The following is a 72,089-nucleotide window of genomic DNA, read 5'->3' on the forward strand; positions in this document are numbered from 1 at the left end:
GATCCATAGGGGAACAGGGCAATGCATTCACTGTTTATGCTCCGTCTTCTTTTCGCTATTCACATGTTGCTTTGAATTGGCAAGCCATTTTTTTTTTTGGCCATTTTTTAAATTCAAATGGTAAAATCTTGGTTGCTATCTCACGACCTAACTCCGCCGTGAGCCTAGTCATTCTAGCTGGAGCGGGATTGATTGCAAAGCCCAGGAGTGGGGCCCGGACCAGGAAGGCAGTGTCCGCTTTAAGAGGGGGGAGGCAGGGGCTCCTTGGAGCGAGCGAGCGAGTGAGTGGGTGGGCGGGTGGGCGGGGGGCGGTGCCGCAGCTCCTGCGTCAGAAGGGGCCCTGTTTTCGCACCTTCCCTGACGTCAAACCTGCAGAGGGGCTGCAACGCCGTTGCCAGTGGATGCCAGCGAGAGCCCAGTCGTGACTCGGAGCCCGCGTCTTGAGAGACGCGCTCCGGCTCGCCTCTCCTCTCGGGCAGGAGCGGCCGGGGGCTCGGGTTTCTGGCCCCGCGGCGCTCTGGACGGCTCGGGAGTCCAGACGCCGCCGCGGACCGGGATCCAGAGGGAGCGCGCCCAGCCCGGCCTCAGTCCCCACCGCGGCCCGGAAGGAATCCGGGCGGCCTCCGCGGAGGTGAGTGCCCGGCGGGGGCGGGCCGGGGCGGCGCGCGGCCGGGGCGGCGCCCGCGGGCGGGGCCTGCTCGTCGGGCGCCCGGAGCGCCTTGTTCCTCCTGAGGGACGGCGGACGGCTCGCCGGGCTCCCGCACCTCCTCGCAGGTCTTCGGCTTCCCCTCTCCCCGCGTCCCTTCCTGCCCCTGTGGCGCGAGCGGGGCCCGCGCCTCCGGGCCGGGCGGGCGGACGGCGCGAGGGGAGGAGGTGGGCCCTGGGTCGGAGGGGCCGGCGGCGAGGCCTGGGGCGGCGGCCGGGGCGGGGGCGGCCAGCGGAGGCCGACCGAGGGACGCGTCCCCGCCACGTCTCTCCGGGCACCTGTGGGGCGAGACCCCGCGCCACCTGTGCACACACCCGCTTCCCCGTGCCCTGCGTGGTGTCCAGCGGTCCCGGACCTGGGCCTTGAACAGCCTCTGGCGGTTAGAGTTTATTTTGGAAACGTTCGATTTTTTCTTTCTTTCTGTGTGTTAATAATCGTTTTACTACGGCCGTGCAACAGTTGTGTAAATCTGGTCGAATTACGCCATCGTCATTACTGGCTCCTGAGAAGGCCCTTTCCAGCTCCTTCGGTTTTCTGACGCGATGATTGTTGGTAGCGCATGGGAGAAATGCATTAGGCGATATTGGTTCTCAAGGCGCTGAAATGTTTTGCGCCCCAAAATGGAAGCATCCGTTCCACTTATTTATTTATTTATTTAGTTTACTGCAGCAGTATACTACGGGGGAGGGGAAACGGGGTATGAAGAAAGCCCGTAGCAAACTCCTCCTCAGTAGAGAATTTTACAATTTCGAGTGTTTCTGTCCATTCTTTTTAGAAAATGCATGAATTTATATTTGCGTTACATCGTGGGGTATTTACTTTCTGATTTTTTTTTCACTTAATACATAGAGGACTTTTCTCTGTATAATTGTAACTATAGCATCGATGGCTAGAAAGAAACTCGCTAAAGATTTGATGACGTATCACTGCAGTGGCCAGTTTATTGGCTAGAAATAAGCAGAATTCAGGGTAGCAACCGGTATCCAAAAGATATTATTTATTCCTGTTAATAACTTGAGGCAGTGTTTTTCAGACTGCAGTTTTCAACCCATTGGCGAATTGTAAAATTAATTTAGTGGTTCGTGAGTAGGATTTTAAAAATTCATTTAAAAGATGAAATAAAATGGCATAGAAAATACCAGACTACATTACTTGTTCTGAAGGGTATTGTTTTGTGAAACCTTGTTTTAACTGCGCATGTGTGCCTGTGAGTGTGTGCTGGGTTGTAATATAAAATGTATTGCTTTCTATGGTGTCATGATAAATAAATTTAAAGTCACTGATCCAAAGTACTGTCAGCATCCAAACTGGGTGCAATGATGCAGTTAAACTAAAAGTTAATTTTATTCATCTTCACTCTCTCTTGGGGAGGCAGGGAATACTTACATTGTTTATTGCAGTATATTAGGTTCTTTTCCCCTAATATTACAATAATTAGCATTTCCAAAAATACAGAAAGGTTTTTATAGAAGTTAAAAGATCAAAACATTAACTGAACATATTCCCTAGTTATTGGTGTGAGACTTGGAAAAAGATCGCTTCTTTCTAAACTTAAGTTCCCTAATTTGTTGAATGGGAGTGACTTGATTCCTACCTTTTAAAGCTGTTTGTTATTTAGATGAAACAATGCATATAAAGCTATTGACGGGGTGGCCTGGCTCAGATTAAGTATTCACTACGTGTTATTATTTTATTAAGATCCAGTGGTAGTGTCTAGAATAATTCTTGTTGTCAGAGAAAAGGCGGCATAGTGTGGATAATCAAAAAAAAAAAAAAGTTGAAAATTAGTTATTTGTGTTGTGTGACTGGGAATTAAGATGATCTTTTTATATATTATTTGGACACTATTTGGTGATTGCTTACTAATTGTTATCCCATTGATAGATAATTTAGATTGTCTTATTTTAAAAAAAAAGATTTCCTTCTATTGTCTTTTCTTACTTTCTGTTAAGTTGTTGTCTCTTTTGTCAGGCAGTTGAAAAAATTTCCTCTGAGGATTTTGGATTTTGTTAGCTCTTATACAAAGCTGCAGTCAGTTTGGAAACCCACACAACTACAAAATCATTTCAACAATATTTTTATTGATATTTATCTCTGCACCCGGTGTAGATTTCATATATACAAGAAATGTTTCTTAAAAACAAAGAAACAAACAGCTCACACCATTCAGATATTTGTTGTTGACTGCTCCAGGTGGGTTTATTCAGTTTTAAATGTTGCAAAAACCAATGAAATAAGATGATTGTTGTCACTTTAAAAATATCATTAAAATTATTAAAAATAAATAGAATGCTTTGGAATCGGAAAAAAAGATTTTGTTACTAGGTGGAATGATTGTAAAAGGTGGTGAAAAAATCCTAAACATTAATCGTAATTCTCTTGGATTGGAAATGTCTTTAGATTGTAAGCACATGATTTGGAACTAATTAATTTGTCCCAGAAAAACAAAAATGAAAACCCCAAACAACAATGAAGCAAAAAAGCCCAACTAACTGAAACTTACATGCGTTAATGTAAGTTAAAATATTAAGGTTATGTGGGGATATATTTTTAAAATTATTGACTCACCAACTGCTGTTTTTTTTTTTTGTCAGATAAGACGGGTTTTTATCTTACACTTATAAATGAAATACTATGTAATCATTAAACATTCTGTTTGGAAATATATATATATATATATATATATATATATATTATATATATATATATATATATATATATATATATATATATATATATATATATTTAATGGCATGTAAAGTTCTCATGATTAATTGAAGGGGTAGTAATAGGATGGAATGTTCAATATATTCCATTTTTGTAAAAATATGATTAGAAAGAATAAAGAATTTATAATAAATGTTAACAATGGGTGGTGGAAGTATGACTATTTGTGCTGCTTTTTATAATTGTACTATAACTAGTATTTTACTTTTGAAATAAAAATTAATAAAAATCACTTTTAAGGAAAAAATTTAAATGTGTGTTTTTCTAATTTATAAGACTAAATGAGACTGCTTTAAGGGATACTGACTCTTTGAATTTGAATATTTTGGATATCAATGAACTCTCTGTTATCCTAGGAAATGGTGCTGAGTAGTTTAAAAGTTACGTATTTCTTATATATAGCTAGTATCCCTTTGAGAAGCTCCTTTGAATAGGAGGAAATCATTGTTCCAGAATTTTCAAAGCACTCTTAAAAAAAAAAATTCACTGCCTAAAGATATGTCTAAATTCTTTAGTCTGCTTTTGAATCCTACCATGTCAAAAACCTCAATGTACTTTTCCTGCTTTATTGCCCCTTAAATTCACAAATGAAACCATAGGTTCAGCTGAACTTGTTAATTTACTGTCTCAAAGTGTACCCATGCCTTCTTGCTTTTGTACTACCTATGACTTTTACATGGAATGTCTTTTCCTGACCTAAGCAAAGCCTTCCCATTTTCCAGAATCTGGTTTACAAAACCATGTCCACATTGACGTCCCTGGCTACTCCAGCTAAAACTGTACTTTGCAAATGAATCCATTAGCACTTATTAGTTTTGCAGTGCTGCGGATCAAACCCAGGGCTTCATGCGTACTAGGCGAGTATTCTACCCCAGCCCTGAATGTACAATTTTTATTTAGACTTTTCTTAAACACTTCTTCACATTCTTGCATTAATTTTCCAGTTTCATTTTAAATTTCTTGATGGCAGGAAAACTTTTCTCATCTTTTGTGTCTGTCCCTTAAAGTTACTAAGCACCAAACTTTGTGCAGGGTATGTATTTAATAGCTGTATTTTGATTAAACAGTGGTGTCACTGACTGTTTTGAGCCCCGGTGTTGGAATTTTTTAAAATCAGTGATCCTAGGTAAGGATCAATCCTTTACCTACAACAATGTATAGGAATAAAAAACTGATTATTCTGCTTAATTGAGAGTTGGTCATTTTTACAAGACCCAAACTTAATTTCAGGTATATATTTCTTTTAAAAATGTTTCATGAAGCTTATTTTGTGTTTGGTAGCATTTTGCCCTTAACCTTACAAAAGGCACAGCTATGCCTTATATTCTTTTACAGCTACTCTTCACCTGGGATCCAGAGGTCTGAAGTGTTTGATGGTGGGTTAGATGGGTCATCAGTCATTCTGCTCCAGAACATCTTAGGAGGTCATGTTGTGACATTCAGTGAGTCATAGTATGTAGTATGTTCTGTGTTCAAAAGTTAATATTTTTTTCTATTATTGGAAGCATAATTGCATCACTGTTCAAACTTAAAATGATTTGGGGATACTTGTTGGTGAATGGTAGATACTTGTGGGACTACTGTTTCTTTCTTTTCTTTTCTTTTTTTTTTTTTTTTTTTTAACAGTGCTGGGGATCAAACCCAGGTCCTTGTGCATACTAGGCAAGCACTGAGCTACATGACTAGCTGGGACTTACCTTTTTTAAAAAATTGTTTTATTTTAATTTACAGATGTTTACCAGGATTCATATAGTGGATGAAATGCCTGCCCTTTTCTTCTCATGGTAAATAATTTGTTACTTTATAAGAAATATCTATTCTAATAAAATTCAGAATTTGTATAAAAAGATCCAGTTATGCAAAGTAATATAATCTCAGACCATGAAGAATTGATCTTTTTAATGAGTAAGAATTTTATTAGTTCATAAACTGATGATGTAGATTATTAGGTCAGCTTATATATCAGATCACCTTGGAACATTTTTTTTTAATTTAAAATTTCTTCCACTTTTTTAAATTGGTGTGTTATAGTTGTACATAATGATGGGATTTGTTATTACACATTTATACATGCATACAATATAACAATATAATCTGCCTAATATTCCTCCTCAGCACTCCCTCCACCCTCCTTCCTCCTACCTCAGTCCCGTTCCTCTGTTCTACTGATCTCACTTTGATTTTCACGAGATCCCTCTTAGCCTTTCTTTTTGGGTCATTTTAAATAATCATAATATCCATGTGCTTTGGATTCCCCCCATGCCAAGGAGATTTGATTTGGTAAGTTTTAGATGGGGTCCTAAAATTGAATATTTATAAATGCAAACGTGTTTCTGATTCATTGTGACTTTTAATTGTGGCACTAGAGAGGATGGAAACAGTAGGTGAAAATACCGTAGTAGTTAAAGGTCATAGGATTAAAGATTAAATAATATTTTTTGTGTGTGATGTTTGATTCATTTTCGTTTTGTCTTTCATTCAGCAAATGTTGAATTGTGTGTGTGTGTGTGTGTGTGTGTGTTTGGTAGTGGGGATTGAACCCAGGGGTGCTTAACCATAGAATTGCATTCCCAGCCCTTTTTTTTAAGAAAAATATTTTTTAGTTGGACACAATACTTTTAATTTTTTATGTGGTGCAGAGGATCGAACCCAGGGTTCTGCATGTGCTCAACCCTGAGCTACAACCCCAGCCCCTCCCAGTCCTTTTTTATATTTTATTTAGAGACAGGGTCTTGCTGAATTGCAAAGAACATCGCTAAGTTGCTGAGGTTGATCTTGAACTCTCGATCTTGAACCGCCTCAGCCTCCAGAGATGCTGTGATTACAATTATGCGTCATTGTGCCCTGCTGATATATTTATTGATATATTTTCATAAATCACTAAAACATTTGTGATTTTATCATATTCAGAATTTAGGTTTAAGCTCAGGAGTTCTCTTAGCTTAAAAATTGCTGTATTTTTAATTTACAAACTGTTTCATTTTATTGCTTCAGATTAATAAATGAAGTAGATTAATGAGAAAAGAGACCAACTAATAAGTGATTTCTTATATATTATTTCAGATGCTGGTTTAATTGATTTATTTTCCCCTACGTGTGGGAATTCAGAAAATCAAAGGTTTCCAATAAAAGTAATAGGTAAGTAAATGTTATTGAAGAATTTTAACTTAAAGCTTTTATATTCTCATCTTTTTAGTTTTAAGGCTGCAATTTCATTTTTCAGTCATTTTATTTTTTGGTATCAGGGATTGAACACAGAGGTGTTTAACCACTGAGTCCCCAGCCCTTTTATTTTTATTTTTTAATTTTGGGACAGGGTCTAACCAATTTGCTTACAGCCTCACTAATTTGCCTAGGCTGACTTTGTGATTCTCCTGCTTCAACCTCCCAAGCTGCTGGGATTACAGGTGTGTATCACCACACCTGGCTTTAGTTATTGATTTTGATATTTAAATCTTTTGTAGAATAATCTCATTTATAAACATTCACATTATAGAATAATTTTTATACATTTTCCAGCAGACAAGAATGTCTACAAATGGTGTGACTCTACGTTGTGTATAACCAGAGATATGAAAAATTGTGCTATTATATGTGTAATATGAATTGAAATATATTCTGCTGTCATATATAACAAATTAGAATAAATTTAAAAACGAATGTCTAAAATAATTAGAATTAAAAACTTGACAAAATTATTTGTAATTCTGTTTTCAGTTTAACAGAACAGGACTATCACATTGAATTAATTTGTTTACTTAAAGTAATAATGACGTGGTGTCAGTTAATAAATTGGCTGTGCATCAGAATTAGCTGGGAATTTAAAAAATTCTGAGCTTGCATGGTGGCACACACCTATAAATTCCAGTGGCTTAGAAGGCTGAGACCAGAGGATTCAAGTTCAAGGTCAGCACCTGCCACTTTGCAAGACCCTGTCTCTAAATAAAAAAAATAAAAAGGGCTGGGTTTGTAGCTCAGTGGTTAAGTGCCCCTGGATTCAATCCCTGGCACCAAATAAATAAATAAACAAATAATATGAATCCTAAACTTTTAACTCCTCTCTGCTAACTGATTTTGGCATTCAGCCTTGTTTGGGAACTACTACTGTATCTTAAGTTAGGGGATTATTGTTATAGGAGGGTGGAAGTTTTTTAAGAAATCTCAAAAGTAGCAGTAGGAAAAGATTCTGAGTATTTATTTTGATTTGTATAATTGTCAGAAGAGAAATGTCTCATGTTTCAGAGGCTGCCTTAGATATTACTCTGATTGTTGGCAACTTTGTTGGTAAATTATTCTCTGTCTCTGTTATAAACTGAGCAGAAACTGTCATGTGGTATCTTTTCTCTCATGACAGAGAATTAGCATTACTATATATGATATTAAGAGTTCAAATAATCTGAAATTTTATATAGAAACATGGTAGGAAAATTAATGAGCTCCTTAAGATTATAGAAGTCCACTCACTATAGTAATACCTTAGAAATAATTTGCCTACACGTTACGTACTGTATTCTTCAATGAATCAGTTTCTAATAATTCTTGTAAATTAGCAGAAAATTGATAAGAAATTCAGTCATTTGAATCTTCAAATATTGACAACAAACTGCTCTTTAAGAAGATGCTATATTTTCAGATCCACTGCAGGATCACAAAGTGACTCAGTAGATCGTGGCTGCTTTGCATATTTTCTTAACTACTAATAGAAATATGAGTGAATTTCTCAGTCAGTTTCTTCATAGTAGTAAGGAATTATAGTGATTTAAAAAAAAATTTTATAGTTATTGATGGACAACAACATGCCTTTGTTTTTTTTTTTTAATTTTTATGTGGTGCTAGGGATTGAATTTAGTGCCTCATGCATGCTACGCAAGCAGTATGCCAAGGAGCTACAGCCCCAGCCCCTTATGGTGATTTTTTTTTGCCACCTTTCTTCTTCCTTTTTTTCCTCCAGCTTTGAGTATTCAAGAACAAAATAGCCATTTTGGTTATTCAACATGCAGAGGAAACAAGGATATTGCAGCTATTGCCGTGTGCAGTATCCTAACCTGGAACAGGTGAGAGGTTCCTACCAATATGATAATACCTATAAGGAACTTAAATGTGACTTTCTGTTCTTTTACATTTTACTAAATACATTTATTCATTCATTGAGCAGATTATGTTGAGAATCTACTAGTCAGTTGGCTGACACTGTTAAGATTCTAGGGATATGACCAAGAACAAAACCAAGTTTCTTTTTTTCATGGAGCTTAAATTCTAGCACAGTAAAACAGAAAATAGTCATGTAAATTTAGCATGTAAATTTAGTCATGTAAATTTAATATGTCAGAATGTAATAAATTTTTTTTAGGAAAATAGGGACAGGAGTACTATTTTAGATGGAGCAGCCAGGTAAGGCCTTTTTAAGAAAGTGACATTTGAATTGAGATTTTAATGAGGTTTACTGATATATATATAAAGAACAAAGACAGGGAAGAGTGTTTGTCACGCTAACCAAAAGCCAAGAGGCTATTGTGACTGCAGTAGAGATGGTTAAATATATGTTGAAAATAAATCAAAGAAGTAGATTCTGTAAAGACCTTGCAGGTTAAGGTAAGGACTTTGAATTTCAGGACAGAAGAGGTAAATCATCTAACTTATACTAAAAGAATGATTCTGACTGCTATTAGGGAGAAGAGTTGGTATGGCATTTCTTTTAAATTTATTGTTTTATTGCAATATAATTCTCACACCATAAACTTAACCCCTTTAAAATGTGTAATTCAGAGATCTTTAGTACATGCATCAAGTGCATATACTAATGCCATAGTGTCTTAATTCTAGAACATTTTCATCACCCTAAAAGGAAACCCTATACTCATTAATCAGTTACTCTGTATTCTCTTCTACCCCTAACCCTTGGTGACAACTAATCTGTTTTCTGTGTCAATAGATTTGACTATTCTGGATATTTTGTATAAATGGAATCATATACCATGTGACCTTTTGTGTCTGATGTTTTCACTTAGTGTAAAATTTTCAAGTTTGATCTGTGTCATAGCATGTAGTACTATCTCTCTTTTTCATGACTGAATATTATTCTCTTATAAAGATAATACATTTTGTTTATTCATTCAATAATTGATGAATGTTTAGGTTTTTAAATTTTTTTTTGGCTACCATGAATATATCTGCTATGTACTTTTGTGTATAAGATTTTGTGTGGACATATGTTTTCAGTTCCCTTTATGTGTATGTGTGTGTCTGTGTGTTTGTACATTTATAGGAGTGTTATTGTTGAGTCATATGGTGTGTTAAGTTTTTTTGAGGAACTGCCTCACTATTTTCCAAAGTAGATGTACGGTTTTATGTAAGTTATCCCTAGCAGTGTATGAGGGTTTCAGTTATTCCTCATCCTTACCAGCACTTATTATCTTTTAAAAATTATAACCATTTTTAGTGGATGCAAAGTGATATCTCATTGTGGCTTTGATTGACATTTCCCTAATGTCACTGAGCATCTTTTCATGTGCCAGTTATGTATCTTCTTTGGATGAATGCCTGTTCAAATCCTGTGTCTATTTTTTAATTGGGTTGTCATTTAATTGTTATGTGGTAAGTCTTTATGTATTCCGGGCACTAGACCCTTATGAGATATATGATTTACAAATACTTGCCTGATAGTATGCTTCAGTGTACAAAGGTTTTTAATTTTGCTATCATTGAATTTAACCTTTTTTTTTTTTTTTTGGTGTTGGTCCTGGGGATTGAACCCAGGGTCTTGTGCATGCAAGGAAGTGCTCTGCCATTGAACTGTATCCCCAACCCTGTACCTTGTGTTCTTGATGTCAGAGAGATTGCCTAGTCCAAGATCATGAGGATTTATGCTTATATTTCCCTCCGAGACTTTTATAATTACTCTTACAGTTAGATGTTTGGTCCATTTTGAGTTAATTTTTGTATGTGACATGAGATAGGGGCTCCAGTTTCATTCTTTTGCATGTGATATCCAGTAATCCCAGCATAATTTGTTGAAAATATCCTTTCTCATTGAATTGTCTTTATATATCTGTTGAAAATTAGTAGACCATAGGTATAAGAGTTTATTTCTATACTTTCAAGTTTATTCTACTGGTCTATATATTTACTCTAATGCCAGTACCACAGTCTTTTAAAAAATATATTTTTAAGTTTTAATTGATGCATAGTAATTGTACATATTTATGAGGTGCAGCATGACATTTCAGTTCATGTATACAATGTGTAATGGTGAGATTATGATAATTGGTGTATTCATAAAAATAAGACATTTATCATTTCTTTGTTCAGAATCCTCTCTGTTATTTTTTTTAGTTGTAGATGGACACAATATCTTTTTTTAAAAAAAAATTTTTAGTTGTAGTTGGACACAATACCTCTATTTTATTTATTTTTATGTGGTGCTGAGGATCGAACCCAGTGCCTCACGCCTGCAAGGCAGGTGCTCTACCACTGAGCTACAGCCCTAGTTCCCTCTCTACTATTTTAAAATGTACACCTAATAGTGGTTAACCATAGTTATTACTATAATAATGGTAACTATTATTCTAGTCTCTATTACAAGACCAGCTTTTGAACTCCCACACATGAAAGCATGCAGTATTTGTCTTTGTCTTACTTCATTTAACATAAGGTCCTCCAGTTCATTTGTTACTACAAATGACAAGGTTTCATTTTTTATTATGGCTTAATAATATTCCATTGTATTTATACGTACCACCTTTTCTTCTATCGGTTCATCAATGGACAATTTGGTTGATTCCATTTCTTGGCTGTTGTGCATAGTGCTGCAGGAAACATGGGAATGCAGTTGTCTCTTCAACATACTGATTTTATTTTCTTTGGATATATATCCAGTAGTAGGATTACTTGGTCATATGACAATTCTGTTTCTAGTTTTCTGAGGAAACTCTACAGTTTTCCACAATGGATTTTCATTCCAACCAATAGTATATGAGAATTCTCCTTTCTCTACATCCTTCCCAGCATTTGTTATTTTTTGTCTTTTTGATAATAGTCTTTCTTACTGGAGTAAGAAAGTAATGTTGTAATGTTGAGCATTTTTTCACGCACTTGACCACCATTTGTGTATCTTCTTTTGAAAATGTCCCGTTTAGGTAATTTGCTTATTATTAAACCAAATTTTTGCTATTGAGTTGTTTGAGTCCTTTATGTTTTCTGGAAATTAATTCATTATTAGGCAAATAGTTTGCAAATATTTTCTTCCAGTTGTGGGTTGTTTCTTCACTCTATTGATTATTTCCTCTGTTGTGCAGAAGTGTTTCAGTTTAATGTTAATAAAATTTGTCAGTTTTTGCTTTTGTTGCGTGTGCTTTGGGGATCATATTCAAAAACTTTTGCCCAGACCCAGTGTTTTGAAGCTTTTCCCTTATGTTTTCTTCTAGTAGTTTTATGTTTTTGGAGTCTTACACTGAAGTCTTTGGTTTGTATTAAGTTGATTTTTGAATATGGTAAGAGAGAAGTCCAGTTTTATTTTCCTAAATATGGATATGTAGTTTTCCTAGCACTATTTACTGAAGAGGCTTTCCATTTTCCTGCATATGTTCTTGCTACCTTTGTTGAAAATTAGTTGGTTATAAATACATAGATTTATTCTTGTAATTTCTGTTTTGTGCCTTTGAGATATATGTCTGTTTTTGTTCTAGTACTATACCATTTGTTTACTATTGATTTGTGGTATGATTTGAAGTTAGGTATTATAATGCCCTACCTTTGTTCTTTTTGCTCAGGATTGCTTTGGCTGTTCAGGGTCTTTTGTGGTTTTCATATGAATTTTATGATTTTTTTCTATTTCTGTGAAGAATATCATTGACCTGGGTACAGTGGTATATGCCTGTAATCTCAGCAACTCAGGAGGTTAAAGCAGGAGGGATACTGAGTTCAAAGCCAGCCTCACCAACTTAGCGAGGCTCTAAGCAACTCAGTGAGACCCTGTCTCTAAATAAAATACAAAAAAGAGCTGGAGAGGGGCTGGGGTTATGGCTCAGCGGTACAGTGCTTGCCTGGCACGTGTGAGGCTCTGGGTTCGATTCTCAGCACCACATAAAAATAACTAAAATAAAGGTATTGTGTCCAACTACAACTAAAAAATATTTATTTTTTTTTTAAAAAAAGGGCTGGAGATATGGTTTAATGGTTCATGCCCCTGAGTTCAATTCCCAGAACCAAAAAAAAAAAAAAAAGAGAAAACAATATCATTTATATTCTGATAGAATTGTATTGAATCTGTAGGATTGGATAGTATGGACATTTTAACATTAGTTCTTCTAATCCATGAACAGGGAATGTCTTTCCATTTTTGCATCCTCTTCAATTTTGGTCTTTTGTGTTTCATAATTTTCATTGTACAGTCTTTAGCTTCTTTGGTTAAATTTATTCCAAGGTATTATTATTTTTTTTAATAGCTATTTTTAGTGGTATTTATTTCTTGGTAATTTTGTAATTGATGTATAAAAAACTACTTTTTAATGTTGATATTGTATCCTACCACCTTATTAAATTTACTTATCAATTCCAACAATATTTTGGGAGAGTCTTTAGGTTTTACCTATATAAAATTACATAGTCTGCAAACTGATAATTTGATCTCCTCTTTTCCTCTTTGAATGCCCTTTATTTTTTTTAATCTTATTTCCTTGGCTAAGACTTCCAATACTGTCTCTCAAATAAGAGTGGTGAAATATAGACATCCTTGATTGTAGAGGAAATGGATTTCAGCTTTTCTTTATTTAGTAGGTTATAGGCTATGAGTTTCTCATGTATAGTCCTTGCCATACTTCAGTACCTAATTTTTTGAGAATTTTTATCATGAAGAGACATTGAATTTTATCAAATGCCTTTTCTGCATGTATTAAAATAATCATAACAGTTGCCATTCATTATTCTATTGATGTGATTGATGTATTATGTTCAGCACTTTGTATATATTCAGCCATCCTTACATCCTTGGATAAAACCCACTCCATCTTGGTGTATAATCATTTTTGTGTGTTGTTGGATTAATTTATTCATTTTTTTTTTTTAGAATTTTAACATCTGTGCTCATCAGGGATATGGGTTAGACATTTTCTTTAATTTTTTTTTGTGTGTGTTCTTATCTGGTTCTGGTGTCAGCATAATGCCTTATAAAATGAGTTTGGAAGAGTTCCCTTCCTTTCAATACTTTGGAATAGTTCGAGAGGTAGCATTAGTTCTTTAAAGATTTGGTAAAATTCATGGGTGAATCCATCTGGTCCTGAACTTTTCTTTCTTCGTACACTTTTTATTACTGTTTCAATCTTGTTATTGGTTTGTTGAGGTTTTCTGTCTTCATAGTCCAATTTCAGTAGGTTGTTTTTTTCTAGAAACACATTTCTTTTAGGTTTTACAACTTTTTGGAATGTCATTGTTCATAATAGTTCCTAATGACCTTTGTATCCCTCTACTATCAGTTGTAATGTCTCTTTTTTCATCCCTGATTTTATTTGGGTCTTCTCCTTTCCCTTTTCTGGAGATTGAATACAGGGCCTTGTGTATGCTAAGCACATGTTCTTCCGATGATCTACACTCCCAGCACCCTTTTTCTCTGTTAATCTAGTTAATGATTTGTCAATTCTGTCATTTCTAAAAAACAACTCTATGTGATTTTCATTTACATATATTTTTGTTCTCTATTTCATTTTATTTCTGCTCTGATTTTTGTTATTTGTTTCCTCCAATTTTAATGGGTTTTGTTTTTTTCTTTTGTAGTTCCTTGAATTGCATGATTAAATTTGTTTATTTAAAATAATTTTTATTTGCTATAAAATACTTCCCTCTTAGTACTTTATTTGCAGTAGTCCATAGGTTCTGAAGGGTTGTTTCAATTTTCATTAGTTTCAAGACATTTTACCCCTGCCCCCTACCCCGCCCCTTTTTTTGAGATAGGAGTCTTGCTGTGTTGTCTAGGCTTGTCTCAGTTCTTGGGCACAGGTGATCCTCCTACCTCAGCCCCTCAGGTGCTAAGAAAACAGACATGTACCACCACCCCTGTCCCTAAATTACCCTTTTGAATTCTTCACTGACCCATTGTTTAAGAGCACATTGTTTAGTTTTCATGTATTTGTACAGTTTTTTTATATATATGTGTATAATATATATATATATACACACACACACACATACATATACATATATACACACACATGTATATATAGATGTGTGTGTGTATGTGTGTGTATATATATATATACGCACACACACATTTTTTTTTTTTTTAAATTTTTTATTGTTGGCTGTTCAAAACATTACATAGTTCTTGATATATCATATTTCACAATTTGATTCAAGTGGGTTATGAGCTCCCATTTTTACCCCATATACAGATTGCAGAATCACATCAGTTACACATCCATTGATTTACATATTGCCATACTAGTGTCTGTTGTATTCTGCTGCCTTTCCTATCCTCTACTATCCCCCCTCCCCTCCCCTCCCCTCCCCTCCCCTCTTCTCTCTCTGCTCCCTCTACTGACATTCGTTTGTCCCCCTTATATTATTTTTCCCCTTCCCCTCACTTCCTCTTGTATGTACTTTTGTATAACTCTGAGGGTCTCCTTCCATTTCCATGCATTTTCCCTTCTCTCTCCCTTTCCCTCCCACCTCTCATCCCTGTTTAATGTTAATCTTCTTCTCATGCTCTTCGACCCTACTCTGTTCTTAGTTACTCTCCTTATATCAAAGAAGACATTTGGCATTTGTTTTTTAGGGATTGGCTATTACTCTGCATTAAAAAATGACAAAATCATAGAATTTACAGGGAAATGGATGGCATTAGAGCAGATTATGCTAAGTGAAGCACACACATATTTTTTTAGTTGTCAGTGGACCTTTATTTTTTATTTATTTATATGTGGTGCTGAGAATTTAACCCAGTGCCTCACATATGCTAGGCAAGTGCTCTTTCTAAAGTTACTTTTGTTTGTTATTAGTTTTATTCCAGTCTGGTCAGAGAAGACACATGTGCTGATTTTGATTCCTTATATACATTGTTGAGACTTATTTCATAGCCTAACATATTAGAAAATGTTCAAGCATATAGGTTTGATTCTCTTTATTGTATATCTGCGCTATTGCTTTGTATTTTCATGCTGGTAGTTATCCTTTTGCTTCTAGTCTAGCAATCCCTTAAACATATCTTACAGAGCTGATCTGATGGTGGTGAATTCCGTCAGTTTTTGTCTTGAAAAGTCTGTCACTTTTATTTCTGAAGGATAGCTGTGCTGGGTATATTATTCTTGATTGGCAGTTTTCTTCCTACAACTTTGAATATATGTATTTTTATGTCTGCTTTTAATTTTTCCCCATTTTTATTGGTTCTTTTTAGAATCAATACATTTTTTTTACATTGGGATTCATTTTGACATAATTATAAAGGCATGGAATATAACTTGCTATAATTCAGTCCCAAATATTTCCCCTTTCCTGTTCGTCCTCCATCCTCCTGTTCCCTTTCCTCTACTATTGATCTTTCTGCTATTTACTTTTAGTTTTTTTTTTAAACATAGTATATTGTGGTGAGAGTCACTGTGGTATATTCATATGTACATTGGAAAGATAGGTTAGATTGATTTTGAATATATTATTCCTTTCTCTCTTGGCCTGTAAGGTGTCTGCTGGTAGGTCTACTTGTTAGTCTAGTAGGGATCTTCTTCTGTATGACTTGATGCTTTTCTCTTGCTGTTTTTAGAATTTATTTCTCTTTCACTTTTGACAGTTTGATTATGACTCAAGAGAGTGTGTTGGTTATCTAGTTATTACTGAGGATAAAACGACTTACAGAAAGGAAAAATTTATTTTGGCTCATAGTTTTGAAGGTTTCAGTTCAGACTTGGTTAACCTTGCTTGAGCTTGTGGTTAGGCAGGATATTATGGTAGGGAGTGTGTGGTAGAGCAAAGCTGTTTACCTCCTACCCTGTGTGCAAAAAGAAGAGGAGTGGGCTCCTCTTGTGAATTGTGAAAGGGGTTTTACAATTCCTTTGAGGGCTTTTGCCTTTGCTTCTAGTGTAGGAATACCTTCCAATGACTTAGAACTTCCTAATAGGCCCCATCTTTCCATTTTTCCTCCTTTTTTTTTTCTTTTTTTTGTGCCCGGTATCAAACCTAGGACATTGAACATACAAGTGCTCTACTATTGAGCTATATCCCCATTCCAGTTTCTACAACTTCTAATAGTTCCAAGTAGAGGACCAATCCTTTAACACATAGGCCTTTGGGAGATATTCCAGGTCCAAACTGTTGCAGAGAGAACCTTTTATGGTAGAATCTATTGGAGCTCCTTTGAGCTTCCTGAACCTGAATGTGCATATCTTTCTTACGATTTGGAAAAATTCAGCAGTTATTTTACTGAATAGGTTTATTTTTAAAAAATTCCCTTTATTGGGCTGGGGTTGTGGCTCAGTGGTAGAGCACTCACCTAACAAGTGTGAGGTGCTGGGTTCAATCCTCAGTACCATATAAAAACAAATAAGTAAAATAAAGATATTGTGTCCAACTACAACTAAAAATTTGTTTAAAAAAATTCCCTTTGGACTGGGGTATATCTCAGTTGGTAGAGTGCTTGTCTAGTATATATGTATAAGGCCCTGGGGGAAAGAAAGAAAAGAAAAGGAAAAAAATTCCCTTTATCTTTTCTAGTTTTTTAAAGAATACCCATAAATACAAAGGTTTCCTTGCTTAATCATCTCCCCTGAGTCTTAATAGACTTTGACCATTCTTTTAAATTTTTTTCCCCAGTACTAGGAATTGAACCTAGGGCCTTTCTATAGTTAGGCAAGTGCTTTACCACTGAAGTGTACATCCTTAGCCCACAAAAAACCTGTACTTAAGCTCAGAAATTATTCTGCTTGATCTAATTTGCTATTAAGAGCTTCAATTGTAGTTTGTCTTTGATTTATTGAGTTCTTTAGCTCCAACATTATTATTGAACATTGATTCTGTTTTGTGACCTCTTTTTGGTGAATTTATCATTCATATTGTAAATTGTCTTCTTAAGTTCATTAAATTGTCTGCATTCTCTTGTATCTCATTGAGTTTCCTTAAAATCTTTTGAATTCTTTTTCAGATAGTTTGTTGGTTTTCTTTTCTTTGAGATTTGTTGCTGAAGAGTTATTAAGTTGCTTTTGAAGCATCATGTAACCTTGTTTTTTTATGATTCTTGTGTTACTACATGGATATTTGTGCATACAACAAATCAGTTGTGTATACTACTTTTACAGGGTGATTTTCATAGTAAACAACTCTCCTGTTGATGTGTCCTCAGTTATTGAGTTAGATAAAATACATTGGTTTTGGTTCTAGGTTAGTGTGTTAGCATAGTGCCCATGTAATTTTTTCACCTATAATCAGTTTTGGAGTTGCCTGAAGATATATTGGTGGCCTAGATTCAGGGGTCATAGGGTTGCAGCTTTCTTAGGCATGGTGAGTTTGCTGGCAACTCTGGGTGTAGTACTTCTGGCTCCTAATGAGTGTGTCCATAGGTGTGATTTGCATAGGGGTTGGGCCATTTTGGTGGGCCTTGGCAGATGAGGCACAGTGGTATAGCAGTGGAGGCAAAGGTCCCATCATTTTCTAAGAGCTGGGTTGGGGTGGGCTTCCTTTAGTGTGGGCCTAGGTGAATCTGGTGCTGTGTGCCTGGTAGTGGGTTAGAGTGTCAGTGTGTGAAGGCTGTGTGGGGACTGGTCTGCACTGGAAGAGGGCTCCTGTCAGTGTTCAAGGGTTGTGAAGGTGACTTTGCACACCTTCCAGTGGCTAATCTGCTCATATGGGGCTGTCCACTTGCTTCCTTGGGCTGAGGGTGGATGGGTGGGGTCCTGAGTCTTTGCATCTGAGTCTTGAGTCAAACAGCTTTGTTCCATCGTATGCTCCCTGCCATAATTGCTGCCTTTACACAGGCCCAGAAGCAACCCAATCAGTCTAGGAGTGAAAACTCTAAAATTGTGAGCCAAAGCAAACCTTTCCTCTTTGTAAGTTGATTATCTCAGATGTTTTGTTGCAATAATGAAAAGTTGACTAACACACTTTCTCTGTTAGGCTATCATGAGTCTTTGTGGTCTGTGACATCTTTGCAATATCTTCACTTTGCTATGAAGCTGTGCTTCAAACACTGTAGTGAAATGATTATTGCATTTTCTTTTTGGTCTTGAGTGTGTTTGTGTGTGTGCTCAAGCACGCACATGTAAGTGGAGGAAAATGTGCTAGGCACAGCTAGTCAGACATCACTCCTGCAGTCTTGTGTATTATAATTTTGTATTAAGTTTTGAAATCCAGAAGTTTGAGCCATCTAACTTTGTTCTTTTATTTCAAGATTGTTTTTGTTCCATATGCATTTTAGGGTTACCTCTTCAATTTCTTCAGCAAGGCAGCTGTATTCTGATAGGGATTTTGTTGAACCTGTAGATAAACTGGGGAAGTATTCGTAAGTCTTCCAAATCATGAACAGGGAGTGTGTATTTCCATTTATATGCAGCTTCTTTAAAATCTTACAGCAGTGTTTTGTGATTTTTAAATGTACAAGTCTTACAGTGTTTATGTTAAATTTATTCCTAAGTATTTTATTCTTTTCAATGCTATTGTAAATGAAATTGTTTTCTTAATTCATTTTGGATTGTTCATTGCTAATATACAGAGTGATATAATAGCTTTAAAAAATTTTTTTTAGTTGTTGATGGACACAATACCTTTATTTTATTTATTTAGTTTTATATGGTGCTAAGGATCAAACCCAGTGCTTCACACATGCCAAGCAAGCGCTCTCCCACTGAGCTACAACCCCAGCTCTATAATAGCTTTTTTTTTAAAAATATTTTTTACATGTTTATGAACCTTTATTCTATTCATGTATTTATATGTGGTGCTGAGAATTGAATCCAGCACTTCATACATGCTAGACAAGTGCTTTACCACTGAGCCACAACTCCAGCCCTATAATAGCTTTTTAAAATATTGATTTTGTATTATGCAATGTTGCTGAACTTATTTTTTAGCTTTAATAATTTTTTAATAGATTTTTTAGGATTTTTTAATATGTAAGATCATATCATCATCAAATAGTTTTGCTACTTCTTTTCCAGTCTGGAAACCATTTATTTATTATGAAAGGATGTAGGCTTTGTCAAATCCTTATGTGCACCTATTAGAAATTATGTATTTTTCACTTAGCCAATTAATATAGCATATTACTCTATTAGCTCAGGCTGCCATAATAAAATACCAGAGACTAGGTGGCTTAAATAGCAGAAATTAATTTCTTAATTGGCTAGGAAGTCAAGATTTAGGTGTCAGTTTTTGGTGAAGGCTCTCTTCCTAGGTTGTGGATGGCCGCTTTCTTACTGTATTATCACTTGGCAGAGGGAAGGATGATCTCTCTGTTTCTCTTCTCAGACGGTCACTGATCCTATCAGATTAGGAACCCATCCTTATAATTTCATTTAGCCTTAATTATTTCCTAATAGCCTTGTTTCCAAATATAGTCACATTAGGGGCTAGAACTTCAACATATGAATTTTGGGTAGATGCCGTTAAGTCTCTATAGTAATTACATTAATTGATTTTCTGATGTTAAACTAATCTCATTTTCCTGTAATAAATTGTACTTGGTTGTGGTGTTATTATCCTTTTTGTGTGTTGTTGGATTTGGTTTGCTACTAATCTGTTGAGGATTTTTGTGTTTGCATTCATAAGGTCCAACATTTATTATGAATGCAGATGTAAAAATCCTCAACAGGGTTGTTGATAGTGTTCTTTTCTGTGATGTCTTTGTGTGATTTTTGTATGAGGTTAATAGCAACCTCCCAGAATGAATTGAGTAGTGTTCCCTTCTTTTTTTTGTTGGAAGAATTTATAAAGTATTGTATATGGAGATTTTGAGATAAGTATTCTTGGTAATAGTAGCTACAGTTTTCTGACTAAGGTTGTTAACTTAGAACTGAGCCTCAAGTTTTTCTTTAGGGTCTGAGCAATAGAATTGCATCATAAAGTGGTCATATAATGACATTCTGGGTCTGCTAATGCTAAATGGTTACACCTTAGATGATAAGTTTATAATATACAAAAATTTGGCTGTGTGGTGGCATTTGTTTTGTTTAATTATCTAATAGTAATCACTTAATATCCTACTAAGAAAAAAATTTCATTATTGTGGATTTGAACCCCTCTGCCCTTTTAAAAAGAAATGATTTTTAATGCTGATCATAAATATGAGGAGGCAGAAAATAAACCTCAAAGTTCTCTTTAGTATTTCTCTCATGATTGATAACATTATATCATTACTTTAGTGGAAGATTGTTTTTTGAACCTTTGACAGTGATATACCTTAATTCTTTAACTACAGGTTCTATTCAATAAGAATTTAGTGCAATTTTTTAACCTAATGTTTAAAATAATATTTTTCATTCATTTGGATACTCTTGCACTAAATTGACTTCAAAAAGATTCTGTTGACAACAGTCAGGGTAATTTGTATAAATTGTGAAAGCTTGGAAAAATATATGTTTCAAGGCTTTGGAAAACTAATAAGGCAGTGAAGAAATATGGGGCCTAAATCTAGTGGAGTATTCCATAGAAACAATGGAAGCCAAAAGAAAGAAAACAACTGCCAACCTAGAATTCTCTACTCAATAAGTATATCTTTTAAAAAGTAAGGTGAAATAAAAAATATTTTCAGGAAACAAAAATTAAGGGAATTTGTCACCAGCAGACCCTCACTAAAGGAAAAACTAAAAGGAGTTCTTCAGGCAGAAGGAAAATGATTCCAGATGGAAGCTCAGAGATAACAGGAAGTAATGAAGAGCAATGGAAAGGTAAATATGTAGGCAATCTAAATGAATACTGTTTTGTGGGATTAACAACAATGCCATATAGGTTGGGAGGGCAGTAAATGGAGTTAATTTCTAAGGATCTTATGTTGTTCGTGAAGAAGTAATTTTAGTCTATGATAGGTCAGGGTTGTTTGTTTTAATTTGTTACTGTGAATAGACTATGACCATCAAATTAACAGAAAGGGAAAAATTGGACTAATAAAATACAGTCCAAAAGAAGGCAAGAAAGAAGAGAAAAAATATTTATAGTATAGACACAAATAATAAAAATACTTTAAAGAGAAAAAGAATTTAAGGTGTCGGGACTAAGCTCAGTGGCAGAGGAAGTACATGCAAGTGCAAGGCCCTGGGTTTGATCATTGGCATTGGAGTAAGGGGGAAGTAGGAAGAAAAAGAGAGAGAGAGAGAGAGAGAGAGAGAGAGAGAAAAGGAAAAAAACAAGGCAAAAGAAAAGGATTCAAATCAAAGTATATCCAAGTAATATATCCTAAGTGAAAATGGACTTAATGCTTGAAATAAAACTATATTCAGGGTCTGGGGATATAGCCCAGTGGTAGAATGCTTGCCTAGCATATATGAGGCCCTGGGTTTGATCCCTCCAGCAGTATGAAAAGAAAAGAAAAAAAAATCTATATTCAACATTTTATCAGAGGTCCGAAGAAATAAGGAAAGCAAAAGATACCAAAAATGATAAAGATTGGATAAGAAGTAAAGCTATTATTTAGATGCAACATAACTGTGGATATAAAAAATTGAAAAGGTATCTAGATAAGCTATTAGAATTGATAAATGAGTTTAAAAAGGATGTTGGATGTAGGTATAGTGATATGTGCCTGGTAGTCCAAGATACTTAGGAGGCTGAGGCAGGAGGATCACTTGAACCTAGGAGTTGGAGACCAACCTGGATATAGAGACATTGTGCTCAAAAGAAAAAAAAAAAACCAAAGCTGTTGGACCAACATAAAAAACAATTTTGTATTTTTTTAAAGCAGACACTACACAGAAAATGGGGTTTAAAGAAATCCTTTATAATAGCATCAAAGAACATGAACTCCTAGGGAGTAATAACAACAAAATATGCGTAAGATCTTTACATAAAACATCGAGAAATTTTCAAGTTCAAGGATTGGAAGAGTCAGTGTTGTAAAAATGTCAATTCTTCCCATATTGTTATTTTTTTATCCAATGAAATTCCAGTCAAAATCTCAGAAAAATATTTTTTAAATAAAAAGCTAATAAAATGATAATAAATAAAAATGATAATGAAAAAAAGCTAAGAACCAGGATAATCTTAATGAAGATCAAAATGAGAGGACATACTCTAGCAGATGTCAGTACTTATTAAACTACAGCCGTTGAGACAGTACAGTCTTGGTGCAAAGTTATAAGGACCAGACATTGCAGAAATAGATATATATGAATATTTCATATATGACAAAGGTGGCATTACAGAGCAATGAGGACAGGAATTTCTTCAGTAAATGATACTGGTGAAATTAGATATCTATAATAGGAAAAACATGAAAGTTTATTAATGAATCATCCTCTATACAAAAATGAATCCCAAATGGACTATAAATATAAATATTATACAAATACAATAAAGCTTATAGAAACAGGAGAAACTCTTCATGACTTTGGAGTTAGGAAGAGTTTTCTGGTCACAAAAAGCACTGAAAAATAAAAATTAACACACTGGCCTGCAACAAGATTAAGAAACTCAGGAAAATTATTAAGAAAATGAAAAGGCAAGCCGCTGAGAGGAAGATGGTACTTGAAACATATAACTGAACAAAGAATTCATGTCCAGAATAAATAATGAATTTCCACAAGTTACTAAGAAAGAGATTGAACATCTATTTAAAAAACAGGAAGAGATTTGAACAAACCCATCATAAAAGATGATATGCAAATGGCCAGTAAATATGAAAGCCATCATAAAAATTGCAGATTAAGAATACAGTGATATAAAATTGAACACTTTCCAGAATAGCTAAAATTTGAAAAGACAATACCAAGTGTTGATGAGGAAGTAGAACAGTGCAAACTATGATACACTGCTGGTAGAATATAAGTTAGTACAGCTACTTTGGAAGACTAGCCTACAATGAATTCTAAAGCTGAACATATGCAAAATTTATGACCTAGAAGTTCCATTCCTAGTAACATACTCAATAAAAATATATGTGCATTGGCACTAAAAGCCATATCAGAAGGTTCTTTGTAACATTATTTGTACTAGCCAAGTGCAGGTAACAACACAAACGTCTATCAAGGGCAGAATGGATAAATAAATTATTATTTATACAGTGGAATACAGATGTGAAAATAACCAAACCTCAGCTAACATGTAAGAATATCATAAATATAATATTGAGTAAGAGAAGCTGAATGCAAAAGAATAAATGTTGTATGACTCAATTTTTATGAATTTTAGTCCCTTTCAAAACTCCAATATTTCTGGGCATGGTGGTGCATGCTTATAATTCCAGCTATTCTGGAGGCTGAGGCAGGAGGATTGCAAGTTCCAGGCCAGCCTGGGCAACTTAGCGAGACCCCGTCTCAAAATTTTACAGAAGGTCTGGGGGCCAGCGCAATGGCACATGCCTGTAATTCCAGCGGCTTGGGAGGTAGAAGCAGGAGAATTGCAAATTCAAAGCCAGCCTCAGCAATTTAGCATGGCCCTAAGCAAAACCCTGTTTCAAAATTTAAAATATTTGAAAAGGGGCTGGGGATGTGGCTCAGTGTTAAGCACCCCTGGGTTCAATCCCTGCTATCAGGGTGCTGGGGATGTAGCTCAGTGGTAGAACGCTTGCCTAGCATGTGCAAGCCCCTGAGTTCATTCCCCAGTAGCGGGGGGAACAATTGTAGTATTAAAAATCAGGACAGTAGTTACTTTTGGGGAGGTGAGAAGGAATATTAGATTGCTATGGGACATTAGAGAAATTAATAGTTGCTTGCTAATTTTTCATAGATGGTTATGGATGTGTTTATTTTGTGATAATTTGAACTTATGCATATAATTTTTGTATTTTATGTATGTTATATATCAATTTGAAAATTGTAAAGGAACCCTTCTGGGATATATAAAATGTGGTGGTTACTAGAATTTATGTAAATATAGTTTTCCATCGCTTTTTTTCTTTTCGTTTTGGCAGAGAGAGCACAGGGTTGGATTTTAATTGAATCTTTGTTCCCTCGTGCATGTGTTCCCTTTAGCTACCAGTGGTGTAACTTTGATGATGGATACTGGACAGTGGGGAGTTTTGTAGTAGGAGGATTTCAAGATTGTCACATGTATTTTTTTGGTGCTGGAGATCAAACTTAAGGCTTTGTGCATGCTAGGCAAATATTCTACCACAGAGCTATACCCATAGCCCCAAGACTGTCATGATTTTAGATTCTTACTGGAGCTTAAGTAGAACTAGAGAAAACCTCTGAAGTCAACATGGAAGAAATGATTCCAAGAGTTGTTAACAGTGGTCAGGAGGTAGCAACCTGATTTTAAGTTCTTTTGGCACATTCACTATGTTGTGTAAAACGTGATTTCCTCCCAGTATTATTATAAACTTTAGTTGTTGACTCAAGTCCTGACCTTGCTACTTGCTGGGTATATACCTTTGGACAATTACTTTCTTTGTGCCCAGATTCTTTAAAATGTCTAAAGGGAACACTTATTAGTCATACACTGAAAAATCAACAAGACTATTGCATAAACAAAATAACACTGTGTTTGGTACATCATATACTTTAGTCCACAAAATAATATTTGTGAAGGCAGAATCTTTCTGTGGACAAAAGAATTTAGTGTATTTATGCCAGTATTTACTTAAGGCAGAATTTTTAACCTCTGAAGTAAAAAGAATAATTTTTTTTGTGAATTAATCTTTGTTCTTTTAAAATATAAGGATCCAGCTGGGATACAGTGGTGCATACCTGTAATCTCAGCAATTTGGGAGGCTGAGGCAGGAGGATCCCAAGTTCAAGGGTGGCCTTAGCACCTTAGCAAGGCCCTAAGCAAATGGTGAGACCCTGTCTCAAAATAAAAAGGGCTGGGGACTTAGCTCAGTGGTAAAGCCCCCCTGGGTTCAATCCATAGTACCAGTGAGATAAAAGGATCCAACCATGTTCTCTCTTTTAGCAGATTTTTATTATAAAAATAAGGATTTATAAGAAAAACTTAAAAATTATCCATAATTATACCACAAATATAAATGCTTCTAAGATTTTGGTGTATATTCTTCCATTAACTTGTATATTCATTTTAAAACTGTAATTTGAGTTAAAACTAAACATGTTATATTTGCATTTCCCATTTTTTTGATATGTAACAATTCTCTATGTTATTAAAATTTGTATTATTTTAGATAGCTATATAATTTTACATCTTAGGGCATATTGTAATTTAAGGATTTCGTTGATGGACACTTAAGAGTTTTCAGTTTTTTTTAAATTACATAGTGTGATAAGCACTCTTTTGACATCTTATTCACATTTGAGATGATTTCCTTAGGATATATTTAGAGAAATGCAGTTACGGTATCCAAGGGAAAGATAGTTTAATGGTTTTTAGATTTGTATTTTAGAATTGCTCTACAGATTGGATATCAGTTTATGTCTCTACCAGGAATATATAATTGAATCCATTTTGTGAATTCTTACAAATGAATATTACTCATTTAAAAATACTCACTTTTTTCTTTATAGCATTTGTTCAGTGCTCAGCACAGAAGCTTGACCAGACAGAGTAGACGTCGGATATGTACCAGTAGTTTGATGGAACGTTTCTTGCAGGACGTACTGCGACATCACCCATATAATTATCAAGAGAACAGGTAAGGTAGCTCAGTGGAATAATAGTATCACATAGTTTTATGATACAGTAGTTGTCTCTGTTAATGCTACTACTACTATTGTTGTTGTTGTTATTATTATTATTATTTTGTGTGGTACTAGGGATCGAATGGGATTGAATGTAGGGGCTCTACCACTGAGCTGCACCTCCAGCCCTGTAGTGAATTTTTTTACTTAAGCCAAAAAAAAGTAAAAATTGCAAATGGACATCACTAGACAAAATTTCACTACAGGGCTAGGGTGCAGTTCAGTGGTACAGTGCTTACCTGGTATGCATGAGGCCCTGAGTTCAATTCCCACCACTGCAAAAAGGTAACAAAAAATTTCCCTATAGGAGATAGGGACTATACTATGCTTTTTCCTAAATGTTTTTGGCCAACAAATAATTATATATCATTAAGTTTTTTATATGTGCTCATAGGATTAAATAGGGATAAAAAGGTGAGCAAAAATAGTTCTTAAAAGATTAGTAGCAGAAATTATGTCATTTGTAGGGATGGAACTTTGAGACCATTAAGTGGAAAAAAGTCAGAATGTCAGAGGTTGTATTTTTTCTCATGTGTGAAAGTTATAAAAAATGAAAATAAAGGTGGGGTGTGTTTCATGAAAATTAAAGGGAAATAAATAGAATAGAGGAAAGGAACCCAGGGATGGAGGATGGCTGGGAAAGGAGAAATACTGGGGAATGATATTGATCAAATTATATTGCTACATTGTGTGCAAGTATGAATATGTAACAACAGATTCCTCTAGTACTTACAACTGTAAGGCATCAATAAACGATTTTGGGGAAAAAAGATTAGCAGCAGAAAACCTGGGTGACAGCAGAGTAAGAATAGTCAAAGTAAAAAACTAAGTCATTTCTACATTAATGGAACTGTTTGCTAACTCTGAGTAGAAGAGGTATCAAATAGAATTGTCTCCTTTTATGATCTTAACATTGATGGCTTGTCTTACATCAGTTTGTTTTGGCTGTTTTAATAAAAATAAATAGTTTGGTAACATTAAGAGTTAATGTCCTATGTTAAAGAAAAACATTGGTAGAAAGAAAAGAGGTTAAGCTGGATGTGGTGGTATAATCTGAGAAAGTCGGAAAATTGAGGCAAAAGGATTACAAATCCAAATGCAGCTTGGGCAATTTAAGCAGACTTTACCACAAAGTAAAAAAAAATAATAAGAGCTAGGAATGTAGCTCAGTGGTAGAGCCACCCAAGGTTCAATACCCAAGACAAAAAAAAAAAAAAAAAAAGAAAAAATCAGATAAAATACTATAGTGATTTTTCAGCTCTAGTTGTAGAAGACAAGGTAAGATAAATATTAGCACACCTACAAAATTAGCTGAGATGTACACCACTGGTATAAAAAGTGATAAACTTCTGCTTTGCAAGACACTAACCTAGAAATGGTGAAAATGTTTTAGTGGAGAATTTCTTCTTAAAATCTATATATTTTTTTAAGCTGGTGGAAAGATAGACTATCCTGGGTCAAATGTGAGTGTTTCTAGTTTACAACTCTCTATTTCTATGGTTTAAATTCCTAGAATTTGAACTTCGAGGTCAGATTATATGGACCTTAAAAAAGTCTTTATTTTTTTAACTTTTCACTATGTAATAATTTCAGGCATACAGAAACATTACAAAACTGGTACAAGAAATTCTCATATTTACCCAGCTTCTTATCTTATGTATTGTTTATTCATATACTTTGCCCACTTTTCTATTGTTTCTATACTTTGAATCTGCAAGCAGTATTTAAATATGGATGATAGTTCTTTTTTTGATAATAGTTCTTTGTATTTTAAATATGTTACTCGTATTTTCTTAGAATCTGTTGTTTGTCTTTTAACTGTACATGCTTTTATTCTTTCTTTCCCATATGGAAATGCAACTTTTTTTTTTCCCCCTTTTTTCTGGTGCTGGAATAAAACCTAAGGGTTTTCTACTACTGAGCTACATCCTTAGTCTATATTAGTTTATTTTTGAGACAGAGTCTTAAGAAATTTCCAAGACTGGCCTCAAACTCGAAATCCTTCTGCCTCAGCCTCCTGAGTAGCTGGGATATAGGCAGGCATCATTACACTAGGCAAATTAAATATTTTAATATAATCAGGTCTAAGGAAAAATTTCCTTTGTGGTTTCTTTTATATATTTTTTCCTTCATGCCCTGGTTTCTTCTTTTAAATATTTTAAATAATCCTAGAATTTGTTTTTATATGGGGTATGAGGCAGGACTTAATTCTTTTATAAATGTATTTCTAATTTATACTGATATAAAATGTCATCACACCTGTAATATCTAATTCCTGCATTTTGTTTTGTCTCTGTGTGTATGTGTGTGTACATATACATATCTGATCTCTCTTTTTTTTTTTTTGGAACTGGGGGTTGAACCCAGGGCTTTGTGACTGCAAGGCAAATGCTTTGCCACTGATCTATATCCCAGCCCACATATCTGATCTTATTTATTTATTTATTTATTTATTTATTTATTATTGTTCAAAACATTACAAAGCTCTTGATATATCATTTCATACATTTGATTCAAGCAGATTATGAACTCCCATTTTTACCCCGTATACGTATTGCAGATTCACATGGGTTCCACATCCAGTCTTTTACATACTGCCATACTAGTGTCTGTTGTATTCTGCTGCCTTTCCTGTCCTCTACTATCCCCCCTCCCCTCCCCTCCCCTCCCCTCCCATCTTCTCTCTCTACCCCATCTACTGTAATTCATTTCTCTCTCTCGTTTTTTTTCCCCCTTTCCCCTCACTTCCTCTTATATGTAATTTTGTATAACAATGAGGGTCTCCTTCCTTTACCATGCAATTTCCCTTCTCTCTCTCTTTCCCTCCCCCCTCTCGACCCTGTTTAATGGTGATCTTCTTCTCATGCTCTTCCTCCCTATTCTGTTCTTAGTTGCTCTCCTTATATCAAAGATGACATTTGGCAATTTGTTTTTTAGGGATTGGCTAGCTTCACTTAGCATAATCTGCTCTAGTGCCATCCATTTCCCTGCAAATTCCATGATTTTGTCATTTTTTAGTGCAGAGTAATACTCCATTGTGTATAAATGCCACATTTTTTTTATCCATTCATCTATTGAAGGGCATCTAGGTTGGTGCCACAGTCTAACTATTGTGAATTGTGCTGCTATGAACATCGATGTAGCAGTATCCCTATAGTACGCTCTTTTAAGGTCTTCAGGGAATAGTCCAAGAAGGGCAATAGCTGGGTCAAATGGTGGTTCCATTCCCAGCTTTCCCAGGAATTTCCATACTGCTTTCCAACACATATCTGATCTTGAATACCACTTTGTCCCTTCAAGTTTTCAAAATCCATGTAGGTATTACATTGTTTGTTTTTATTTTTTTTTATTTTTTTATTTTTTAAAGAGAGAGGGAGAGAGAGAGAGAGAATTTTTTTTTTAATATTTATTTTTCAGTTATCGGCGGACACAACATCTTTGTTTGTATGTGGTGCTGAGGATCGAACCCGGGCCGCACGCATGCCAGGCAAGCGAGCTACCGCTTGAGCCACATCCCCAGCCCTTTATTTTTTTCTAAATTATAGAGTTTATAGTTTCTTTTTTTTTTCTGTCTTTTCTAGAGACATTGTAGATTTCTTTATTAGTCTTAAAATTAGCTCTAGCTTTAGTTTTTTTCTTATTTATTAGTTTTTCTTTTTTCTTAATTTATTTCACTTTTTTTTTTTTTTGGTAGTGGGGATTAAACTCAGTGGCACTTAAACACTGAGCCACATCACCATCCCCCTTTTTTGTACTTTATTTAGAGACAGGGTCTCACTGAGTTGCTTAGGGCCTTGCTTAAGTTGTTGAAACTGGCAGTCCTCCTGCCTCGCCTCCAAGCTGCTGAGATTACAGGTGTGTGCCACTGCACCTGGCTCACTTTCCTTTTTACTAGGGTAGTTTGGTGTTCTTTTTCTATCTTCTTGAATTAGATGCTCAGTTAATTTGTGTCTAATAATTCTTTTATTATGCAGGAGGACTTAAAAGTACATTTTCATTTTGGCAATACCTCACAGCTTTTGATATATAATTGTTTTATTGATAGTTAAAAAAATCATTTTTAGCTCAATAGTTACATAAAAGCTTTATATGACTTTTTTACATACCTTTATGTAATTTTTTCTTTAACTATTATCTTCAATGCTTAGATTTTTGGAGGGCTTTTTCTGGTATATAAATTACAAATAACTAGAAATATGGGTTATGATTTAGTTGAAAATTTTAATCCCACAAATATAGAAGCAAATCAAAAGATGTAGATAGCAGTTCCTAACCTTTTTGGGATTTTTATCAATTTTTTAAAGTTGTATGATTCTTCCTTCTCTCCCCCTCCTTCCTTTCCTGTTCTGTTCTAAAATTATATTTTGAGAACAGTGATAGTTGTGATAGTCCTTAAGAGAAATGAAGATAGTCTAGTGTCCTGAAAAACTAAGGAAAAATTATCATTGCACTGTAATCTCATTGATGATTATTATTATTTTTTAAATATTTGTTTTAGAGTTCAAAAGTATGGAAAAAATTGTTTTTGCCCCCTCATATTATTTTGATGTCAGGGTTAACTGTTTTATTTTTTAAATCCCAAATTAATATTAAATAAGATAATAATTTTATTTGGGAATGAAAATACTTTGTTAAAAAAAAGGACAGTTGTATGTTGTCCTTTTTTTTTTTTTTTAACAAAGTATTGTCTCTTCTCCCCATTTTAGTTTATGTTGTTGGTACATATGTCTGTTAGGCAAACATGGCATTTTTCAAATTGTAAAATATTTAATAAAAGTTTTAGGATTTATTTTTTTACTTTCAGTTATTTCTGATTTTTGTAGACATATTGTATGTTGCTGGGACTCTACAGATTATTTTTTAAAACAGCTTTAGATATATAGAAAAATTGAGAAGATATACAGAGTTCCTATAGTAGTCCCCTCATTTAGTTTCCTTAATGTTAAAGTCTCACATTAACCATGTACATTATGATATTAATTAAAGTCACTGTTTGTTTAGTTTCCCTTAATTTTAACCTAAATTAAGTTTTCTAAACTAAGATTTTCTTGTTTTACCTCTTTTTCTCTTTGAGAATCTCATCTAGAATACTGCCTTACATTATTTTTTCATGTCTCCTTAAGCTCCTTTTGGCTGTTGTAGTTTAATCTTTTTTGTAGGTCTAGATATGATGACTACTTATAATTTTGAATTACAGTGATTTTCTGTAATACCTTCTGCCACTACTTGAATGCTCCTTGAAAGGCAGATCATCTTTCTTTGAATTTCCCTTAGTACTTAACATAGGATCTATCACATAGTATAAAGTCCTTGGGAGATGGTTGTTTTATGACTGGATTTTTGCCTTTTTAAGAATTTAGAAAATGGCATAGGTCAGTTGCTTATACATAAGAAAGAGTGATTACTAATATGTTCTGAGTCCTGATGCTAGTAAAAAAGATTCCTTGGCTGATTTTAGGTATAAAGTTTTAGGACTTTTTAAAAATAATTTAAATATTTGAATGGGAAATATGTATACATAAGCATAATTCAAAAGTGACTCCTAAGCCAGGTGTGGTGGCACATGCCTATAGTTGTAGCTACTTGAAAGGTAGAGGTAGGAAAATTGACCCCAGGGGTGAGAGACCAACCTGGGCAATATAGCAAGACCCATCTCAAAAAAAAAGTTTTCCCTCCACAGGTAACAAGTAGATACCATTTTCGTATCTGCCCTCTCTAAACATATTCCAAGTGTATTGTCTCTTCTCCCCATTTTAGTGTTAGTATTATAATATTTAGTGTTCTAGGTAGACTTAACTTACTTTTCACTAACAATGCTTATAGTGATTGATTTTTATTAGTACACATAAAGCTGCCTTTATTTTTAAAATTTACATTGTTTTATTAAAAACCATTAATTATTTAACCAGTATCCAGTTGATGAGTGGATCCACTCATCAGGAGACTATCATGCTAAGTGAAATAAGCCAATCGAAGAAAAACCAAAGGCCAAATGTTCTCTCTGAAATGTGGATGCTAACACAACAAGGGGTTGGAGGGAAAAATAGAAGTTCATTGGATTAGACAAAGGGAATGAAGGGAAGGGAGGGGAGATGAGAATAGGAAAGACAATAGAATGAATCAGACATAACTTTCTTATGTTTATATATGAATAAATGAGCAGTGTAACTCCACATCATGTTCAACCAAGAATGGGATCCTAATTAGAATAAGTTATGCTCCATGTATGAATGATATGTCAAAATACACTCTACTGTCATGTAATCTGAAAAGAACAATTAAAAAATAAATAAAATTTTGAAAAAGGTGGATCGACTGGGTGTGGTGGCACATGCCTGTAATCCCAGCAGCTGGGGGGGCTGAGGCAAGAGGATCTTGAGTTCAAAGCCAGCCTCAGCAAAAGTGAGGCACTAAGCAACTCAGTGAGACCCTATCTCTAAACAAAATAACAAAATAGGGCTGGGGATGTGGCTGAGTGGTTGAGTGCCCTTAGTTCAGTCCCCAGCAAACCTCCTCCCCACAAAAGGTGGATCCGTTTGCTATTATCAGAAATTAAAATAAGGAGTGAATACTCATATATTCCTAATTAATTAAACACATGAGAAAACCAGTAGGGGAATTACTAGATCAGAGGGAGTATACACTTAAAATTTTAATTGACATTCCTACATTGCTCTTTGTAAAGGTTACCAGTCAGAAAAGGTTAACCAATAATCTGAAGTTAACTTATCTATATTCCTACCAACAGTGTATTGAAGTACCCTTGTCAAAACAATAATTTAATAATAGCTGACATTAGTGAATCCTTGCAAATGTGCCAGCTTTTTTCTTTTTAAATGCTCTTTACACATAATGGCTAATTTACTCCTCAAAATGGTCTCATGAGAGAAAATAATATTCCATTTTTTAGAGGTGGAATCTGAGGCATATAAGGTTAAGTAACTTGTGTCAAGTTTTCTGCTATTTACTTCTCTAATAAATGACTAAAAAATGAGATGTGGTTTAATTTGCATTTCTTTCTCATGTGAGGGAGCCATTTTTGTTTATTAAATAGGTACTTCTTTTAAACAATTACTTCCCTGAAGCACATGCAGTATACTGTTTAGTGTAATTGCCTTGATTCTTTGTCCTTTAAGAATTGTCTAGAGTAGAAAGAAAATAACACTTACTATTGCATTTTAAACAGATGTTAGAATATTTTTATGTTTTTTTTTTCTCCTTTTTTTTTCTTTTTTAGAGGAGCACAAAATGAGATGTCTATGAATGCTGCATCACCTGAAGTGGTTCATTTGGAAGATTTCTTTTCTGAAGAATATGCTCAGGACACTCCTGAAACCATAGAAGAAGAAACACTCTCTGAGAGTTCTGATTCTGTTGAAGAGTTGACTTCTGAACCTAGTGATCAATCACAGGAGCCTGTAAGGGAGATATCAATTCGACCATCAGTTATTCAAAAACTGGAGAAGGGACAGCAGCAGTCCTTGGAGTTTGTTCCTAAAATTGAGAGTGGTGGTATGAAAAGAATAAATCCAGTAGATATTGGTCAAGCTACAAATAGTGGAAAAAATCCAGTACGTCCCCCAGTGATTTGTAATGCTCCTGCCAGTTGTTTACCTGAGAGGTCTTATGATAGGCCAGTTGCGACTACTACTGCTAGGTTACCACTAGCAGTCCACTTGGATTTAGTTAGCAAATGTGACCCAAACAAAGCTCACACACACCTTGAACAGCTAGACATGGTCTCTAGAAATCCTGTGCCATCATCCCTTGTAGGAACTTCAGTTTCATATAAGAATCCTAAAGAATCAAATAGGAAACCTTTATGTGTAAATTCAGATAAGTTGGTTTTACAGAAAGAAGTAAAATCTCAGGGTGAATTGTCACCTGGCTTTAAATTCTGTGAACTTAAGGGTACTGAAAATTCTGTAAGAGTTAAATCTTCTTCCAGATTAGCATCTAACTTGGCAGGAAATCTGAACAAAACTGACAAGCCTTCTGATAGAGGAGTCTTTGGAGATGCCATTCCAAAGCACCATGAGGAATTTCTTTCAAATATGGATTGTAGCCAAGAAGAAGAGCATTTGGTTTTTAAGAAGTCATCATTTTTGAAACAAAAGTTCTCACTGAGTTCTGAAGTGAAGTTTGATTGTGGTCCTCTTCAGTCAGCAGCTGATCAATCCCAAGAGGCTGTCCAAGACTTAAGCCTTTGGAAGGAAGAGCGAGTTGACCAAGAAGATGAGAACTATGAATCTAGAGGTTCTGAAATGAGTTTTGATTGTGGTTCCTCCTGTCATTCACTGACTGATCAATCTGAAATGTCTGATAGAGAAATAAACCTTTTAGAGGAAACACATGCTGATTTAACACATAAGAATAAGAAATCTTGTGTTTCTGAAAAAATTTCTGATCGCAATGATTCTCTTCAGGCAGTTACCAGGCAATCACAAGTGATTGTTAAAGAAGAAGGTCTTCAGAATACAGCGCGTATTAGCCTGGTTGACGAAAGCTATGATACTAGTGGTTCTGAAATGAATTCTGATTATGATGAAGACTTACCTCAGTCAGCTAAAAAGTACCGCCAACAGCCTGTGAAAGAAGTAGACCTTCCTCAGGAAGTTCACATTAGTTTGGTTGATAGGGACTATGGATGTACTAGCTCTGAATCAAGTGCTGATTCCATTTTCTCACTTGAGTCAGTGGTTGATGAGTCCTCAGTGGTTGTTACAGAAAAACAAGTTTGGAAGAAGGCTCACGTTAGGTTGGTTGATGCAAGCTATGGATCCAGTTGTTCTGAATCAAGTTTTGATTGTGATGCTTCACCTCAGTCAGTAGTTGACCAACCTCAAATGACTGTCAAAGAAAAAAAACTGAAACACAGACACGTCCACCTAAAAAATAAGAAACGTAAACCCAGTCGTGCTAAAGCACATCTTGATTGTGGTGTTTCTCTTGAGACAGTGGCTGATGAACCCCAGAGGGCTGTTGAAGAAAAAAATCTTCTGAAAGCGAAGAATGCTGACGTTGTGGATATGAACTGTGAGTCTCATGGTCCTGAAATGGGTTTTCATGCTGATGCTCAATTAGTGGCTGATGAATCTCAAGTAGCAGTTAAAGAAGTAAACCCTCAGAAAGTAGATAATGACCTAGAGAATAATAAGAGTATTCCATCTAGCATTTCTTATCTAAGTTTCGATTCTCATGCTTTTTTTTATCAGTCAGCTAATGATCAACCTCAAGGGGCTTTGGGTGAAGTAAATCTTAAAGAGTTAAATGTCGACATGGAAGTTAAGAGCTATGGGTGCTCCAGTTCTGAGTTGACATTTGATTCCGATTCCCCTCTTCTGTCAGTTACTGAGCGGTCTCAGCTGGATGTTGAAAGAATAAAAGAAGACATTAACCTGGAAGATGAGAGCTGTGAGTCAAATAGTTCTGACATAACTTTTGATTCTGATATTCCTGATTGCTCAGTAGTTGACCAACCTGAAGTAGCTGTTGGTGAGGAGGAACCTGTTGATCTGGAAAATAAAAGTAATGAATCTTGTATTTCTGAAATAACTTTTGATTCTGATATTCCCCTTCATTCAGGAAATGATCATCCTGAAGTAGCTGTTAAAGAAGTAATCATTCAGGAAGAAGAATACGTACATTTAGAAAGGAAGAATGACAAACTCATTGATTCTGAAATAAATTTGGATTCTTATGCCCCTCTTCATTCAGTGACTAATCCTCCCGAAGTAGCTGATAAAAAGCTAAATCCTCAAAGAGAAGAGCAGGTACTCTTTAAAAATAAGGAAAATGAGCCTGCTGATTCTGAATTAAGTTTGGCTTATACCATTTTTCCTTCAATGACTGGACATTCTGAAGATCCCTTTAAAGACATAAACTTTGAGAAAGAAGTGCATGTACCCTTTGAAAATAAGACTAATGAATTAAGTGCTTCTGAAACAAGATTGGATTCTGATATCCCTCTTCAGTCAGTGATTCAGAAACCCACAGTAGTTGTTAAAAATATATGGCTTCAAAAAGAAAAGTATGCTGAATTCCAAGATAAAAATGCTGAACTTACTGATTCTGAAATAAATTCAGATTCTGATATTCCTCATTATCCTATGGCAGAACCTCAAGTAGCTGTTAAAAGAAAAGAGAAAAAGAAGCATATTGTAGAAAAGAGTCATTATCATGGTGATTCTGAACTACTTTTCAGTTCTGAGATCCTTCCTCAGTCAATAGCTGAAAAACCTCAGTCAGCTATTTTGGAGAAGGATCATGTTAAGCCAGAAGGTCGAAGTACTGTACTTAAATGTTTTGGAATAAATGTGAATATTGATGCCTCTCTTCATTCAATCACTGACCAACCTCATCTGGCCCTTTTGAAGGAAAAACATGTTGATCTGAAAGATGAAAGTAGCACACCTAGTACTTCTAAAATACATTTCAATCTTGTTGACCCTCTTCAGACACTACCTAAACGTCCTGAAGTAATTAAGAGCACAAACCAATGGAAGGAAGAGACTATGCACCTGGAAAATAAGATTGATGAACCTAGTGGTTCAAAGGCAGTGCGTAATACTGATATTTCTCTTCAGTCTACAGCTAACCCACCTGAAGTAGCTATTAAACAAGTAAACCTTGCGAGTGAAGATCAAATGTATTTGGAAAGTAAGAATAGTCAATATAATTCTGAAAGAAGTTTGGATTCTGATTTCTTGGTTCAGGAAGTAGTCAGTCAACCTCAAATAACTACTTTAGAGCCAGAGCACTTTGAAGTAGAAGGCAAGCACAGTCAGTCTTGTGATTCTGAAGTAAGTTTTGATTCTGATGACTCTCTTCAATCAGTGGCTGACCAGCTCGGGGAAACTGTTAAAGAAATAAGTCATTGGAAGGATGAAGACATTGACATGGAAGATAAGAGGGATGAAGCCAAGAGTTTTAAAACTATATATGATTCTGATGTACTTAAGCCAGCAGCTGACCAAACTGAAGAAGTAGTTCCAGGGATCAACCTTTGGAAAGAACATGTTGACTTGGGAGATAAAATTGTTAATCCTAGTGACAGAGTGACAGAAAAGAAAATAAATTTTGATTCTGACAAAACTCTTCAGTCTGTGACTAAAATTCAAGAGCCTGCTAAAGAAATAAATCTTTCAAGAGAAGGACATGTTTGTCTGGATGATAAGGTCTATGAACCTTGTGGTTCTAGAATAATTTATGTTTCAAATATCCCCTTTCAATCAGTGATTCAGGGACCACAAATTTTGGAAGAGAGGCCTGCTAATTTGGAAGTTAAGAACAGTGATCCTTGTGGTCCTGAAATACGTTTTGATTCCAGTGATTCTTGTCAGTCAGTGGCTGGCCAGTTGCAAAAATCTATCACAGAAATCAATCTGAAGGAAGACCATATTTACTTGGAAGATAAGAGCTATAAACTGGTTGATTGTGAGGCATGTTATGATTCTGATGTTCCTGTTCAGTTTGTAACAGATCAATCTCATGTGTCTGTCAAAGAAATAAACTTGCAAAAGGAAGATCAAAATGACCTAGAAGATAACAACTACACACCCTGTTGTTCTGAAATAAGATGTGATTCTGGTGTTCATCTGCAGTCAGAAGTTGACCCATCTCAAATGACTTACAAAGAAACAACCTTTCAGAAAAGAGAACTGCTTGGCATGGAAGAAAAGTCCAGCGAACCAAGTGATTCTGAAATGATGTCTGATTCTGATGTTTCTTTTCAAATAGTAGTTAACTCATCATCCCAAACGTCAGATGGAGAATCAGATTCTCCACCAGTGGTGTTTGTGGATGTGATGGCCAGTGATAGTGATTGTGACCGTGAAGTAATATCTGATTCTAATGTTCCTCTTGAGTTAGTGACTGACCCACCTCCCATGACTATCCCAGAAACCAGCTGTATAAATACAGAGTCCATTGATGTTGGAAATAACTACTGTAACTACTGTGGTTCTCAACTAAGAAGTGTTTTGGAAGCCTCTTCTCACTCAGTGGCAAGCCAACCCAAGAAGTCTTTCAAAATAATAAACCGGAAGAATGACTATATTATTCTGGGAGACTCAACTTGTCAGTCTTGTGGTAATGAAATAGATTTTAGTGGTGATGCCTCTGATCAGTCCATGACTTACCAGTCACAAGGACCTGATAGAAGTATTGACTCAGAAGATAAGAGTTGTGAATATAATCGTACTGAAAGAAATTTTAATTTGGAAAGCAGTACTCAATCAGTGACTCATCAAGTACAGCAAACTGACAAGGAAGACAACCTTTGGAAAGATCAAAAAGATAAAAGCTGTGAGTCTAATGTTTCTGCAACGGGCTCTACTTCCTCTTCTACATCAGTGATCCGTCAAACTACAGTTAGAAAAAGTGCTTTAAAGTCAAAACGTAGAGATCAAGAAAGTTGTAAATCTTGTTTTGAGAGGGGTTTTCAGTGTGATCCCTCTCATCATTCTGACTCTAACCAGCCTGGAGAAGCTGTTAAAAAACGCCCAGTTAAGAGGGTAACTTTTGACTTAGGAGAAAAGAGTCGTGATTCCCAATCAGGCTCTGCTCCCAAGACTGGTTCTGGAAGGAACCTGGGAAAAGACAAGGAGGTCATGGATGATCTTGATGCACCAGTTATTGAGGCCTTATCACAGATACTTCCTTCATCTCTAGGAAGAAAGTGGTCTCGAATAATAAGAGAAAATCACTCAAAAATTAATGCCCTTATGAAGGATTTTAAGGAAGGTCATTTCCGCTGTTACTTTAATAATGAAGCTAAGACCCAAATCATTACTTTGTATAAAGAAAGACACATTGCCTGGCCTATCTTTAATCAGACCACTGCATCAGTTCAAACTGTGTCAAGTTTTGAAGATATTGCAGGTGGATTTTCAGACATTGATGACTGTGTAGTGGCTGTAGAGAAACCAAACTGTCATTATCCTCTAGCAGAGAGGCTTCTTTCTAAACAGAATTTGTTTGTGGCTTCTCAGAGCCAGATAGAAAAAGTTAGCCATGGAACTCAAACCAGTTTTATAAGTTACCCATTGAAGAAAAGAAAAATAGTTAGACTAGAGGTAGAATCACCAAAAAAAAAGTGTGTGCAGAGTGATGGAAAAGAGAAAAAAATCATCAAAATTGGGACAGTTGAATTGCCTGGATCACAAATTAAAGTTTTGGAGCCTGGACAACCCAAACCTGTAATTCGTATTCTTACTTCTATAAATATTAAACCTAAGGAAGATGAATCCTGCGACTCACCTAAAGTGAACCATTGTGTTTGTGATAATGATCTACAGTTTCTGTGCAAATATAAACAGAGTAACCATAATTGCCCATCACTTCTGAAAATTGTAAATAATTTTCCATCAAACGTGGTAATATCAGAGTCTGACATATGTTGTAAATGTCACATTCATCATGAGAGTGACTTAAACTCTAGTGAGGGAGACAGTGATGCTGTACAAAACCATGCTTCAACATCTCAAATGATAATACCAGCAAGATATGAATTGAGGTCACGTTGTAGGACCAGTGAATCTTCTACATTTCTAGAAACTTCAGAGGCTGTAAATGCTAATGAGTTTCCAGAGGAAGGTAGTTTCCAGCTAACTCTTTTAAGTCGTGATGTTGCCAAAATCTCTCCAAAACCAGTTAAATATGAGTTTTTAGAAAGTAAAAGGAAAAAGAAAATTCAAAGAAAGAATGTTATGAGAAACCCAAGCCTTCCCAAAAAGGTGTTTAAAGCAGTTATTCTCCGTCAGAATGCCAGAACAGCTTCAGAAAAATGGTCAGTTTGGATTCGGACCAAAGCAAATGACATAATTAGAAAATATATTTCAAAATACTCTGCTTTTCTGCGTCATAGGTACCAATCCAGGACCACTTTATTTAGAATGCATCTTAAGAAGAAAAAATCAGGTGCCAGTAGGCTAGAGGAGGTGGATAAATCAACTCAAACACTTTCGGACACCTCAGTTACACCAGCTGGTGCTAAAGAGAAGTTAAGGGCTATCGTGAGTCCTCTGAAGCAGCCTGCACAGCGCACTTCCCGTGCTGTAGGAAGACGTGCTGTAGGAAGACGTGCTGTAGGAAGCCGTGCTGTAGGAAGAAGTGCTGTAGGAAGAAAGAAGGCTAAGAGAAGAAATCGCCGCAAAAAGAAAAGGCCTATACCTGTTAGAGAATATGATTTGAGAAGTTCGTGTTACATACCAGATTCTGATAGAATGGTGACTCGGCTTGCAAGCAAAATGAAAAGTAATGAGGTAAAATAGAAATTTTTGTGTTACGTCTAGTTGAGGATTCAGTACTTCAATTAAAATACATTTGGTACTTCAGTGCACATAGCTTTCCCAACTTTGGTGGGAAAACTAACCTTAAACTATTTTGCTATAGATATTATTTTTCAGAACTTTTATATTCATTTAAAATTAGTGTTTAGGGTCCTTTTTTTTTTAAAGATTCAGAAGCAACCTTTGTCCAACATTTTCTGTAGAAGAGCTTCATCTTAATTTGTCATAATTTAGCGCAGTATATAGAATTTTGTCCCTCAATTATGTCCTTCTTATTTATTTTTTTTATGATCTTTCTTGTGCAAGAAAGTTATAACATTAGGAGAATGAACATAAAAAACTTATTAATGCCATCTTCTTTTAAAAAATTGAGACAAATGCATAAATACTTACATTCTATATCAGAGAAGCATTGTCAATACAGTATTCTAACTGGATAATTAGAAGGAACTATAATGAGTTATCTCAGCTTTTAAACAGGGTTGACTTAAACTATCACAAACAAAATATAATTTATCTTTCTCTTAAAAAGCATTCCGGAGAATGAGATTCGATAATCTTCAGTTTTAAAAAGTGCCTGGTGATTTTATAGATACAATACAAATTCCTTCTGCTTCATTTAAATTGGATCTGCAAGTCTGTAACTTTCCTCATTTGGATATGGACTCATAGTCTCCTCTTTAGCATTATTAGATCTTAAGGGGAAAAAATTTTACTAGCGTGATTAGGCTTTTTAACCACCTTTACTCCCTTTTACATAAAAGGTTGGTGGTTTGATATAAAAACTAGTTAATTTTATGGCCTATCCCTTTAAAATATCTTATACATTACTACCTACCACTTTTAATAACTTGAACTGAAATTATTGGCTTGTTAATATTATTTGGGGAGGCCATTAATTATTGGCTTTAGTAAATTACTTAATATTTCAAAAAATTGAATAAAACTGGTAACCTAAATGGAGGCCCATTTTGCAAGTGAAAAACTAGTACATCAGTTTATCTTAAACTATCAAATCGATTATCCTACACTATCTAATTAGATAATTGATTTGATAGTTTAACTGATTTTAATAGATTAAAAGATGTGAAGATACACAGCATAAGTCTAGGATACTTGAGCTTATTCATATCCTTTATTCAGGAACATTGGTTAAGCTGGAACAGATGAATCCAGTTATCCTATTAAGCCAAGATCCTGAATCTCTTTCAGTCATTGATGTTAAGGGGAAACATGATTTCACCTATATTGTGTAACTACTATATTTTATTGAAACTAGAGTCAGTGTTAAGATGTGTCTTGATTTCAGAAATTAAAAAATGTGTTACCTTAGAATTAATGAACTATAAATGTGGTTTTGTTTCAGGGGCCATTATTTAACCTGTGGGTGTGTTATGATGGTGTTTTGATGTAATTTCTTTACTTCTAAATTTAAAACATAATTATGTTGAAAAAAGTGGACAAATGTGGTGTATCTTTTAGTTGCAAAGCAACATATATAGCATTTCTTCAACCTTGCCTCGTTATATACAAACATTTTAATTTCCTTTCTTAAAATATCACTGTGGGCCTCTAGTTCACAATCATCCTCCAAATTTAATTTAGAAAGAAAGCTCTGTCCTACTGATTAGGAAGTAAACAAACAGCCAATATGTGAAAATACTCAGATTGGGTACTGATGTCTTTTTTCCTTATGGAATAGACACTTCACTCCCTTAGGTACTATCAATAGACATTCTTTGAGTGTAAGTTTAAAAGCAAGAATTCATGTGGAAATAATGTGCGACGTAAATATGACAAATTGTATCTGTTGTGATTACATCATAGGGAGAAGCAAGTGATCAAGAATAAAAGTTAAAAAAATGTTACTACCTTTTACACATTGGAAGCTAGTCTAAGTACCATTTTAAGGGACAAAAGTCAAAAGGTTTTTATTTAAAATATACATTATTAAAATTATAAACACTACAACACTGATGATTTTGTTTAACATCTTGGAAGTATTTACTTAAGTTCTTATTATAACCATCATTATTTTAGGCAAGCTTGAAAACTTGATATTGTAAAAATTATTACTTGAGTTAAATTGGAAATGAATTGCTTTCAGAATTTGATAGGATACAAGATGTGCCCCTTTGTCTAAATAAATGTTGGCTTAATTTGCAGATTATATAAAACAATTGGTGATTTTGTGTAGTCACGAATGCATTATATTCTTTTCATAGTAAAGAGTCAAATTACAACCATAATGAATATTTTATCAATCTTGTCCTTTTTCAGTATCTTGCATAGATTTTTATTGTAATTGTCCTGAGTTATACAGTATGTGGACAATATTGTGTAATGTGTGTTTTTGCATTTGTGCATTTAAATTATTTATGTAACTAGGGCTCTGAGTAACACTTTTTTTTTGCTTAAAGAAAAGCTATATTTAAATATTCAAATAATTATATATTTCCATGTAAAACTAATGTGAAGACTAATGTATTTTTTATAATGCAATTTAAAGTGTAAACTTGTTTTTGAAGTTATCAAGATAAAATTTATTAAATATTGAAATTTGTGTCTACTCTCTCCTCATATTAGAAGCCTTTCTGGAAAAACTTAAAGAATCAGAGAACAATTAAAACAGAAGTACTTTTTATAAATGGTCTGAGAGATATTAAATAAGAGATTATAAATGTTGATGCTGGTGAGAAAATAGTTAACCAAAGATACACAGATTATATTCAAAATAGTGATTATTTCAAAGGATTAAAATTAAACAACCATTTATTTATCTGATAGAATGGTGGATTAGCAACTTTTCTCTCTGTTTACCTGTATTGAAAGTGCTCATGAATAGGATTGAGTTCAGGAGTCATTTTACGTTTATTGTTTGACGCCTACTGGGAAGGGAAAAATTTAGTGCCTCCAATACCATAGCCTATATTATAAAATCAATGTACATATGTCAGTGAGGTAGATGCTTTTGGCCCCAGTTAAAAAAAAAATTACTGTCTTAAGTCTTTCAGTAAAGACTTTCATGTGTAGAAAATACCGAAAAATCTTGTAATTGTGAAATTACATGCCAAAATGTCAACTTAAGAAGATGTAAGGAAGGAAAGGAGACTAGGTACAAGTCTCAGTATTTCCTTGTCCTTATCCTTATCCTAATATCCAGAATTACAAGATAATTTAGTATGTTTTCCTTTGCTCTTATTCCTTATATATGTGTATTTTAAAAGTTCTCCCAAAATATTTTAAGCTATTTATCTTAAGGAATAGGTCTAGGATTTTTTGTTGCTGAATCTTTATTATACTTTCTTCTGTGTTTTTAATTTATTGTATTCATGTTGTGATAAATTTCTTTCTAGTTTTATATATTTTAATACACTTTTAAATAAGCCTGGAAAGAAATTTATTTTCCAGATTCTCAAGCTGTGCATACATCTTGAGCCTTTCCTCAGTGCAGCTCATTGTTCTAAGCTTTACCTGTATTATCTCATTCACTCATCTCATAAGAACCCTTATGAGGTGCTATAATTATTACTATTACATGAGAAAATCGATATAGTTTATAGTTAATCTCCTCTTCACATCCCCAGTTTTAGGCCACCACTATTCTAATTTCTGTCTTTATAGTTTTGCTTTTTCTGGACATTTCATATAAATGGAACCATATATAGTCTTTTGTGTCTGCCTTCTTTCATTTACCATGATATTTTTGAGGCTCATCTGTGTTGTAGCATGTGTCTCTATTTTGTTTCTTTCTATTACTATATAGTATTAAGAGTTAGTTTTTAATGAAGCCAATAATGGTCTCCTGATAACAATTTTGATAAGTCCATTAGATATGAGGCTAGCTGTTCCCTTTATGCCTCTTAATATTTGTTATAATTGATTAATCACCAAATCCAAGCCCAGATTTGACAGTTGCTTTTTTTGAGTGATTTTTATCCCGCATTTCAGTGCTCTATGCTTCTTTTACTCACCATTTGGTCATTTTTTTTCCCTGTGCTCAGTGAATTTGAATTTTCAGTGTCAATACATTACCCCATGTCCTCAATCCTTTCATGATGGATTGCTTACAGGTAACTGAAATTTGATAATCATATCCAAGTTGCATATTCTAATCCACATATGCCACAGAACCAGAAAGTGTTCATTGTGTACTAGTTGTGGTGAACACTCTTTTTATTTTAAGTTACTCTCCTACATACTTACAATACATACCATCAAAATTAGGAAATCAACATTGATCTGATATAACCATCTACTCTACAGACCTTATTCAGATTTTACAGATTGTCCCAAAATGTCCTCTGTAGGTCCTGGATTTGATTCAGGATTGAAAACTTCATGGTTCTTTAGTTTCTTTCAGTATGGAGCAGTTCTTCAGCCTTTCTGTGTATTAATAGCATGGCATTTTGAAGATGAACTGGTTTCTTTGTGGAATATTCCTTGGTTTGAGTTTGTCTGATGTTTCTTTGTAATCTATGCGTTTTTGGGAATTCTGTGTTCTCAGTGTATCTTAACAGAAGCCATGTGATGTCAGTTTGAATAAATGTGGTGACAGAAGATATCCAGTGTCGGTTCTTATGTTAGGGGAAAAGCTTCTTATAATCCATTGAAATGGGGGCACACCTAGAGGTTATCCACAAATAGACTTTTTACAACCATTGTGACAGGTGTGACTGAGAATTATAATTTACATTTATCACCAAACCAATCATACACAAAACAATAGTTTATTCATACATTTAACAATTATTACTTCTACCCCTTCTGCAGGCCTGGCCCTATGGTGGGTACCAAGGATCCAAGCATCACCCAAACAGGACCTTAATTGCTCACCCTCATACACTGTTAGGAATGAAAGGAAATTTAAGTAGTGGTTAAGTGCTATTGTTTAGATATGGTTTAATTTGGCCCCTAGAAGTTCATGTGATTGGAGGCTTGGTTCCCAGGGTGTTGATATTGGGAGGTGGGGCCTTAGTGGGAGGTCCTTTGGTCACTGGGAGTATGAGATAGTTCTTGCTAGAGAGTATAAAGGAAGTAAGCTCAGCTTATCACACTTGTCTCTTCTCCCTTGTCGGAGAAGTAATCTTAATCTACACCCCTCTGCCATTGCTGTCTGACATGAGGTGATGCAGCTATGGAGAGGCCCTCAATTGAGCCCGTGCTATGCCTTTGAACTGTGAGTCTTCAAAATTGGAGCTAAGTAGACCTCTTTTCCTCATAAGTAGCCTGTATCTGGTTAACACAAACAAAAAGCTGACTTAACAGTGGAGTTGCAACATAATTGTGCCTTCAGCAGATCATTAATAGGGGCTGGGGTTGTGGCTCAGTGCTTCCCTTGAATGTGTGAGGCACCTGGGTTCGATCCTCAGCAACACATAAAAATAAAGGTATTGTGTCCATCTATAACTAAAGACAGAAATTTAAAAAAAGATAGTTAATAAACTCATAGAACACTCATGGGATCCTGCTGTTTAGCACAGATAAATTCCTCAACTTTCCTGCATGGGAGACCCAGTGCAAAGTATATCTGAGCATCATCTGGAAAGGTTGTATTATGAACAGTTTCTCTTGTGTTGGTTTTGGGCACCAGGATGAATTGTTACATAGACTTACTTATCCATCTTGCCACAATACAAAAGTGACTTCCTGAGGACCAGTGGTACATTGATCAGAAATTTAGTTTTTCAGTTGAGATTTTTGTGAGCTCCTTTGAACTGGAAATATAGGTGAATCTGAAAAGGTATCGCCTCATCCTCCAAATGAACACAATGCAGTTTAGTCAGGAAGAAAATAACAGTAGGCGTGGCATCATTTCTGCCTTATTTCTTGGCACCATATTCTAGCACAAAGTTATACAGAATATTTACTTAAAATTTCTGCTACACTGAAACAGCTTAAGAGTCCATCAACAGACAAATGAATTTTAAAATGTGGCATATACACACAATGTAATACTGTTCAGTTAGAAAACAAACCAGGAAATTCTGTCATTTGTAACATGAGTGAACCTAGAGAACATTACATGAAATAAGGCAGGCACAGAGAGACAAATCACTGCACGATCTCACCATGTGTGGAATCTTAACTTGAACTCAAGAGTACTACCATACTTCCTTTAGTCTGATTGGAAGGAAAAGGGGAGACATTGATCAACAGGTACAAAGGCATAATTAGGAATAAGTTCTGGTGTTCCTATCACAGCAAGTTCACTGTTTATTTCAAAATATTTCAGAAAGAATGAATACTTGAGAGGATGGTTATGCCACTTAGTCGGATCATTCCACAATGTATATATGGAATCAAAATAACACTTTGTACCCCATAAAATTTAATCATTAAAGTACTAAACCTCATTGAATTACATTTAAAATGGGTAAGTTTTGTGGTATGTCAACAGTACCTTGATAAAGCTGTAAAAAAGAAAAAAATTTCTCCCACATTGGTTGTCTCCATTCCTGTGGCCATTAAATTAGTCTTAAACACCATTTCATGCCTAATGTATTCCCCAAAAGGCTGGGGCCTCCAGAATGATAGGATGAGGACCTCTGTGAGTCTACCTCTCCATAACATCAAAACTAGCAACAATGGTTGAAACCAACATTTTAGAACTCTAGGAATTAACCAAACTTAACCAAAGTTAATTTCTAGATCAATAATCTAAGGATTATTGATGTGAGAAAATTGCTGAGTCTCACAATAGTGGGCTTTGTGGCATTTTAACTTGTATTGCTGTCACTACATTGTCCACCTGTACTGTATCCTTGAAAACCAGCAATCTTGGAATCACAGTAGCTGTGAAAACCAGTGGCCATTCAGTCACCAGAGGCAGTAGACTCTCTGGGGCTCCTGAAAAAGTTCTATCCCCAGAATGTTGAAAATATTTGACCTGCAAGTCCCATTTGAGGGGAATTGTCTTTTTTTTTTTTTTTTAATCCTTAGGTGGAGTTAACTCTACTGAAAACTCCATGGTTTTTTGACTTTTTTTTTTTTTTTTTTTTGGTGGCATTTGTTTAATATCATAGCTGCCAACAACTATGACAGCAAGTGGGGCAGACAAGAGCCTGGTCAAAATGAAAGTGGAAAATCTGTCCACAGGGACTTTGAAAAGCTCTGATGTATTTCTGGGGAATCTAAAAGTTTGCACAAATGTACACTTGTAAAGTTGAAAGCATGCTCAGGGGAACTTGAGAGGGCCTCAGTGTCTCACTCCTGATTGACTAAAAGCCTTGCACAAGCAGAAAGGCTGAGTTGTGTTGAGGGCATGTCCTCATACACAGAACTCCTTAGCAAATAATAGAATGTTTATTGATTCAAGGCATTTAAGGATATCTCTATTAGCTGACTACTAAGCAAAATAAACAGAGACTTCAGTGGCTGCACAGTATGGGGAATAAAGGCTTTATAGAATTAGTTCAGGAAAGTGACCCTCAACAGCAACACATAATATCTAATTGAGAGTCCCCTATATGTAAGAAGAGTATGAGTCCTTAAAAGCTACCCACTTACTGATCAATAAAAAACACATTGCTGGTATATAAATAAAAAGTAAAATTCTGCTTGGTTAAAAAAATAGCAACAACCAAACAGCAATAATAACAACCCCTGAGGGTGGGGTAAATCTGACTCCCAGTTTCTAATAAATTTTGAAATAAACAAAAGTCTAACCATATATAGGAAAACAAAAAACAATAGAGAGACTGGGGTTGTGGCTTAGTGGTAGAGTGCTTGCCTGGCCTGAATGAGGCACTGGGTTTGATTCTCAATACCACATAAAAATAAAAAATAAAGGTACTGTGTTTACCTAAAACTAAAAAATAAATATTTAAAAAACCCAGTCAATAGAAAATGTCCCTGAGGGATCTAAATGTTGGATTTACTAGACAAAGACTTTAAACCAGCTATGATGCTGGTTTAATATAATACATATATAATATATAATACATATGTAATATATAAGTATTAATATCAAGAACATATAAAAGCAAAGAAAAAACCATATCTAAAGAGTTAGAGTATGAGAACATTTCAGCAGGGAATATCAGTAAACAAAAAGTAGGAAAAGAAGTCAAATAGATATTCTGGAGTTGAAAAAATCTTTTGATATATTTTTCTGTAAAAATAAATACAACTTGTCCTCTTTGCTACTTGTGATCTTCAAAAATGCATTAGTTATATAAGTACATTACTTTTTTTTCATTATGTCTAGTGTAATAAATGATTTTCCTTGTTAGCATTTATCATAATTGGTGAATATATATCTCTTGTGTGTCTGTCTTCACTACTAACATGGAGACTTCATGAGTATGGACCTTGTCTACTTATCACTATTCAGCATCTGAATTTATATTTGATAGTAAATTTTCAAAAAATAATATGTTGGATAAGGAAATATCAAACAAAATAATGAACGTGATGAACATCTGCCTCATTTCAGACTCTATGATAGATTAATATTTAAGTTAGTGTTCACAACCACTCTACGCTATTATTATTAGGTATCCATTATTTCTATAATCCATACATTGATTTCCTTATCTTGGAGGTGGGCAAGAGTACTAATTACACTGGGTTGGTTACCATACTGTTTTTAGGCTAATAAGCAGATGATTGGTAGACCAGAATTCTTTTTTTAAAATATATTGTTTTAGTTATATAGATGGATACAATTTCTTAATTTAATTTATTTATGTGGTGCTGAGGATCAAACCCAGTGCCTCAGGCGTGCTAGGCAAATACTTTACCACTGAGCCCCAGCCCCAGCCCTGTAGGCCGGAATTTCTAACCTCCCTGGTTCCCTCTACTGGTTGAGCAAATGGTCTCTTTTTACCTTCTGCAAGTGAACAGGTACATGACTCCAAAATTTGTTTTTATATCAGATTTATAAGGTAGAATTCATGTGAGGCCCTTAGGGGTATGGCTCCACTCAAGTACACTGACAGCCTTGCACATATCCTCATAGACCATGAAAGGCTAATCTGAGTCTTGGCAGAGTGTTATGGTTTGGGTCTGCAATGTTTCCAAGAGGCTCTGTGTTGAAGGCTTGGTCCCCAACGTAGCAGTGTTCAGAGGTGAGGCTTTTGGGAATGATTGGATCATGAGGGTTCTATCCTCATTAATGGATTAATCTACTGATGCATTCATAGCTGGATGGACTCTTGGGAGATAGTGGAAACTGTAGGAGGTGGGGCTTAGATGAAGTAGGTCACTGGGGGCATGTCTTTGAAAAGGCATATTGGGAACCTAGGCCCTTTCTCTCTCTGCACTTCCTGGTAGCCATGTGGTGAGCAACTTTCCTCTGCCATGCCCTTCTGTCATGATATTTGGTCTCACCATAAGCCTAAAAGCAATGGCACCAGCTGACCATTGATTGAAACCTTTGAAACCATAAGCCAAAATAGACTTCCTCCTTTACGGTATTTTGTTATAGCAATGGAAAGCTAGCACACAGAGCATTGCATTCTCCTAGAGCTTTAAAGGATGGGAAGTCTGTGACAGCTTCTTTGAGGCCATCTTTCACAAGCTTCTCATGGTCTCCCAGGTGCTGATGAGATATAACATTTTCTGCCTTACTTTGAAATACAACTGCAGACCTTAAAACTGCCTGGCAGAAGTCTAGAGTTAGCTTCTCAACAATGGGTTCCCCACTGTTCATTTTGCTATCAGCTAGACCCGTTTGTTTTGAGTCATACTTTTTTTAAAATATTTTTTTTAGTTATAGGTGGACACAATACCTTTATTTTATTTTTATGTGGTGCTGAGGATTGAACTCAGTGCCTCATGCATACTAAGTGAGCGCTCTACCTCTGAGCCACAACTCAGCCCTTGAGTCAGACATTTTATTTTGTGGGGCAAGGTCCCCAAGGAGCTAGGGCTAATAGCAACTGTAATAAATTGACTAAATATTAAAAAAGCTTGTATCTGTGGAAGCTGTTGGACAGGTCTTTGGTCATGACTTTTCTTGTTGCTGCTGTGTGCTTTACAGGCCCGTGATCCAAAGTGGGAGTCTTTACAATACAAATCTGTAGAGTTTCAGGCTGAGATTCCCCTTAAAGACTTTGAAGTCTAGATCCTAGTTATCTCCTAGATACCATTTAATTTCCAAGACTTTGGAATGGGATGTGAGTTGATCTTTTTTGTTTTGTTTTGTTTTTAGTTTCCAAACTTGCATCCTCCAATGGAAAGGGGAAAATTCACTGAGGGCTGTAGGCTTGGAATGGTAGCTTGTTTCTTTTTTTTTTTTTTATGTTTGACCTTAAAGACAATTTTAGTTATTATGCACATATATATGCATATTAACTAAAATTGTATATATAGTATATATAAATTATATACATACATATATATTGATGTGTATAAATGCATTTGTATATATAATTCATATATATTAAAATTCAAACACCTAGCACTGAGATTCTGATTTATCTCTTATCAGTTTCTATACAGGTTTTAAGTTTCTTATTATGCAGAGGAGATTTTTTGTTTTCATCTTTCACTGAATTTTATTTAAAAATCCTCTAAAAAATTTCCATTTTAGTTCTACCAAAAAAAGGCAGCATAGAATTAACATTTGATTCTTATATTAGTCCATAATAATCTGAGGCTGAAGTTTGTGCTGTCATAAAAGGCAGTTCCATTGAGGAAAGCAATATAGCACAGATATGTATTTTTTTCCCCTGGTATTTTAACTTTTTAAAATTTTCTATCTTTTCCATTAGATATAATTTCAGTGAGGAAGGGCTTTTTGTTTTGTTTACTGCAATATTCCTAGTGCCTACAGAGTATCTAGAATAAAGTAAGTACTGATAAATACTAGTTGAATTAATTAATGACTCTAGGCTTTTTATAGGTGTTGTTAACAGTACACTTTGAGATAATTTATGGGCACTTTAATTGCATGGTTTTAAATAGAGATCCACTGGTGGGATGGTGGTGACATAAGAAATATAAGTTATATTGATTGGTAAGAAAAATGTAATTAATACATGTATCAGTTTAGATCCTGCAGGAAGCAGACCCTGGGATGGAGTTAAAAATGCAAGGGATATACTTTGAAAGATACCCATCAAAAGTGCCTGTGAAGCTGGGCATGGTGGTGCACACCTGTAATCCCAGTGGCTCAGGAGGCTGAGGCAGGAGGATTGCAAGTTCAAAGCCAGCCTCAGAAATTTAGCGAGACCCTGTTGGGGATGTGGATCAGTGGTTCAGTGTCCCAGGCTTAATCCCTAGTACTAAAAAAAAAAAAAAGAAAAAAGAAAAGAAAGAAAAAGAAAAAAAGTATCTGTGAACTGTAAAGAGAGGATCAAGAGTAGGCAGAGAAAGTCATTAGATGCAGTGCAGGTTAAATACGTGTGAAAGAAGATAGGGAAAGAAAGAGTGTTGAGTGGGAAGAGTCACAGACTGTGGTGCCAGCGTTAGAAAGACTCGGCTAGCCCTTAAGGGAGCTTCAGTGTAAAGATTACCCATTAAAGAGCTCCACATTGGCAGCAATGGCTCAGTCACTGGCTAGGGACTATCCAGGAGGAGGATAGACTCAGCATAAACACTTGGTAGATTCCAAAGGTGATGCACCTGGAGACTAAGTTAACTGTATCCTGGATGCTAAGAGCAAATTCATCTTCATGGGAGATCCAATAAGCGCACCTCCATAGTTGCCATAGTCCTCTCCTTGTGCCATGCAGATCTGTATACTTCTCCATACATATTTGGGGAGAGTTACTCCAGGGTCTCTTAACAGAGTATTTCCTCTAAGCTTGCACTTTGGCAGGCTGGTTGCTTTTTGAATGATATTGTGTAGAATATGATAATGGAATCCCATGATCATAGGCTTATGTATTTTCTTTGCTGAGATTGGATGCTATGTTGTGTGTGATTTCATGACTGCCAATTAGCCACTCTAAAGTTCTAGATTGTGGGGCTGGCAGGAAAGCCATAAGCAGAAAAGACAAGCCCTTTCTTAAAATAAATGCCTGTTCCTGAGAGAATAAATCATTGGCCCTTCCTTGACATAAGGAGTCCAATGTAGCCATCTTGACATTATATGGTTGGTCTTCTCAAGGAACAGTGCTATATCCTGGGATCAATTCTGGTCTCTTGTTGGCAGGTTAAGTTAAAGTTCATGCTGTTGTTGTAATATTACAATTACAATAGTGAATATTGTAATACAATATTACAGTAGTGTAATATTGTACACTAGGCAATATCCATCTAGTGTACAATATCCAGAGATGGATATTGCCTCCATCTCTGCCATGGTGAATACTCTGTTTGTCTGCACATTTTTCTGGTCCTTACATGACTGATGATGAAGGCTTGCTAATATCAACTGACAGACCCATTTCATCTGCTTGGTTATTTATTGCCTCTTCTGTGTAGATGCTTTCTAGTTGGCATTAATGTGTGATACAAATATTTACATTTCATGTTCATTTCCCCTATGTCCATCCACTTCCCTCTACTCTACAAGTCCTATACCAGTCTCCCAGAAATTTCCTTCTAGACCCTTGACCAGCATACCAGGTCACCCATATACATGAATCTGTACATCTTATCACCTTGGACCACTTCTCATTCTCCACAAAGCCAAGACAAAATGTACCAAAGCTCTTGCCATTGTAATTGTTTTCTCTCAACTCTGACTTTCAGGGTTTCCCTTTAATTGGGTGGCAATGAGGTCTCCATTTATTTTCAGCTTTCACTTAACATGTGGAGACAACCATTTGTAAGCCAAGTTGAGGCTTTCACCTTTTGCTTCAGAAGGTCATATGGGACTCCGTATGAATAGTAGGTGTAAGTGAAAGGAGGGCATTGAAGTAGAAATCTGGACTGTCTCCCTCATGCAGCTTGTACACACACTTAGTTCCTACCTGGGCTTGAGATCAGATGTGCCCTCTCCATCAGGCAAAGGACTTTTTGTTTTTAAACTTTATTTATTTTTGTGGTTCTGGGGCACTCTATCACATAACTATATTTCCCAGCCCTTTTTATTTTTTATTTTGAGATAGGGTCTTGCGAAGATGCCGGGGCTGGCCTTGAACTTGCAATCCTTTTTCCTCAACCTCTCCTGAGTTATGATAGACTTCTGCTGGACAATTATGTACTACCTGACCTCTACTACTTCAGGGACTCATCATTGTTGCTAATAATGAGCCACTCGCTATGACTGCCTCTCCTACTGTCAGCCCTGACAGTAAACGAGGACCAACATTGAATTCTTCAGCAATGTTGGGGTTCCCTCACCATTGCATTTCTGATGGCCTTCCGTAAATAGGATGTCCTCTAGGTTTTCTGATGAAGCACAGTCCTCTGATTAATCTTGTGACTCCAAATAATTTATACATCTTAGCATACCCAATTCCTTGAGCCTTCTAATAGTCTTTTCCCCTGCCTCCCAGGGAAACTCAAGGGTTTCAACTTCGCTCAGTAAACGCTATTGCTTTCTTCCAGATTTTAAAGCCACCCTACCAATAAATTTATCCTGTCCTTTTGGATTCTTGCCAGGGTTCTGAGAGGGTATCTCTAAGTGAGTAGACTCCTGCTGTTACAGGAGTTGATCCTAGTGTACTGAAATTCAGTCCTCTCACTTCTGCTAGTACATCCCAGCTAATCCTTTTGGCTCCTTCAGGATATAATCTCTCTTCCCTTATTTCCAGCATGTTCCTAGTTGTGTTACACTGGGATTTAACACTAGCTGTTGATCTGGCAGCTAGGTGAGAAGTGGAGATAACTTCTAAGGCAGGGAATCCATTGTCTTGCTGGTGATAGGTCTTAGCAGCATCTTTTTGCTTAGAGGAAGTGCTTTCTCAAAATTGGGCCTCATGGACTAACTCTGAGAACCTTAGACTTTGAAGGTTCATCCCTGTCCCATGTTTCAGTGTCCCATAATTTCTTACCAGAGCCTTGATTATTTCATAAAGGATTTTGCCTCCACTGAGTATTCAATAGTCCCTGAAGTTGGGCAACCCTGAACTTGTTCCACAGCCATGCCTGTTTCTCACTGCAAGAGATACAGTCCTCTTTGTAAGCTGCCAGAGAGGTCTTTTGGCTCTTATGTTTGTTTTTTATTTTATGTTATTTTTTTTTTTTTTTTGGTACCGGGATTAAGCTCAGGGGCACTCAATCACTGAGCCACATACCCAGCCCTATTTTGTATTTAGTATATTTTGTATTTTAGTTGCCTCTACCAGAGTACTCTTCTGAGAGATCACTAACAAAAGTTTAGCAAATAGGCCTCCACGTCGTGCCACCTCTATGTGTTGCTGGGGCTTGGGGTCATCCTTTCCAGCTGAGGAGTGAATAAGCTAATCTCCCAAATTCATCTTGCTACCTGCCACTTTGGAACCATTCTCAGGATCAATGGATTGAGTTTGGATCCTCTGGGTCAAAGATGCCAAGCCCAAGTTGGCAATGCAAGAGATTCATTGGAGTAATCCTGTGAAACAGGAGACCGAAGAAAATGGACAGGTAAGGAGAGAGAAAAGGAAGATAGATAAGATAGGAAGAGCTAAATTTCAGCCAATGGGGAGCTCTGGTATAAAGAAAGTAGAGTGGTCCCTTCTTCAGCAAATGCCTAGCTCTTTACATATGTACTACACTCAAGTCTTTGGCTTTTGGCTGCCCAGGTAGAGTGTGGCTTCAGCTCAAATGATGTGGCAGATCCTGAAGGTGTTGTAGCTGGTTGTTGTCACTAATTGCACATATTTTTTTTCTGTTACTGAGAATTAAACCCAGGGGTGCCTAACCACTGAACTATATCCCTATCCCTTTTTAAAAATTTGAGGCAGGATCTTACTATGTTGCCTAGGCTCACTTTGAATTTGTGATCCTTCTGCCTCAGTCTCCTGGGATTACAGGCATGTGCCACTTCACCCAGCAAATAGCACAACTTTATCCTGTCTGGCAAATTGTTTCTTGAAGAGAAATCCAAGTGGTACACATCTATATGTAAACCTAGGTGTGGTTGGTTGATAATAACTTTCAAGAATAAGTCTACCTCTTAGTCTTCTGAATCTATGGTAAGTGCCTTACATACAAAATGGGTGTTATTAGGCATGAATAAGCAAAGAACATTGAGATAAAATTATCTTTCTTATGTAGTTGGTTTATATATTTATTTTTAAAAATATTTTTTAGTTGTAGATGGACACAATCCCTTTATTTTATGTATTTATTTTTATGCGGTGCTGAAGATTGAACCCAGTGCTCACACATGTTAGGCAAACACTCTATCACTGAGCTACAACTCCAGACCTGTTTGTTTATTTTTGAGATGAGATCTTTCTATTTCCCAGGCTGGTCTTGAACTCATGATCTTCCTGTCACAGCCTCTCAACAGCTGGGATTAACATACCTGGCTGATATAACTTTTAAATTGAGATATAATTTATTTATCATAACATTCACCCTTTTAAAGTATATAATTAGGTGATTTTTGGTATAGTCACAAGTCATAAAACCATTACCACTATTTAATTCCAGAATATTTTCATTGTTCCCCCCCAAAGCCTTATACCCATGATCACTCCCCATTCTCTCTCATCCCATTCACTAGCAATCACTAATTCAGTTTATGTCTCTATGGCTTTGTCAGATTTGACACTTTCATATAAACAGAATCATGTGGCTTTCTAGTTTCTAGCATAATGTTTTCAAGGTTCATCTATGTTGTAGTATGAATCAGCACTTCATTTTTTCTCATGGTCCAATATTATTACATTTATGGATATGCTACTTTGTTTATAATTTATAAGTGACAGACATTTGGTATATTTTAAAATTTATCTTTAATAGATACATAAAAGTATAAATTATATATATTAATTGGGTACTATGTGATATTTCAATACATGTACACATTGTGTAATGTTTAATTGAATTAAACAGGACTGGGGGGTTGTAGCTCAGTGGTAGAGTGCTCACCTAGTATGCACAAGATCCTGGGTTTGACTCCCAGCAACACACACACACACACACACACACACACACACAAAGTGTGTTAAATCAGGTTAAACATATCCACTCAAAAATCTGTAATTATTTCTTCTTCTCCTCCTCCTCCCTCCTCCTTTTCCTCCTCCTCCTCCTTTTCTTGCAGTAGTAGGGATTGAGTCCACTGCCATTTTTTAAAATTTGAGACTGAGTGTCTCTGAATTGCCCAGGCTGGCTTTGAACTTGCAATCCTCCTGCCTCAACATCTGGCTTATAATTTCTTTAGAGTGAAGACACTCAAAACCTTTTTTAATTTTTTGAGATACATACAGGGCATAATTGTTATCTATAGTTACCCTAGTGTGATAAATAGCACACTAGAACTTCTGATTCCTTTTTAACTGTCACTAAGTACCTACCCTTCCATCAACCTTGTCCTATGCCTCCCTACCTCCCTACTATCACAGGCTCTGGTAACACTATTTTTGCTCTCAGCTTCTATGACATCACCTTTTTAAGATTGTTCTTCTATTCCTGGATGATTTCATAATGATCTAGATTCACTCATGTTTTTGCAAATGACAGGATTTCATTCATTTTTTTTGTAGCTAAATAGTATTTCATACTTTATATTTACCACATTTTCTTTATCCACCCATCAGCTGATGGACACTTAGGTTGTTTCCTCTGCTTTGTAAATAGTTCTGTAGTGAATATGGTATGTTTGTTTGGTACACCTATTTCATTTCCTTTGAATATATATCCAATAGTGGAATTGTTGAATCATATGTTAGTTCTATTTTTAATTTTTTGAGTAACCTCCATATCATTTCCTGTAATGGCTTTGTATTAGTTTACAGTCCCAATAATGAGGTTAAGAGTTTCCTTTTCTTCACATCCTCACCTGCACTTGCTACCTTTTGTCTGTGTGTGTATGTGGTGTGTGTGTGTGTATGTGTGTGTGTGTGTGTTTTATACTAGAGATTGAATTATCCCTGGATTCAATCCCCAGTACCACTGAGCTGCATCCCCAGTGCTTTTTATATGTTTATTTTGAGACAGAGTCTTGCTAACTTGCTGAATCTGGTCTTGGAACTTGTGATCCTCTTACCTCAATCTCTCAAGTAGGCATGCACTCTATTGTCTTTTTGATTAATGGCCATTCTTACTGAGATGAGATGAAATCATATTGTGGTTTTGATTTGCATTTCCCTTATAATTAGTGATGGTAAGCATTTTTCAGATACCTGTTAGCCATTGGTACATCTTAGTAATTTCTTGAAATAAAATTTCTATAGAGAGTGCTAAGAACTCAGTGAGACTCTGTCTCTAAACAAAATACAAAATAGGGCTGGGGATGTGGCTCACTGTTCAAGTGCCCCTGAGTTCAATCCTCAATATACACCCCCCCCCCCCGCCCAGCAAAAAATATTCTATAGGGGAATTTTGTATGTAGACCAGTGTTACTCAGATGTGAATATGGTCATCCTTCCTCTTAATATTTTTGAATAAGTCACAATTCCAAATCTGGTGGAAAATCCGAAGTGCCCTCAAATATTTCTACGGATCCTTAAGTGGGGTGAGTAAGGAAGGCTTAAATTAGCCAAATAACATTTGGCTCCTATTTTCCTGCAATCATTGAATTTTCATTCTTTGCTCTGAATATTGAAGCTGATTTTTAAAATATAGGTATTGGTATGCACCCAGTATTGGAACTCAACTTCTTTCCTTTTCCCCTATATAATTTCTAACTTTAGTTATAAGTGATGAAAAATGAAAAATCAGCTCAGGCAAAATAAGTATGAGCATCTTGAACAGTGTTCCTCAAGCTTTTTGGGCTTCACACTCTTAAAAATTATTCAGGCTCTCAAATCCTTTGTTTATATGGATAATACAGATCTATAATTATTGTACTAGAAATTAAAACTGTGCTTGAAATTTTTATTTAATTCAATTAAAGTAGCAATAGTGGTCCCATCATGTGTTAATCTAAATAGCCCATTTTATTGAAACAACTATATTTTCAAAAACAAAAAATGAGAAGAGTGGCACTGTTTTACATTTCTCTGAGTGTTGTATTTAATAGAAGACCGTTGCATTCTCATATCTCTTTCCTCATTCAATCTTGTTCTATGTGGCTTTGATTGAATTATGAAGAAAATCTGGCATCAGAGAGATAATTTGAAATGAATGAGAAGTATTTCAGTAGCCATGTGAAGTAACTATGGATTTTGTTCTTTGAAATTACATCCAAACTTGACAAGGGGTAGTTTTTTAAAGGTTAGTGGCAGCATGACATCTAAAATCATACCCATGATGTTTGTATGCTTTGTTATATGAAAATCTTTCTATGCATTTTGCACTTTGATTCTTTCATCTGTCTATGCATGATTTGTAACAATATATATTGATCATTAGGAAAATATGGGTTCAGTGGTTTTGCAGATCTTCCAAATATTGACACATTTGTTCATATAATTTTAAAAAATCACATTTGTTGCTAACAATATCTACAGAAAAGCCTTTTAAGTATTAGTAAACTGTTAAGCTTGCAATGTTGTAAATACAAGTTTTCCAAAATCCTAATTTTCTCTCAGAATTTTGCATTTTATCATTAGCAACAATATTGTCATGTTCTCCTTGAGGTTAAGGGCACACTTTGTTCATTTTTCAGTAACATGTCTGCCAGATATCCTAATCTGAATGAGCATATTTTGCCTGTCAGTTGTTCTTTCAAATGAAATTATTTCACATGAAAAATTAACTTGTTCATCTTGGAAATCAACTGCACAAATGTGCTTCCTAGAGAAGGCTGTTTTTAGTGTGTAGTAGAAGCTCTTCATGCACACAGTACTTTTTCATCTTATAGAATATTTAAAAAACATGTATTCTTCTAACTGTGGTGCTACACACCTGTAATCCCAGCTACTCAAGAGGCTGAGGAAGGAGGATCACAAATTCAAGATAGCCAGGGCAACTTAGTGAGCCTCTGTCTCCAAAAAAAAAAAAAAAAAAAAAGTGGCTGGGGATGTATGTATCTCAGTGGTAGAGCACTTGCTTAGTATTTCTATGTACCTGGGTTTAATTCGTAGGATTGCAAAACAAAAACAACAACAACAAAAAGCAAACAAACTAACACAACAACAAAACAAAGCAAGCAAACAAAAGGTATTCAACAGTCCAGCTTTAACAAGATTAATAATTTTTAGTGCTTCATCAAGGGCTTTATCAAGTGAAATTGTTTCCCTCTGTCCCACAAGTGCATTTGGGTAAAGTACAGAATGAGTACCAGCACAGTTGGGTGTCACTGTCTTAGTACGTGTTTAAGTACCAACAGTTTCATTCACTCTTGCTTTGTGCTATCAGTAGGAATGTTAATATATTGGGGGAAGGGATTTCAAAATAATGTCTTAGTAATATTATGAAATTAATTTTTTATCTCATGTATCTCCTAAAAGGACCTCCTAGATCCCCGGTGGTGCACTGGTCATGCTTCGATGCTTTGGAGCGTCTTTCCCCCCATGTATGATATTCCTCAGAGCTTTAAATTCCAGTCAGGGAGCCCTGAGATGTGGGAAGCTGCAAACGTGGCAGTTTTGCATATGTTAGCCATAGACAAACAGGCTTTGAACTGATTAATCTACTAATTATCTATTTATCATCTACCTTGTTTATTTACATCACTTGGTCCATATGGTTTATGTTATAACCTAAACAATAGACTCATCAATGAAATTTTAGAAGTGTTTTGTATTGGTATAGAATAGAGACGAAAGAAAATCTTCCAGCTTGATAAATGAAGCTGTTCAGTTTCCAGAGAACTCTAGATGGTTCAAGGATAAAAGTTATAAGAATAGAGGAGCTGGGCTAGGATTGTGAGGGACTAGCATATGTGAGGGACTGGGTTCGATCCTTAGCACCACATAAAAATAAATAAAATAAAGGCATGCTGTTTATAACTACAAAAAATAAAATAATAATAAAAAAGAATAGAGGGGCTGGGGCTGGGGCTCTGTGGTAGAGTGTGTGCCTGGCATGTGTGAGGCACTGGGTTCGGTCCTCAGCACCACATAAAAATGAATAAACCAATCAAAGGTATTGTGTCTATTTACAACTAAAAATATTTAAAAAAAATAGAGAAAAAAGTAGAAATCAATATTGGTATCTCAGACTGAGAAAGTGCATTTTTCATATCCCCAAATTAATTATCATTATACCAGAATCTAAAAGGATAGTGTTATCAATATGAATTCTGTCTCCACGAGTTGTTAAAAATGGATAACATTTATTGATAAGTAACTTCACAGAACACAGAAGAACTATTTTTTAAGGCACATGTTTCAATTTAGAACACTTTCAGTTTAAGCAACAAGAAGATAAAAAAGCTATTATGTGGGTGGAGAGTTATACTAAAAAGGTTTTCAGAATGGTGAGGATATGCAAAAAGAGAATTTCAGTATGTCCTCTTGTGATATGAAGGGACTTGCTTTATTCATTAGCAGTAGTCAGTGAGAAAAAATAGAAATTGTAGATATCACTATGTTAAGGGAACCAGGATGTGATATGCAGTTGCTTTGATATACAGAATAAATGGAAGGTTTGATCAAATCTCTGCTGGGGTAAAGTGCTATGATCCTAAGAATTTAAAATTCCCTTGTCAGGGAACTTATGTGAAGTTCCCTGATGTGGTGACATGTTGTGTTCATTTAAACAACGCTTAAAAAAATTGAGGGCTTACTATATTCCAGGCACAGAATGATTGATCTTACAGAATATTATGAATGTGTCAAATCTGGATGTCAGAATTAAACAAAAGCTTAAAAATAATTCAGCACCACAGTGATGTACAAGACAATGGAAACATGGCACAAAGTCGAATATCCAGAGTCTTCCAATCCTTATTTATCTACTTGGCTCTGACTAACCTGCACTTGACCTTCGTCTTACTTAGTCTTTCATCCTCTCCATTGTTCCCACATGTTATGTTTTTCCCCTTCCTTTTTCACTCATTCAACAAATCTTTATTTTTCATTGCTTGTATCCTAGACCCCTGCTAAGCACTAAGGATACAATCACGAAGGAGGCACATACATTCATTTGACACTTGCATTCCAGTTGAGAATAAAACAATTAAACAAATAATTGTATAGCTAATAATTACAGTTGTGATAAGTCTTACAAAGGAAAAAAAGAGGGCTATGAAAGGGTCCAGCAGAGATCTGACCTACTCTAGTGGGTTGGGACCTGTATACTGTCTCATAAGCAGGGCAGGAAACCAGATTTCCTAAGCTAATAACTATTTTTGCAAACCCAAAGGAGAAAGAGACACAAGAAATCACACTATGGTTACTAACCATCCAGGCTTTTCTGGAACTGAGGGGCCTCCTGGGCTTTTAGTGCTAAAATTGGGGGTGGGGAGTCTGGGGAATATGAATTGATTACTCCTAGCTGACCCCGTCTCAGGAAATTTCCTATTTGGCAAAATGCTGTAGGCTCCTTTGAAATTGATGAATCTGATAGTGATACAGAATTCCCCCTCCTTGCCATCTAAATGGATAGGTTGGGAAATCTATGAACTTGGCCATAGCAGGTGAGGCTTAAGGGCAGTCTCTGCCTCTTCAGGATACTGTTTGGCATGGCACTGGAAATTTCTGGTGGCTCCAAGCCTAGTAAAATTTCTTCAATTACAGAGGGAGCTGTGATTAAGTGACTTTTCTATAATCACATCTCCAGTTGAGAGTAGAGATGATGCAGGTCTGGTTTCCTTGGTAACAGACTCTGAGATGGAGATTCTGTTGCAGATGATTTATTATAGCTTGCTCTTGGGAGTGAGGAAAGCAGGATTAGCAGAGAGAAGTTGAACTGTAATGTAGCCTTAGCCTGGAAACTCTAAAGGTAGAGTGGACCTTCAGAGATCTGCAGATGAGACAAAGGGGGTTGGGTCTGTCTGTCATTATATGTAGACTTACCCCCTCTCCCTACAGAGTAGGCATAACCTCATGGCTGAGGGCATTTTCATTCATTCAGCTGAGGGAATAATGACAGTTGTCCTTTGGTAGTCACAGGGAATTGTTTCTAGGACCCCCATTTCCACATGGATACCAAATTCTGTGATGATCAAGTCCCTTGTAGAAAATGACATTGTAGTTGCATATAACCTACACAATCCTCCTGTATACTTTAAATCATCTCTAGATTACTTATAATACTTAATACAATGTAAAAGCTACATAAATTTTTGTCATGCTATATTGTTTAGGGAATAATAGCAAGAAAAAAGTCTTTACAAGTTCAGTACAATTTTTTCCCCCAAATATTTTCAATTCATGATTGGTTGAATCCATGGATGTGGACCCCATGGATATGGAGAGTTGACCATACAAGTCCACAAGAGGGGAGTTGAGTGGCACACAGTCTAGCACACCAAGTCTTTGGGTTTCAGTTCAATATTGCCACTGTACCTGGTGTCACCATTTGTCAAGAATAGATGGTAAATATTCTAACTTCTTGATTTAATGTGTTACTTAAAAAACTTCCTAGCTTTATGGGGCTGGGGTTATGGCTCTGCAGTAGGGTGCTCACCTAGCACGTGCGAGGCACTGAGTTCAATCCTCAGCACCACATAAAAATAAATAAAATAAAGGTATTGTGTCCAACTACAACTAAAAAATAAACAAAACAAAACAACAACAACAACAACAAAACCTTCCTGGCTCTAGAAAGATACTGATTGATAATGTAAATTCATAAAGTTGTTAATAATGAATGAATCTGTAGATGCAAATGGCATATCATTACTATGTAATGCTTTCATTGAAAGAGCACTGATTATCTCAAGTGGAAGCTGACTTTCAAAACTAACTGTATTATGCCCATGAACAAAGAACCAGACATTTCTAGAATGCCACTGATGGCCAAGATGTGAAATGTCATTTCTCTGATAGGAAGTATTCCATGGACTTCTAAGAAATTTAACACAAAATTCACAGAAGTTGAAAAACTATGTCTAAAAACAGTTTTAAAAGATTCACATCAATTAAAAAATATGTCTAAAACCAAAGTTCAGTCTTTGATTTCATCAATTTTGGACTTTCTTGAATATCATAGTATTATGTAAAATAATAACCCCAAATCTATATTTCATCATATATAAAATTAGTACTTTTATAATCTGACATGGTGAAATTGCAGAATAGCAGCCTTCAAATTGATATAAACATTAGAATTGTCTGGGGAACATAAGATTCTCAAGCCCCACCCTGGCCATTTTGATAGAGTCTTGATGTGGGTCCTTAAGTTTGTATTTTAGCAAAGCACACAAAGCAATCCCAATGCAGCTACCAGGTACTAGCCTAGTGCCTCATTTATTGGCATGGAGATGGACACTTGACTTGCTTCCTGCTTTAAGCTAATTTTAATAATACTACCATGAACATGGGTATACAAACATCTGTTCAAATCCTTGCTCCTAGGTCTTTTGGCTGTATATCGAGATGTAGAGTGTTTGATCACATAGTCAGTTTTTTTAAAAAATTTTTTTAGTTGTTGAGGGACATTTATTTATGTGCAGTGCTGAGAATTGAACCCAGTGCCTCACACATGCTAGGCAAGTGCTCTATCCCTGAGCCACAATCCCATCCCTGTTTTTAATTTTTTGAGAAATCACCAAACCATTTTCTACAGCAGCTGCATTGCGTTACTTGCTAGCAATATCCAAGGGTTCTGGTCTTTCCACAGCCTCACCAATACTTATTCCTTTCCTTCCTCTCTCCCTTTCTCTTTCTTTCTAATAGCCATCCTAATGTGTGTGCATCCCTATTAGTGATGTTGATTTCTACATGTGCTTACTGCCCATTTTTTTTAAGGAAATCAGGTGCTTATTTTGTTGTGGTTGAGTTGTAGGAGTCCCTTATGTATTCTGGATATCAATTCCTTGTCAGATATATGATTTACAGATAATTTCTCCCATTCATGGGTTGCCTTTTCAGTCTGTTAATAATGTCCTTTGATGAACAAAAGTTTTAAATTTTGAGCTTATCTTAATCTACTTATTCTTTTGTGGCCTATATTTTTAGTGTCATATCCAAAAAATTATTTTTGAATTCAATGTTATGAAGATTTTCCCTTATGTTTTCTTCCAAGCTTTAATAGTTTTAACTCTTACATGTAGGCCTTTGATACATTTTAAAATCATTTTTGATTATGGTTCTCCTTCTTCTCTTCTTTCTTCTTTTTATCCTTCTGCTGCTTCTTCCCTTCTCCTCCTCCTGCATGTGCGTATCTAATTTTCAAATATGACACTGTTGAAAAGACTGTCTCTCTCCCAGTTAATGGTCTTGGCATCCTTGTTGAACATCATTTGACTCTCTACGAAAATTTGTTATTGGGATCTTTTTTCTGTTGCATTGGTGTATGTGTCTATATGACGATACTACACTATTTTGATTATTATGTTTTGTAGTGAGTTCTCAAATCAGAAAGTATGAGACCTCCAACTTTGTTCTCATTTCTCAAGATTGTTTGGGCTATTTTGGGGCCCCTTGAGATTGCATTTCTGTAGTTGAGTTCAATGTTTTTTCTTTTAAAAAATTATAATAAATGTAAGTACATTACATGTAAAAGTAAGTACACAAAATAGAAGTAAATTATCCTTAAATTATAACAAAGCAAATACCTGTGTAACCAACACTTAGTTCAAACAACAGAACACACCAGAACTTCCCCTTTGTCCCCTTCCCCCCAGTTCCTATTTCTTTACCTCTCCAAAGGTAATTGGTACTGTCTTGTCTTCCACTGCTATAGTTTTCTTTTGCTTATGCCTGAACTTCATATTCATGGATTGTATAGCAGGCACTCTTTATATTTATATATATATATTTTAGTTTTATGTGGTGCTGAGGATTGAACCAGTGCCTCATGCACGCTAAGCGAGCGCTCTTTCTCTGAGCCACAACCCCAGTCTTAGCAGGCACTCTTTATTTCTTGCTTCTTTTGCTCAACATTTGTCTGTGGGAATCACCCATGTGTTCACATGTGACTATAGTCACTTCATTTTCTTTTTTGGTACTGGGGATCGAACCCAAGGGCGTTTAACCACAGAGCTACCTCCCTACCGCTTTTGATATTTTATTTAGAGACAGGGTCTTGCTGAGTTGCCTAAGGCCTTGCTAAATTGCCAAGGCTGGCTTTAAACTCAAAATCCTCCTGCCTCAGCCTATGGAGTTGCTGGGATTACAGGTGTCACCATTGCCCCGGCAGTCCCTTCATTTTTTTGGGGGGGGTGGTACTGGGGATTGAACTCAGAGACACTCAGCCACTGGCCACATCCCCAGCCCTGTTTTGTATTTTATTTAGAGAGAGGGTCTCACTGAGTTGCTTAGTACCTTGCTTTTGTTGTGGTTGGCTTTGAATTTATGATCCTCCTGCCTTAGCCTCCTGAACCATTGGGATTACAAGAATGTATCACTGTGTTCCGTTCTTTCATTTTTGATACTACTGCAAGACTTGATTATTCACAAGCAGTGTTACCTCTAAGTTTTAAAAGAGCTAGGAGAATGAGGAACTTTCTTTAATTAAAGGCTCCCAAGTAACTAAGATTACAAGTGTGCACCACAGCACCCAGCTCTTTTACTTATATCTTTAAATAAAGTCACATATTTAACAACATGCATATTAATTTTGGCAAGTTATTTGCAGATCAGCCAGATTTGGTAATCTTCTCAAATTTACAGTTAGCCCAGATAACAGGGAAAGTCTCATCCATGCTCAGTAGATGGATGTACCATTGTGGCCTGGCAGTAGATACCAAGAAGTAGTACTGGTAAGTTTTTTTTTCAGAGACTTTCCAGAGAATAATATAATTTTTTTTTTAATGTTTTTAGCAGTGCTGGGGATTGAACCCAGCTACTGAACTACATTCCCAATCCTTTTTAAAAGTTTGAAACAGGGTCTCTTGCTAAGTTGCTGCAGGTCTTGCTACATTGCTGAGGCTGCCCCCAAACTTGTGATCCTTCTGCCTCTGCCTCCTGAGTCTCTGGGGTTACAGATGTGTGCCACCATGCTTAATTACAGAATGATATAATTTAATGGGAGGGTAATAATAGTGAAGATTTCAGGCTCTATGTCAAACTGAAAGTGCAAAATTTGGGGGTAAATGGACCTTCCAGTGTCTTTTAAATTATACCAGATAGATAGATGATGGCTTATTGTGCATTTATGAATAATTCATTCCAAATCTGTACAAGAAGTATCTTACTAGGAGTTAAAAATACATCTTGCTTGAGGGGCTGGGGTTGTGGCTTAGCGGTAGAGTGCTCACCTAGCATGTGTGAGACCCTGGGTTCCATCCTCAGCACCACATAAAAATAAATAAATAAAGGTATCGTGTCCAACTACAACTAAAAATTAAATATTAAAAAATAAAAGAAATACATCTTACTTAAAACACATTGAATTGAGCCATTGAATTCATGGGGCTGAAGTCAAGCCAGCAAATTGGTATGTGAATGGGATTCTCCTTCACATGCAGGACCCTTCCCTCAACCCATCTCTCCTCCTCTTTCAACTCCTCTCTCCTCCCTTCTTCTTTTTCTCCACCCTCTGCTCCTGTTGCTTTTACATCTGCTGGAACTATTTTCGGTATTCATTGTTCAGGCCAAGTCATTTTGACATAACTGGCAGGTTGACTCATGTGATTGGTTAAATTAATCATGGGTTAGAAGTTTGTCACTATGGTACCACATTGGAGCTATCATAACTCAAATGTTGTCTTTTGAATTAATTCTCCTCCCCTTATCCTCAGCTTAACATCTAATTTCCATTTTAAATGAGAGCTTCCTGAAACTATCTTTTCTACCTTTGCTCACTATTCTGGTTTAATTCATTATCTTCCTTGCTGAGCTATAGGGAATTGGACTGCTATTTCCTCTGTTTTGGAAGTGATTTAAATGGCTGGATTATGATTCAGAATTAAATGAACTTTGGAAGGATATAACTACTTTTACAGTAAATGCAATTATTGTAATCATCTTTTGGGCATACAAGCTGTTCAGATCATGATTGGATCACAGATCTTCAGAGCTAAAAGGAACTTTGTTATAATTTAGCTAAGAGACTGGCCTGTTTTAGAGCATAACAATTTGGTCACATTTGAGAGCTTTCAAGGTTTTTTAGCAGCAACACTATTTTGTGAGAATAAAACAAAATGAATAGTATGGATACAAAATATGAGGTTCTTGAAACTGGGATCTATTTTTATTCATCTTTGAATGCATAGTAAGTATTCATTAAATATATGGCTGACCTAGAGGAATTTCCTTGTTAACCTCCCTTTATTTATCTGTCATCTGTGTATATAATGACTTAAGAAATATTGAAAAGTCCACTGCAACACTCTTCCCAAGTTTTGCCATTATAGTTTGACACAGCCTGAAATCCTCACCATGATAGCCATTCCACAGAATTAAGTCATTCTCTGGAAGGATAAAATAATATTAGTACCTCTGCAAGTAGATATCTTCTTGCAGAGGTCATTTATCTCTCCAGTAAAACTGTTCACTCTTCTTGGTATGACTCACTTCACAGTTCAAACCTTCCACACCTCCTTCCTTAGAACTTCTGAGGCACCTTGTATATTTAGCCTCTGCCTGTTATGGCCTCAATAAACCTTGAAGCAGTATCTAGTGATTCTTTGTGTTCCTAAAAAGACTACCTACTTCATACAGAGAAGGGAAGTATGCCTCACATTTTTTATCTCTCTGAACAGACATTGGAGACCATTGAGAGGCTTCTTATGAAAGCTTGTGAATTTTCTTTTTAATTCCCAAGGACACACTTAGTTCTAAAAAGCACAGTTGAAAATTAGTATGGTCATTGAATATAAAGCACTATTGTGAATAAAGTTATGTTCTCCACTTCTTGGATCCCTGAGCTATTCACTTAGGTCTCAAAAGTTCTGCTAATGACAAGCAAGACTCCATATGGACTTTCTAAAAAAAATTTTTTTTTAACTCTTTGGAAATGTCAGCAGAACCACCACACATTACAGTAAAAAAAGTTTCTCTGCTCTGTATTTCATTGTACCCACTTGGCTCTGTGTGGACCTTAGCATTTTCCATGTTCAATCAAAAACAATGGATTAGTTGGAGGAATTGAACCTCTGAATTCAAACTAACTAAGGCACTCAAATCAAATCATACTACAGGTCCTCCCTGTCCCATCCCTGGTTGAGTACTCTGCTATTTCTAGACTTCCCACCAGCTCTTGTGGGTACCACTCTTCTCTATGGATCTATGAGTAAACTAAATGTTTCTGTTGTTTTGAGTGTTTTGTTGTGTAGCCTCCTCTCCATGTCTCTGACTGACACCTGAACCGAACTCTCTTTCCAGACAGGGCTCTCCTAGAGAGTGGCTATCTTTGTAGGAATAAAAGGGACTCAAGTCAGACTAGAGCCACAGGGGTGACTGCTAGTACAAACAAGTCTCCTGTAAGAGGAACTTGATTGCAGGTTGAGCATTTAGGTGTTAGGCTAGGATAAACAAGTATCCTGTGAAAGGCTGGCTGTAATGTCCAGGACCACCTTCCCTGGAGTCCTGACAAGGCAGGATTAGAATTTATAACCACTGTCCCGAGAAAGACTTTTCTCAGGACCAAAGTAGAAGAAAATACAAGAGTTGGCGTATGAGTAGGGTATGTAATCACTACTACGAGAGGCTCAACAAAATGTCTCTAGATTGTTCTTGGTTTACTACCTGGATCTCCTATGTGGCTAACACCCCTAGGAAAGGCGCCATGGGTTGCTGATGTGGGTCCATACTGTGTATACTGCTTCCGGTTGTCTTTGTCAAGTGCTGCCAAAACTTCCTTTTCTAAATTGGATGGGTCCTAGAGAGTCCCAATCCTTCTCGAGATCTACCAGTTGCCAGCCTTAACAGGGCAGGAGGGACAACCATTGTTCTATCACTCTCTGGAAGAGGAAGGACTGGTTACAGAGAAATTGACTGTTCAGGCCTTGCTTAGGCTTGTTATTAGGGCAGGAGGGGTAATTTCCACCGAGGGCTGTTGGGTGGATACAGGGTCAGTATGTGGCTTAGCAAAGTGCAGGAGGGGAGACCCATCTTTAATATTATTGCAAAACAAAAGAACAGCAATACCACACAAAAAAAAAACCCCAGCAAAAACCAAACATTTTTTCTAAGACAAGAATAGATGGAGAAATGGTCAGCTACCATTGAAAACTATCTACAATCCTAAAAGCATAATTTGTCTGCACCCTTTTCAGACCTTATCTAACCCCACTGCCCTTCTGCAAAACCATGGATCCATAAAGTGTAGAACTGCCCAACACTTTTCTTTCACCCAGTTTGCTCCCTACTGAGATTCATTAATGCTAGTCACAACTATTTCTTTTTTGTAATTTAGGATGAAAACTATTTCTTTTTTGTAATTTAGGATAAAGAGAAAAAAATGAAGTAAAATAGTTTTCTTGTTAGTTTTCAAAATTTAGCAGAAAGAATAGATTCAGAGGAAGAAAGACTTAATCTACCCACTCAAGCTCCATGATTGACTTCTCCTCCCCCACACTCCTCTCTGCTCTCCTGATCTTGAGAAGTTGAAAGTGGCTAATAGTGGCTTTGGGAGGTCTAGGAGGAAGGGGATTAAGCCATAGGATGAGTTAATATTCATGTGAAGTCCTTAGAATGGTGCCCAGCACATAGCACAGTGTGTGAGACACTCTTCTCTTCAGGATGATTATTGTTAGTACTAGGAAGTAATTGATAAGTCATATTCCTTATCAATACCCTGAAACAGTCTAGAAATGTTGGGGCAATGGAGGTAAAGCAGAATGTCTCATCTTAAGTAGACTCACTTTGTTCCCTGATGTTGTCCATTGGTGGCTTGTGTTTTCTCATGAGAGGCTGTTTCAGCTCTCTTGCTGCTTCTGTAGCACCAGCGTCACCTGCAATCTGCTTGGTTGCAGTGAAGCCACAGCCAGCAGGTGTAACTTCCATCTCTGCTGCCACTTTCACGTACTGCTGTTGACATTGCCTTTGTTTCCCATTTCTATTGAGATGGCAAAGGGTGATTTCATCACCAGCATTATGGCCCTTCCCCTGGATCATTAACACACTCTTATAGCTTATATTCTCAAGGAACTAGAAACATGGGGCCTTAGGTTTGGGTCAGAAGACTTTGTGTGTGTGTGTGTGTGTGAGAGAGAGACATCTATGGTGACTCCTTCTCTTCCAATCCCCAAACCCCTCATGATTCTTCCCCCAAATAGAAATACTGGTGGCTTTTTATGGGATGATGTTTCTTTCATCATTAGATTACGTTTGTCCCCTTCATGCTCAGGAATATTTTTTCTGCATTCACAGCCTGTTTGTAATCAAAGTGGGAAGATGACTGAGAATAAAAATCAGTGGCTATCTTAAATTATGAGCAGAAACAAATGAAAGCATGTGCCTGAGGTCCACAGCAGAGGTTCACTTCAGCATTGCTCAGAATAACAGCTTCATGCGGACAAATGTCCAAGAACAAAACAGAGGCATTGTACATAATTTTTAAGGATCTCAGAATATACTGAGATGTTTGTAGTAGATAAAATTTATAGAGGTAATAAGACCATACTCAATAAAAATTTGAAAGCATTGTAATATGATTTTTTTGATTGTTATTATTCTGGGCAACTGCTCATCTTCAAATTCACATTGAGACATTTTGAACTCTGTATAAGCATTGTGTAATGAGAGTGGGAAAGGAAAAAGAGAGAGAGAGACACACAGAGAGATATGCTTTGACTAATTTCCCAAACAATGGGAATGTCTGGAGCATTCAGAAGCAAGATAGAGAGAGGCAACATTAATGTGGCTATGGGGAGAGACCAGAATAATATTTTTGTTTAAGATTTGATAGTTCCGCATCCTAAAGCTCATAGAAATTATCTCATAAAAATCATCGTCTGTCAATATTGGGTGTTTTATGAAAAAGTATGCCTCACAATTTTTATCTCTCTGAACAGACATTAGAGACCATTGAGAGGCTTCTTATGAAAGCTTGTGAATTTTCTTTTTAATTCCCAAGGACACACTTAGTTCTAAAAAGCACAGTTGAAAATTAGTATGGTCATTGAATATAAAGCACTATTGTGAATAAAGTTATGTTCTCCACTTCTTGGATCCCTGAGCTGAGTTCACTTAGGTCTCAAAATTATGCTAATGACAAGCAAGACTCCATATGGACTTTCTAAAAAAAAATTTTTTTTAACTCTTTGGGAATGTCAGCAGAACATTCTGCTCTGTATTTCATTGTACCCACTTGGCTCTGTGTGGACCTTAGCATTTTCCATGTTCAATCAAAAACAATGGATTAGTTGGAGGAATTGAACCTTTGAATGCAAACTAATTAAGGCACTCAAATCAGTAGTAGCAAGAACAAGAATTAATAGAATAGTGTGTAGCTGCACTCTGCTTTGAGTGGAAGTTTAGGTTCAAGTTGATCCCATTTGGGAGAAGCAGCTGCCTGGCCTGTGGGACAATCTATGGTTAATGAGTCCTGCTCTCGAGTGTATACTCCCTCTATCTGGCCTCAAGTCCTTATGTGATGGGGGCAGGACAAGAAATTTATAAGGATAAATTAAGACCTGGAGCAAAATAGAAATGTATTTGGAGGTTTATTTGTTGGCTT

At 35.9% G+C, this 72,089-nt stretch overlaps 1 protein-coding gene across 5 annotated transcripts; it reads left to right on the forward strand.

Annotated features, from left to right (window-relative positions):
• The first annotated feature begins 367 nt into the window (after positions 1–367).
• Zdbf2 (zinc finger DBF-type containing 2) lies at positions 368–45,038 on the forward strand. Of its 5 annotated transcripts, none has more exons than XM_058578158.1 (7): positions 369–631; positions 5,165–5,217; positions 6,497–6,571; positions 8,385–8,487; positions 21,183–21,288; positions 26,014–26,141; positions 33,425–45,038. In XM_058578158.1, exons 5-7 carry the CDS (start codon positions 21,271–21,273, stop codon positions 40,458–40,460), a joined length of 7,182 nt encoding a protein of 2,393 aa, XP_058434141.1. In that variant the 5' UTR covers positions 369–631; positions 5,165–5,217; positions 6,497–6,571; positions 8,385–8,487; positions 21,183–21,270; the 3' UTR covers positions 40,461–45,038. The 5 variants fall into 5 exon arrangements, with proteins under 5 accessions (XP_058434142.1, XP_058434141.1, XP_058434140.1 ...); XM_058578157.1 differs by having other exon boundaries at positions 21,186–21,288; XM_058578156.1 differs by lacking the exon at positions 21,183–21,288.
• The last annotated feature ends 27,051 nt before the right edge of the window (positions 45,039–72,089 follow it).

Source organism: Marmota monax, unplaced genomic scaffold, assembly GCF_021218885.2.
Source record: "Marmota monax isolate L192 unplaced genomic scaffold, Marmota_monax_Labrador192_F-V1.1 WCK01_AAM20220418_F8-fsc00095, whole genome shotgun sequence".
Lineage (NCBI taxonomy): Eukaryota > Metazoa > Chordata > Mammalia > Rodentia > Sciuridae > Marmota > Marmota monax.

What these genes read in the sequence shown, in the direction of transcription:
- Zdbf2 (XM_058578156.1), top strand. Translation starts at nt 8,428, where the DNA reads ATGCAGAGGAAACAAGGATATTGCAGCTATTGCCGTGTGCAGTATCCT. An exon ending in AGTATCCTAACCTGGAACAG is followed by an intron (nt 8,488 to 26,013) that starts GTGAGAGGTTCC and finishes TTTTCTTTATAG; the next exon opens with CATTTGTTCAGTGCTCAGCA. An exon ending in TATAATTATCAAGAGAACAG is followed by an intron (nt 26,142 to 33,424) that starts GTAAGGTAGCTC and finishes TTTCTTTTTTAG; the next exon opens with AGGAGCACAAAATGAGATGT.